This window comes from Haemaphysalis longicornis, unplaced genomic scaffold, assembly GCF_048455015.1.
Source record: "Haemaphysalis longicornis isolate Haplotype H1 unplaced genomic scaffold, Haemaphysalis longicornis Haplotype H1 scaffold_2, whole genome shotgun sequence".
NCBI classification, from domain to species: domain Eukaryota; kingdom Metazoa; phylum Arthropoda; class Arachnida; order Ixodida; family Ixodidae; genus Haemaphysalis; species Haemaphysalis longicornis.
The window spans coordinates 74,267,419-74,319,215 of record NW_027526295.1 but is presented as its reverse complement, the minus strand read 5'-3'; the positions used below and the strand labels follow the sequence as shown (position 1 = coordinate 74,319,215).

Genomic DNA, 51,797 nt, shown 5'->3' with positions numbered 1-51,797 from the left:
TGTTGGCATTTACAAAAACTGTGTACAAGTCATTAAGAAAATCAGGTAGCTTGCTGTTGTCATCAAGTTGAAATCAAGTGGAATCTCTTTGGTCGCTCACATTTCACAAAAAGCAAGTGGAACTCTATTTGTTTCAAGCCATAAATTTAACTGCCACTGACATTTTTTCTAAGTGGTGTTAAATATCTCCTAAAAAAAAACAACAAAAAAACAACATTGCAAGCATCTTTTTCAACTTACCTGCAATGGTTCCCATGGGAAAGATCTCTACAGTCAATTCGGCAAGTTTTGTCTGGGCAGGAGTTCCACGGTTTGGTTGAATTAAGGGGAGAAAGTGGAATTGACCAAAGTTCAAACAAGTACTACGTAGCTTTGTATTCCGCAAAATCGAGTGATTTAATCAAGTATTCAAGGTTTATTTAATGAGAGTTGGTTGTGTAAACTCTGCAATTAGGGGTTTTTCCCGCATGAAGTTCCAGTCGCTTTAAATGTTACCTGTAAAAAAAAAAAACCGAGTAAAGTGAATGTGAGTATAAAAAAAGGTTGAACAAAAATGCGTGCAGGCATCACGCTTGTTGAGGACCATGATGAAGGACTCGTCAGCAACCTTTTTGAACAGTACCGGCTCTGGGCGTGTTGCTCACACTCAGTAGCATGCCTGCAGCAATAACGGGCTAAACTTGTTGTTTCAGCCACTATACTTATGTAACATGCTTTAAAGCACCCATCAAATGATTGCTCTTGTAGGTGAACATTGTGAGCACTTAGCACTTTATTTCCGCAAAATGTTACGCCACGTGCAACAACTAAGCCTCGCCGATTTATTGGCATTTGGGTGGCCTGCAGTAAGCCAGAGATGAAACATCCAGCAGCATACCTTTATGCAGCGAATTCATGGTTCTAAACATCACTGGTCCCTCTTCATGCTTACATTATGGCAAGGAAAACCGCAGGTGGTATTTCATGGGCCTCCAGTTGTGCAACACAGCAAAGGTGAACTCTAGTCGTGCATGTTACAAATAGTAGAAAGCTGTGTCGGTCTGTCAACAGAGCGAGTGATAGAACAGCACAGGGATGGCAGAGTGAAGAGGAGGTGTGGAGAGAGGTTACTTCGAGAAAGTATAATTTCTGGAAGTAACCTAGCTCTTTCCACACCTCCTCTAGAAGCCTCGGGTAGCTGTCTACTGAGAGCTACCTGAGGCTTTTTCTTTCTTTTTTTTTTTTTTTTTAGAGCGCAGGTCTCCTGTGGTTTTGCATCGTACTTCGCCGTCGGCCTTGTAACCGAGAACAGGACACCGAAGAGCAGGAAAGCGGAGGAAGAAAGTTACGGTGTGCCGAGCTCGTGCGAGACATATGCTACGCGGGGGTGACGCGCTACGAGATGACGCCAGAGCAAGGCGCGCCGTCGTGCGTTCGCTGATGACGCGATCACTTCCTGAGACGAAGGAAGTGCTGCCCGAACAGAAATTCGGCGCCGCCGATGCCAGAATCCAGAGGTGCGCTACGCCGACGCATCAGCTGTGCTCCGTGGCTCTGTCGCCGGGAAGGCTGCACTTTGCGCTGCACTCAAATTTCGCACAGTAATCGCCAGCCAGTTTTTTTTTTTTTTTTTCTAGCTTGATGGATACTTCGGCATTCCAATTACTTACGCCGTCGACTGCTTCTGTGCCTTTTCGACATCATGCTGTTTGCCCCATGAAGCCAACTCAGTCCTCAATTAAAACTTCCTTACAAAAATTGTTTTTTGTTTTTCCCTGCTCTGATTTTTGGTTTCCGCCCATTCCGAACGGTACAAGTTGATCATTGTCATTATCATCATCCTTACCGAAAGTTAGGAGCGCGCGAGCATCGCGCGAGTTGCGGCACTTACCCGAACTAAAAGCAACAGCAACTGATTGGTCAGGCATTGTAAACAAAAAAGAGCTGTTGCGGAGTTTTGGCTGTGGTTGCGGTTGGTGAAAGCGTCCGCGCGGCTTTTGTGCGTGGGTTTTATGGGTGATCGCCACAACTTGTAAACTTTGGAAACTACCCGGTAGCGAGGTAAGTCGACGATGCTTCGTACAATTCAACAGCAGCTCCAAGTAAGCATTATACAGCTGCTGTATTACCCGGCTAGGCCTAGATGAGGTGACGCTCATCACCCGGCGTCCGAAGTTTCAAGAAGAATAAAATCGCTTTGTTGTGTTCGCTGTGACAGTATTCTTATCGCTGGGGTCAGTCGCACGCAGAAGAGACAATTGCTTTGACTCAGTGAGTCAACTTTGCGAGTTGTTTGACATAGCATGGATCGGAAAGTACAGCTAGTTTCGATAGTTGCGCACGGCAGATCGTTCACCGAAGCAGGTTGATGTTCCGCCTTTAGTACATGCCATTATTTGGCGGCCTTCCCTGTCTAGTTCGTGAAATCCACAACCAATTTCTTCTACCTTACTTTCTAGTCAAACATCGCGCGTCCTTTCGTGCGCCTGCTTGCCCCCAACGTTTAACTCGTCTGCCGTGTAAACAGAATACAGGGAACTTTTGGGCTTCGGCACCGTGCCTTACGAACCCTGGGATTATGATAGGCTACTCGGCAATAGGCCACGCTCAAGTATTGTGCAAAAGAAATGGGAAATCTGTATGAATTCGGCCTTTGTAACATCCGTTGGGAACTGTAGCAGTCATTGAATGGAACTGTAGAAGAGAGCTACACGGACCGGTGTTGGTGCATAATGTTTAAACGGAAAACAGACAAACAGAACTAAAAAAGAACACCATGAAACTAAAAAAACTAGAAAACTAAACTAAACGCCCGATTGAAGCACTCTCCCATTTCTTGGGAGTCATGTCATCGTGACAAAATTGCCTCCCTGGCTCAAGGTATGAGAGGTCAGGGATCTGTCTTATGATTAACAGTTAGTGATGGTTCATGTGCTGATTGCATACCGTCGCGTTATTCCTTCTAATGGCAATGAAAGAGCACCTACAGGCTCATTCCACACAACTCACTAGGCAGCTGTGCCAAAAAGTTTCATCACCTCAGTAACACATTAACCAAACCGCTACATTGCAGCTGTCATAACCGTTGCAAGGTAGGTCAATCTGTGTTTGTGAATGCTTTGGTCAAGTTTGGTGTATGATTGATTATTGTTTTGGCGCTCTTTGCCCCAGTTGGCCTTGCGCCATAAACATCCAACCATCATCAGCTTTGGTGTATGATCGAGTAACATTAGTGTTTTCAAGGGATCTCTTTTAAGCGCATGTCATTTAACTTTTGGTCAAACATGCATGAACCTAAAATAATTGAGGCCATCTAGGCCTAGGTACAGTTTGCTTGAGGCATCGAATTCGCCCTTGTTTTGCTGTAGTTCTTGTTTTTTACCCCGTTCACATCGCTTGGGAGCACAACAGAGAGCAACACAGTGAGCATTGGAGATGAATCCACCGTATCTGTCTGCTGAAACCTGTTGTGCAGGTCACCCCCTTGGCATTTGCGGAGTAAGGATTTCACTTGTGTTTTTGATACGAAATAGCAGAGTTGCTGTTGCTTCTGCTTTCACCGTGCACCCGAAACTTCTCGTTTCATGTCCCTTTTCGAATCGCGTAAGCCATCCTCCTGAAGTCTGTCATGCCTGGAAACAGTTCCTTGCCAGCATGTATGTTGCTCTTACGATAAACTATGCAGCCGCATTCAAATTGAAAGGTCTAACAAATGAGCTCTTGCCAACGTCGCCACATTGGAGGGGAGGATGATGAGAGGGGAGCAGTACTTTCAAATGCACTTTTCTCATTAAAGAATGTGCTTAAATTGGCAGGGAAAAATGCAGAACATGGGCCTACACACTATAGACTTTAATCTGTTAAGGTAATCAGACAATGTTTACTACTGACTTCGATTTCAGGAAAAGGCAGAACAGAAAGGGCAAAGTACAGTGCTAATACTCCATCTAAGCATAAACGGAACAAAATGTATAACGAAAAGCAGTGCAGGGGCTTTAAGGGGCCGTGAAGACAAAACACAAGTTCTGTTTGTCAAAAAGACTGCTTTGTCCTATAAAAATGATGCCAATTTTATTGTTCTTAATGCAGGCCAATATTATGACACTCCTGCCTATATTAGTACCACGAAATTTGAAAGTTTTTCAATAATTCTTTTTTTTTTTTTGGTTAAAGGAGCGGCTTTCATGACTGGAATGCAGCTAAGTGAGTTACCGAAGGATAGTTGTTTCATATTGAACAATGTTGTTTTTTTGTGTTCATGGCCCCTTTAATTTAATAAGGTAGTCAGACAATTTTTACTAGTCGCTAAGAATCAGAGAGACAAGGCAAAGTACAGCCCTAATACTTCAACTAATCAACTAAGCACGAATGAGGCGGCATGTACAGTGAGAAAGCAGTGCAGCTACTTAAAGCTATGAACTATGCTCTGCAGGTTCAAGAGGCGTCGAAAAGTGAGAAAAATGTGAAAATCACCTAACTAGAATTTCTAGGGCTGCTCCCAGTTAGCATTACCACTTTTGATGCTCATGTAGGTAGTAGGGTGGAATACTTCCTACGTGCAAGACACGAGTTGAGTTCTGGGCAGGAAATACTTTTAAACAGTTTTTTTGTTGCTTGATATTGTCAATCACTGTTCACGTGGAAAAACAGAACAAACTAGGTATTTCCATTTGATATGGAATCCTCTGGTTAGACAGTGCTTACTAAAAGTAACAAAATGATTCTCAAACTAAGTGTTTCTGGCCTCTTATGCCAGTTCAACTCACCTTATTTGTTTGAAATTTTTTACTATACTCGGTTACAACTCAAGAACGGCACCACCTATCACTCCGCCAAAGCGCCGGACCCATGATGTCAGTGCACGCATGTTTTGAAAGGGGTTTGCTATGAATGCGTGATATCGTCTGCCTTGTCTCACGCAGTTTGTTTGTCGTCACTGGAGTCGTTTATAAGCATATTAAGTCCAAAAAACCACGGGAACGGCTCACGCCATGTTCAAAATATTCCCAGTAACGCCCTACTTGCGCCGCGTGGAAAAACATCTGGCTACGGTGATAAGGCACAGCGGCAACTTCCGGTGCCATTCTTAAGTTGTCACCGAGTATAGTGTGAGCATAAAATTTTCCTACTGACTTTTTCCAAACGAAAACCAGAAACATCGCCGTATGTTTCCGATATATTGTGACTTGCATTGAAATCAGAAGATGGAACGAATTAATCTCATCAAGTTCATCTTCTAGTGGATGAAACGAGCCAGCCACTAATCCCCGCATCATATTGCGGGCAGTAATACATTGGTGTGCAAAGCCCCATTTTGTTTTCCAGGCAGAATCATAAAAATGAAGGTTGTGTTGGCAGAATGTAATCTAAAAGTCATCAGTAAAAATAGATTTAGTGGTGTGAAATCATTTTATATTGGAGAGATTGCCTATGAGAACAGTTGCATATTTGGCAATTTTGCTTTTAAATAATTTTGTTGACCTCTATGGTTGTTTCTGTTGCCAGCTGCGTTAAAAGCCCCCTATGGAGGACCGTGATTGGCAGCCAGCGTTGGGAAAGCCATCGCCTAACAGTCAATGGTAAATAATGCCCACTTTTTAACTTTGGCTGTGATTGAAGAAAAGAAAAGAAAAACAACTTTGACAGGCTGTCTGTCTTAAACGCTGCAATGTATGGCTGCTTCCATTTCGTGACCTGGTGGGATTGGGTGCAGCGGTTACAGAAGGCACGAAAGCTGCTCTTAATAGCTTAAAATGTGTAGTTAAAGTTACCTGTGAGAGAATGCCTACTAAGCGTTTTTCACTCGTAAGCAATTGTCCAGTCTAAAAAAGCCGTTGGGCTCACCATTCATTAAACCTGGTGGTAAGCGGTGTACAGGTTGTAGGAGCAGTTGTAAGGACATGTTTAAATCCTGGTATAATCAATTTAATCTCTATGTAAGTGATTAATATTTTGCTATTCATCAAAAGGAGAACTCTGTAACTAGGAATAGAGGATTTAATGTGGAAATGGTTATTGTCTGGGCAAGACGTGATTGGGGCTGACTTAACATGGGCAAATTTGTGATCAATGTGCATGCCAGCAATATTTTTCTGTGAAAAAAAGAAATTGAAGGCTGATAACAGGAACTTTTTACTGAAGCTAGTTTTTCTCTGGAGTATTACGGTAGTATTCTTTTGATTCAGATCAAATTTAGGATTTTTTTGGGTGTGAGCAAGGTTTATGGGCTCACAAATTCTTCCTTTGATGCCAGACGGTTAACCGAAAAATACTTCATCTGAATGAAGAATTATGTTTCTAGCCTTCATGCCTGAACTGGGCAAGCCACTACCTAAAAAGAAAAAAAAATGTTCCGAAATTTTTGTGTGGGGGTTTAGCTTATATCTTACTAGAAAACATTTCCTGGCAGAAAGTTTTGCCATGTCGCAAATTTGCCACAGACTACACTTTTACAGAAATAAATAGGTTGTTTGAATAAATATGAAAATGAAAGCAAAAAAAAAAAAATCACTTCTGTTCTTTTTGTTTGAAAACTGTCAGATTGAACAAACTGTGTTTCTGCATATGCATTTTTGGTGGGTACAAGTATAATGAATGATTCGTTTGGAAAACTTCTCATTTATTCTGTCCAGGATCAATTCATCTTGTCTTAATGAGTGATTTGACGTACTCTTTTATATGAATTTCCAAAGTTGCTACTGCAAATTGCCTGCTTTATAAATCTCCCCCATTTGGTATCGATTTTACAATTTACATTTGCTAACTATTGGTCTTTTTCTGAGTAGCATAGCCACCTTTTGCGCCAGTTGCTGGAACTGTGATTGAGAGCAAAATTTGGGATACACAGTTTGAAGTTAAGTCGAGGAGAATGCTTGCAAAGAAATGGCGTGTGGTTTGAAAATAACTTGGAGCACCCCTTTTTTGGGTTTAGGTACTAAGAGTGCTTTCAAAAAGCAATTTACAGGGCGCTTGTCTCAATTATCGGAATATATTCCCTGAACACCGTTGCAAATGCCCAGCATTCGGGAGGTCAGAAGGGCTAGTAGGTGCTTGGCTAAGATGTTTGGGCTTCTTTCTTTGCGCTGTTGCATTTCTTGCTTTACTTTTTTGCACCCTTACCCCGACTTCTGTGGGAGAATGGCGCGTTCTCCAGTAGCTGACTGTTTGAACCTTTTGAGGCAGACAGGCTCAACTTTGTGTCAAAATCCAGAAGATGGTCCCACTTTTGCCAGAAAAATGTCCCTACTATAAGAAACACTGAACTTCAGGAGCTGTTGGGAGGATGAAGGTTAGGTGTTCTATGTGAAAGGAGGAGTATTTTACTAGTATTTAATTATTTTACATGCAAGAGAGAGATAACGTGCAGATCTTAATCTTTGATGCGCACACTTGCTCCTAGAGCCACTAGTGGCTCTACCCGCTCCCATTGTTTGGCTTGTTCCAAGTGCATAAGCCTTATAGGGTGTTTGAACTGGTCTAAACATCTACTGCACTTCTACATGCCACAACAGGGACAGACTTAAAAGATAGCTGGGCAGCCAGAAAGAACTTACTTTTGGTTGGGCTCAGTGGTAGTGGAAAACAAGATGTGTGCTGCTTTGTTGTGTGTTTTGTAGCTTGGGGGTGTCGCATGTGTAAGGAAACCCAGGTTGTAGTGCCACCACTGTGTACTTTTTCCCCTTCAGTCTGTCTCATCACCTTAGAGTGACCTTTTGAGAAGTTTGTATTAACCAATTCACTCATTCTTATGTGGTTTACACATTATACGTATATGTGATACCTATAACATTTAGCACCTAGAAATTGACGGATAGCATTTTCTCACTAAGTGACTCCGGAGTTGGTTCTGTGAAAAGTTCGTGACCTGCATAAGGAAAGTTGCGAGGCGTGATTGAAGTAATGCCAGATAGCCCAGCAGTGAGGGAGTACATCAGCATAGGTAATGAAGCACTCGACTAGTTTTGGCGGAAATAGGCACCTGTAGAAAGAAATCAAATGGAGGATTAGTACTTGAGTGACTGCATTTAGCAGGCGCGTTAAGTAGTAAACAGTAGGGTGCTGCTGTTGCTAAAGGGAAAAAATATGTACAAGCGAGGGGTAATTTTGGCACTTGCTTGTTGGAAAAGCAAACTGTGTTTGATTGCGGTACATGGGTGGAAAGCTGGCAGTGTTGTGGCATTTTGGGAACATCTGATGTATAGCGGCTGGTTAAGCATAATTTATTGCACCTAGGCAATTTCAACCTACAATAGTATGCACTTTGCAGTTGAGGGGAGTGTTGTTTGGGGCAAATGCTTTGCACACAGCCGTAATCGTCACTAGTGCCTTGGTCAGGGAGCTCCTTGAGTGTGGTGCGAAGTGCTTCGAATGGCCGGTCCGTCTTGCAGGATGAATCGTGCAGGCTACCCGGCGCACGTGGCCACACCCCCGCCTCCAATGGGCGGCATGCCCCCGGCTGTTCCTCCCGGTAAGAACTGCCTCTCTGCGGTGCCAGTCCTGCTCCTTCTCTTGCCCTTTTAGAGTGAAAGCTCATCTACGCTACGTCTTTCAAGGTCATTTGTTGTGTCGCAAGTGACCTTCAGCTGCTGGCGTGTGCACAAGCTGCAACTTTCTTTCTTATCACTTCACTCACTCATAGTTTCGCTGTTGTGGTACGACGGGGCTAGGCAAGAGTGAAACAACTGCTTCGTCTGTTCTTAACAGCTCAATGTCAGCAGGGCTGTCTGCACATACTCTTCAGCGTGTGCGAATTACGTGACTAGGCCAAAGTTGAATGGCTACTTCGCCGCCTGGTACCCCAGTCTTCGCCGTCCATGGCGCACAAGCTGCTTTCAGTGCAGGCGAAAGGCTACATCTCATCGTCCAGTAGATATAGCTAGATGGCAGACTGCAAAATCTCACGGAGAGGCACACTTTCCCGCAACGCTGTGAGCATAGACCTGCTTTTGCTTGTGATGACTAGGTTTAGAAGTCTTTAAACTGAGCCACTCCTTTTTTATTTTTTTTCCCCTTATTTCTGTTAGGCTCTCTTCTGTGTTCCCAAAATGCCTCTCTGCTGGCATCAAATGCGCACTAGTTTATCTTCTTTTTTAAGTGCTTGCGAGCATTGGGGTCTTGTGTACAAGACTTTTATCAGGCTGACCTCACGGGCGAGTAGGGCCGTAGAGGAAATTGTGGACAGCGTGGTAAGGATGGTAATGGCAGTGAGCCACTGCCCGTAAACTTACTGGAGGAATTAGTTTCCACGTTCAGTGTCATTTACTCTTATCGACAAGCTTTGCATGTGTCTCATAAACGGTGTGCTGACGCTCTTGACAGGGTTCACACAACCTAAAAGCCTTGACTAAAAAAGAATGGGACAAGCGCCGACTACCAACTATTTTATTTGACACGGAACATATGTACAGCCTTCGTCAAAAATTTTCTAAGCCACGCCAAAAGTGCACAGGTTGCAAAAAAGCTTACGTCTCGAGCGAGGCCGATAGGTTTTTATCTCGGAAAGCCAAAGAAAACACCTTTCTTTCTTACTGTCATAAAATAATTTTGTCACAGGCAAAGGTTAAGCTTATTTTTTGAATTCTTTGTGGTCCAGAAGGCTTAGGTTTGGCCTAAAAAAAATTCCCTCGCACTTCCCCGAGGGGGAGAGTGTGTAAGTGCGAATGCACGGTTGTTGATTGCGCGATTACGGTGGATATCGTGCGATTACGGTGGATATCGTGATCTTGGAGTGGAGAGGAGGCGCCCAACACCCGCAGTCACTGAGCGGAGAGAGGACGAGGAGAGTAGCGCCCGCCGTTACGGCGAGGGCTACACGAGCGCCCTCACGCGTCGGAATGCGGAGCGCCCGCTACGCGAGCGAGAGCTCTCCCGCCCGAAGTGGAGAGGAGGCGCCCAACACCCGCAGTCACTGAGCGGAGAGAGGAGGAGGAGAGTAGCGCGCTGCCATCTCCCCCCGTTGCTAGGGAAGACGAGGAGGAAGACGAGCGCGCGCACCCGCAGCTGTTGCTATGCGGACGACGGCGGCGGACGATTCAGGCTCGCTTAAAGGGACACTGAAGTGATATGTAAACATTGCGGGATTACTAGCGCAAATTGTAGTCCGGAGTCCCCAGGCCATGTTTCGACCACTCTAGGCGCGTTTACGCGATTTTATTTAGTAGAAAAACTAATTCAAAAATGCTGTCCTCCTCTCTTTACGCTCGCCCATTTTCTGTGGTGTTTTCGTGTGACGTCAAGAGGGGATGAGCTGGCAATTGGCTGCGCCACGGCTGCGCTACTGCACGGCTCCCCGGCCGACATAGTCAGTCGGCCCAGCGTTTCGTCCGCCGGCCGCCGGCGGGTCGTCGCAATCAAGGAGGTTAAATAAAAATTGCTTGGTCGCAATTCGTTCGCTTAGTTGAAACGAAGCCACGACACGTTTGTGAATGGAAGAATGTGCCTTTCTTTACTTGGTTTGTTTGTACACTGTATCTAGCTCCAAGTCAAGGTCGCTTCACACAAGCGCTGCACAAGCGCACATGCGACGCTTCGCTGACTGGTACGCCAGTAGGAAAATATAAGGCCTCTTGAAGGCGGGAGAAGAGTCAGCGAAGTCAATATAGGTACTAAGGAAATAAAATCAACTGATATTTTTACCGTACAGCGTAAAACTAGGGCGCGGGAAGCACTTTTTTGCGCTGGGCGAACAAGCACAGCGGTCAGCAGCACGACTACGCATCTGCGAACGCTTTTCCGTCTACGAAATGCAATTGCTAGACGTGAGCTACTGCGGAAACTCGGGCGACGCTTACTGCACGATCGCAGTACAACAAATAGTCACCTAAGCTGCTTGAAATGCCAAAACTAAATAAAAGTGTAAACCGGTTATACAATATATACCCTATATTAGCACGGCCTCCGCGTCCCGCTCCGTGGCTCAGTGTTCTGAGGCGCTGGGTATGTCACCGCAAATGTTTTGCAAGTCACGAGTTCGAATCCCCGCGGGTACGTGCTTTTTTTTTTTGTAAGTTAACTTTTTTGTTTTCCGCCGATGTTTTCTATATTGCGTTCACCTTTTTTTGGGCCGCAACGTTCATGGCTACACGAACTAGTCACAAAACGCGCGCAGGCTGGCACTGGCGCGCTAGCGAGTTCTCGTTGGCGTGCTGTTGCCATAAGCACCGACTGCTTGCAGGCAGTGGGCACAGGCCAGAATGAACAGACCCTTGGCCTGGTGCGAACACGCTTTTTACGATACAGGCATGAGGGAGGCAAGCTCCAAATATGGGGGAAAAGCGCATGACATTTGGGCGTCTGCGGGTACGCGGAGGACGTTCATGCACTGCGTAGGTCTCGGCTAGTGAATGCTACGACTACAAGCCGTTCTGGGAGGCTTATCTTGTGCATTTTACAGCCGACAACATGGCAGAAGCGCGGTACGATGATTACTGAGATATTGAGAATGCCCATCCAACAATGCCATTGGTTATGTTTTACAGAACCGAAACCGAAACTTGTGTGATTGCTAACCTTGGGCATCGTCCAATCACGGCGCCCCTCCTCCCAACGTCACAGCCTTGGTGCGGCCGCCGCAAACCGCGCATGGTAGTTTTTCTTCTTTCGTGCTTTGTAAAATAATTACCGATTTGTCAACCGGATAAACGATGAAAAGTGTGCTAATTTGAGCCAGTCTACGCAGTGCAAGCAAAAACGGGAGCTTGACAAATTCACTTCAGTGTCCCTTTAAGGGGGCTCACTGGTCTTAAACCAAAAAAGTTTATTTTTGCAGTTATGATGATGAAAATTGGGGGACATATGTAGTTTTTCATTCTTATTGTAGATATAAAATTTGTTTTTGAGTAAAAAGATTATATTCAGATTTATTTGTATTTTTATATTCGATTTTTTGACAGCCTTTGTAAAAAAACTGCTGGAGGGATGCAGCTAAACAGGGTACCAGTGAACTGTGCACAAATCAAGGAGTGCAATAAGACTAACACTATCGTTCGATCTGGTCTGTAGCAGAAGTTACAACCATTTGAAGTTTGGGCTTCAAAGGTGGCAACCAGAAAAACCGGTTTTCCCTTCCAACCCCAAACTTCAAATGGTTGTAACTTCGGCTACAGACCAGATCGAACGATAGTGTTAGTCTTATTGCACTCCTTGATTTGTGCACAGTTCACTGGTACCCTGTTTAGCTGCATCCCTCCAGCAGTTTTTTTACAAAGGCTGTCAAAAAATCGAATATAAAAATACAAATAAATCTGAATATAATCTTTTTACTCAAAAACAAATTTTATATCTACAATAAGAATGAAAAACTACATATGTCCCCCAATTTTCATCATCATAACTGCAAAAATAAACTTTTTGATCAAAGACCAGTGAGCCCCCTTAAGAAGTGCATTCGCACTTAAAAATTTTGACAAAGACTACATATATGCTGCAAATCAGCACAGGCGCATAAGAGAACAGAGCCACCGTTGTCAGCCATCTCATTTAGTCTACTACCTTTTCACCCGCTCATAAGTATCAGTGCCTGAAAAGCATGAAAAATACTAACAAACGCAGATTCGCAGGTGAAACATTCAAAGCAGTGTACGAAACAAGGCCCGCCCTGTGTCATGCAATTTAATATATGTACTTGTTACCTGTCGAATAAACATTTGATAGCACTCGTCCCATTTTCTCTCATAGTCTTCATCAACCTTCTTTGCGGTGTAATGTGCTTCGCAGCTGAGGATTAACTTGCCAGACAACATATTCTTCTGCTAGACATGTTCATTTGTTTGTGCTATGATTTGGCTAAGCTTTCTAAAAGAAGGTAACCGATTTCTTCAAGCTAAGTGCTGAGTGCTTGGGCTGTTTCTGTCTTTAGCCTGGCGAAGGTGGGTCGCTTGAGCTGTCGACCTTATTGACGAGCGTTGATTTACAATGTCTTCACTGTCATGGCATTTAAAAATTATTGAACAGTTTTTCATCTCACAAGGCTCGTTTTGCCAAGGTTTCTGTAAATGAGGACTCCCACTAGCAATACAAGAAGGGGGTGCATCCTATGCATGTGTGGCTGAAATCCTATTCGTGCAGGTTGTGGTAGCCCCGGTGCTATAGGTGGTATTCACTGAGAAGTTTAGCGGTTAATTTTTTCACTTGGCAACACTGGAAACGGCCAACGACATGGCGCGGCTTGTCCCACTGCGCCCGCACGCCAAAAAAAACAACGCCGGCGTGCATCGTCTGCTCCGTTTTAACCCGATGCTTGACGGTGGTGTCAACAGAGATGTTATTAATTGGGCTCACCTTGGGGTCGAGGCATTACTTTGCGTTCAGTGGGGTAGAGTTTGGAACGTGCAACACACATCATGTGCATAGCGCGGACAAGTACCGCCATCCCACGGAGGGCGCCGTAACTAGTGATGGCACACTCACATGGTTGCCTGCATGCGTGCCTCGCCAGTGAATGCAACCTATAGTTTGCCATGGCTGCTGCTCTTCCCGGCAGGTGCTGGGATGGTGCCGTCCGCGGGGCCTCCCGGTGGTGGAATGCGGCCCCCGCCTGACCGCTCAGCTCCCCGGCCATACCCTGCCTACCAGGTAGGTCTACGTGTGCACCGCTTGCCTTAGGTGTACGTGCAGAGCTGTGTGTGTACCAATCTCCACCCTCAGCTTCAATTTTCGGATGTCTTGTTCTTTTAGTCACCCATAAGACATCAGATTGGTCACAAAGAATCTGCTGTAACAAGTAGCTTGTAACGATCAAGCAAGTTGTAGTATGTAGTTCTTAATTAAGGGGTTCATGAAGACAAAATACAGGCGAAATAGAGGTTTGGTTCAGTAAATTATTGGCTGACAACTATGATACTTCCAAATGCAAAATTCGAGCGCAGTGAGAACTGCAGTCGTCTCGGTGACGGCGCATAGCCACTGCGTCTCAGGAAGTGATCGCGTCATCAGCAAATGCACGACGGCGTGTGTGAAGCCAATCTCGCTCGGCATTCTGCGCATACTGCCCTCCCTCTTAACACTTTCACCACACTTTACTCCACTTTTCTGCTCAGTCTATCTTTTATGTCCTGTTCGTTCGCACAGTTAAGGCCGATCCACACGGCGGACCAAAACGATTATTTGGACCGCGGTCCGCGCATCACGTGACAGAACGTCACCAGTACGCGCGGACCGCCGTTGGACCGCGCAGGACCGCGGTCTTTGCGGTCCAACTATTCGCCGAGGCTTTTCGGTCCGCGGTCTCGACGACGGACCGCGACATCAATCAGCGTGGTCTGACAGCTCCCGCGCCGCGTGGGCGGAGCCGGGTCCAGTTGCGCCAATAGAGAATGGCGCAGGCAGCGCGGCTGTTTCGAAGCGCTCGAAGGAGCCTGTCAATCACCCCCGCTGGGATAGGCGGCGGGCTATCGCGACGCATACTTCATCCGCGCTTTTACTAGCGAGTCCTATGACTCTTACTAGTGCAATGCTAGCCATCATTATCACTTTGTTTCACGCATGTGGACCTCAATTTACGGGAAGCGTTCGGTTCCAGCGAGCGGTGACGAGCCGTATGCAGCCCGCATCACCCCGCCGTCGTCGCTCGTAGTGTTGCCTTCGTGTGAACGACGCCAGCGGCTGCGTGAGCGCGCCCACCCGGCTGGCACGCGGGTGGCTGTTACTGTGGGGATGAAACGTTTCGTGCAGGCTTGTGCGTTACAACATGTTGTCGCGGCCAAACGGCGCCTGTGTTCAACCTTCCAGCTTGCGTGTTCAGACGGTCGGCCATTCCCGGTCCGCTCAGCCGGCCCGCCGTGTGTTTGCGCTCTGCTCTGGGTTCCGCACGCCACAACTTGGTTCCGCAGTCCCAGCTCTTTTCGACACATCCACTTTTTAACCCAGCACGACCTTTTCGGCGCAGGGTAGTCTTCTTCATCAACGTACAAAGCTAACGCCATAGCGGCCAAACGACGCTTGCGCTCTGTTTCCATTTCGACTGCTCCAAAATGCGCGCGGAACCGCGAAACCAAGCGCAAACACATAAAACATGTGCGGCGCGGGCGCGAGCCGTTCGTATGGGTTCGCGAGTTCGTCTGGTTGGAAGCACTGTGGTGGAGAGTGTTGCTGGTTGGACCGCTCTGTCGTCTGCTACGGCGGTCCGCCGTGTGGATGCTCTTGGCGCTGCATCGGACCGCGGCGGGCCGTGACGCGGCATCACGTGACAGGTCGGACCGCGGACTCGGTCCGTCGTGTGGATCGGCCTTTACCCGCCGCGGTGGCTCAGTGGCCAAGGCGGTGTGCTGCTGAGCCCAAGGACACGGGTTCTATTTTTAGCCATGGTGGCCGCTTTTCTGATGGAGGCGAAAAGCAAAATGCCTGTGTGTACGAGATTTCAGTGCACGTTAAAGACACCCAGGTGGTCAAAAGTAATCCGGAGCCCTCCACTATGGCGTGCCTCATCGCCTGCATTGCGTCAGCGTGTTAGACCCTACCATCAATCAATTAATCCGTTCGCACAGTTATAACGAGGCCGGCAGTGATGCGAAAGCACAATAGCGGGTGCTTAAGAGCTGCACTCAAACACTGCTTTGTCCCCATAGCAATGATACAAATATTATCGAGTACTTCAAACAAATTAGTAGATATGAAGCAAAACTGTCAAAGCAGTGGCAGCTCTCCAGCCACTTTCCCGCTGAATTTTGTGCCATCATCACAGGAACGTCCATGTGCAGTCGGTGGCCAGCAACGAGAGCCACCGGCAAGACACATGGCTGTGCAATGATAGTGGTCCATCTGGTTCTGTTTCATCCTGTCACTACAGTTAAACCTCGATATAACGAAGTCGTACTTGGGGACGGAAATTTTGTTAATCGAGAATTTCGTAAAATCGAGGTTTCGATTTTACAGTTCATTTAACCAGTTATTGAGGTTTCAAAACCTTGCCCATCGTCCAGAAATAACTGCTATGTAGTTACCTCTCCACTTAAAGTGAAATTGGTACTAAAACCGGCCGCAAAAAATGTGTTAATTAAAAGTTTCAACACTTAGGCAATGGAATTCAGATAGCCGACGGTAGTTTATGTGTCGTCGTAAAACCGGTGCTTTTTCCGCAACGCCGCATTAAATATGATAGCAGACTAGGTTTCCACTTTTTCTTTTTTTCATTTCAGTTACTACTGAATGCCGCTGTTAGTCAATTGAACCCACGTCCATGCCCCGTGAACTTCACCCCGGTGAGGTGCTGGTTCGAAGTTACGCCTCTTTTTGTCAGTTCAGTGGTAGGCTTAGGCGTGGCATTGAGGGGCGCGGCAGGCAAACAGCGAACAGCGGAAGGGGGCTATGATACTTTCGAAAGACTTTTTTGATGTACAAAGGCTCTGCAGTATGGGCGCGTGATGCAACCACGACACTCGAGATAAAGCCATGATTGTGAATTGAGAGGAGTACATGCGGACCGCTTCACTGTGTGGAGCAGTGCTTATGCTCCCGCTAAAGCGGAAAGCTTACATTAAATATCTTCCGGCCAAATTCGATTAAGTAATTACTTTTATGCCCACTGAGCCCCAAAGAAACCGATTTCTCCGCATCGCAGCTGTCTAATGAACACGGGTGAAACGAAGATGACCACGTTCAGAGAGCAATTTATTGCCATCAGCACTCGATGTTCAAGCCGCAGTGAAGAAGTCCGTAAGCAGTGCTTGGCATTTCTTGACCAGGGTGGGCTTTACGTGACGCTCGTATGCTGGCAGCACAAGCAAGGCTTGCTCTTAAACATTCGCGTGCGCCTGCGTGCCTCCACAGAACGTCGATGGCATCCATCACTTCGGGGGCCGTCGGTATTACCGACACTTCCTCAGGCTCTTGTTTGGAGCACTTTTCTTTCCCTTGGAGTGCTCATGCTGCTTACGAGACTCACCTAATGAAGCACGAACAAAATATTAATGTGGTTATCAGCGAGCACAACCTACAGCAGCAGCACCGTGGGCAAGTACACGTAGGCTTCGGCAGCCTAAGCATAGAGGGCGCTGGCGTAGGCAACGATGGAGACGTCAAAATACTGGCCGCACTATTAAACCGTCCATGACCACTAGTGGTTTGAGCAGCTTCCTTCATCGCTTTTAATTGCTGTCAATCGCAGATTTCGCCGCTTTTCTTTCATTTTAGCCTTTTCAGAGTCAATGCGAGTACTGAATGTTTTTAATGTAGGCTCTGAGAGGCAAAATGAAACGTGCCTCGACCGGAATTTCGTTCTTCCTTTCTTGCCGTGACCTCGTTAAATCGGGAGCGCCACACGAAATTACTTCGCAAAATCGAGATAAAAATACGTGCATTTAGCAAAATTTTGATACAAAACTTGAAAAAATTCGTTATATCAAGGTTCGTTATATCGAGGTTCAACTGTATAATGCTAACGTGCATCAACACTCCAATGATTGTGTGTTTCGTTTGTGTTCCCGTTATTATAGCGCTACAGAACAAGTGTCCCCTTTTTACAACACAAAATTTGAAGGTTTGTCAATATACTTTTTCTGGGTTAAAAAAAAGTCTCTTGGGGGCTTAAATGCAGTAGAGTGGGTTGCCAAAAGCTAGTTCCTTAAAATTAAACGGGGCTGTATTTTGTCTGTGTGTCCTCTTTAAGTGCATTTTCTTAGGGTGCAAATGTTTAAGGTGTCGTTTGTAAACAGTTTCCTGTAGTCTTCCCGCAAAGCATCACAACTAGACAAGACGATCAACATTGAAATGTGCTGTAGCTGGGTATGTCAAGCTGCTGACACCATTGAGTTTCATCCTAATATATACCAGAGGGAATTTGGGCGCTAGTGTGGAGGCAAGCAGTGCTTCAGTGGGTGTGCAGTCATGTACTGGGTTAGAACGTTTCACTTGTCCTTGGCAAAGGCTGCCTGTGGTTGCACAGGAACAACAATAGTATGTATTGTAAAAGATTGTTTAGGGTTGTTTGCCCTATAGAATAGAGGAGCTTCAAAAAATTTACGTTTCAGAAATTATGTATAAGCTTCATACGAGACAAACAAGAAAAAAGTTCTGACACTTTTTTGTTAATGTTGGCTGCGAGAGCGAAAAGAAGCCATGTGGCTAACTGAGAAAAGGAGAGGGACGTTGCTAGCCGCTGTGGCAGCTCCCGTGATGGCGTGCAAGTGCAGTGACAGGTTTCCCTCTAGTTTATGTTCGTATGAAACTCTCTGGATGACAGTGTTAATGTTGTGAAAAAAATGGAAGAGACAACACTGCGTCCTGTTCTCGCCTCGTCCTTTGTCTTTCGTAGCCGTGCTGATGCCCACCACGTTGGCAATGGTTGTTGTCCCCACCCCATGGTTCTTTCCCCCTCATTGTCCCCCCATGGTTGTTTTTTTCAACTTATGGCTGTTGTCCCTACCCCATGGTTGTTGTTTTCCCCATTGATTGTTGTTGTTGTTGTTGTTCTCACCCCATGGTTTCCATCACTGATGGTTGTTGTTGTCCCCGCCCCACCAGGGTGCGCGGCCCCCTCCCCCACCGCAGGGCGGCTACGGCTCCCCTGGTCCCGTGGTGCCCCCGGCGATGCGGGGCATGCCCCCGCCCCCAGGCTCCCCGTATGCGCCGCCACCCCGTATGCCCACGGGAAGCCCCGCCCCCTTGGAGGGCCCGCCTCGCAAACGCCCGCCCCCGAGTGATGCACCTGCCCGGTCGGCTGCCTCCAAAGGGTGAGGGGGAATGGGGAAACAGCCATGCCTGGGGTTTTGCACACCACTGGAACCACGACAACCGACACGCTATTGTGACCGAAGTTACTCAATATGCACCAGTCGCGAAAGTCCCTTAGGCTCTATGTGTCAAAAACTGATCCGCGATTGGACCTCCTGCACTGGGGGCAAACGGGCAAGCTCGGGGCAGCGTTACTACCCTGCCATCTGTTTGCAGAAAGAGGATGCACAGCCAAACCCGGTTATATTGAACTCGCGGAAAAACGCGTATCAGTTTGATATAGGGGATGATTCGATATAAGGAAGTGAACTCTTTCGTGACCACATTCAGGGGTGAACGATGATTTTCAAACCTGCCGCAAAAACTAAAAATGGCACTATTTGGACAACTGCCGCCATCTGGCGTGTTCATTGAAAACCCGTTTCTCGGTTTCATTGTCGTTTGTTTACATTTCGCGTGGGTAGACGGCGTGGTGAGTGAAATTTGAACTCAAGGCAGCAGCGAGTTGAACGAAAATGGGGACCTGTTTCACTGTGCGCTCTGCGAAGGTGGACAGTGATTTCAGGGACTTCGGCCACTGCTGCTGCTGATTTTTTTTACCCCAGCAGCGGTGACGACTCCAGCAACGATGTGGATTATTCAGATTTTAGTTCTGATGAAAACTCTCCCATTCAACAGCCTCAGGCTTCTGACAGGTGCTGCCATGCAAGGTTCGTTCTTACTTTGCGCTGTATTTATAATCAAAACGTGCCTAATATCTGATGACTGCGGTATTACTTTCATGTGTAGGGTCTGGACAATGGGCGGCAAGAATATTTTGTCAACTGCACCGCTCCATATCGCGTTATCACCTTCAAGATAGCCTGGTGCTCATGTAAAATTAGCGTTGCAAAGCTACGTGCGCTACTTCTCAGGAGCGCTAAATATTTTTTCTTGGTTTTTACCACTGCAATGATAAAGATGTTGTGTGGATACACACAGAAGCATGTTTGGATGCATATTTTAGAGAGACCGACTGACTCTCGAGTGGCTTCATGGAGTCGAACAGCCGTCAGGGCTGCTACGTTGGCGGGCCGCAAAAATCCAGAACTTCGTGTACAGCGTTGATGTATATATTGAATCATAGCTTAGGAACGTAGGAACATTTTGTATATCTTAGATTTCCTAAAATAATTTTTAGTCTCAGTTAAATCGCCTATTTGTGTTTTGTGTGTACTCATCTTGTGCTTTTTTTTTGTTTCGTTGACTAATAAACTCAATAACCACACCTTTCACAAAACTGCTGTTATGTGTTTGAAAGAGAAACCTATAAGCTACAATTTCGTGCATAGCAATGCTAAATGTGTCCAGTAGCTCAAGAGAAAAGAAAAGTTTTATAGAAGTACTCAAAATCAGCCATTTTTCCGTGGTCACGAAAGAGTTAAAGGAGTACTGACACGAAATTTCTCGCTTTCAGTTTTTATGCTGTAAAGAATACCTATGGTCCCAGTAATTACGAAAATCGAACCGAAAGGCGTCAGCCACCAACATATAATTAATTATAGCACGTTTATTGCAACCACTTTCAAATTCGGTCGCCGCGCGGGAAAATGGCCGTTCGAAGGAGAGCCTGCAAGCGGACTGCCTGACGTCACGGTCTCCGTGACGTCGGACCGTGACGTCATGGTCTCCGTGACGTCAGGGACGTTCGCTGCATCGTCTGCTACGGATTGCACGCGGTTCACACTAAAGCGCTGGACACATGTACGATTTGTACACTCGATTCGCATGCGACTGATCGTTACGACTGTCACCACGACTAGTCGTACGCGTGAATTTGAGACACATGACCCGATGCGTGCATGCGATGCGTCGTCGGCGTCGCTCCGCCCACCGTTTTTGCTCCATGGTCAACTACGACTATCGCTGAGCTGAATTTGTAGATCCCGCGCGTTTAATCGCAAAAAATGGATAAAGCAGGCAATCGTGAAGCGTTTCCTGCCTTCGGAAACAGTTCGCGCACACGCCGGCCGCGCCTGCCAGCTCGGACACTCAGCGGCTCGATCCGGCGCAGACCACGGTAGCAAGACGGTAGCAACCGCTTGTCGCTGCTCTTCTGAATCAATCTGATCGTTAAAATGAAGTTCCACATGCGAGAAAGTAGGTGTTAGTGTGGTGAAAAATTGTGCTTGGGATTGTTATCGGGGCTTATTTTAAAAGCGGCGATCAGATATCTGCCGCGATGCAAGCGTATACGCTGACCGGCCCCCCGCGGCGTGCGGCGGGCGGTGCGCCGACCGGTCGAGAGATGGCAATACCTGCGCGGAAACGTGAAGTGCGCACTTCGCAAGCCTTGCTCACAGCGGTACCGCAGCCAAGCCAAACCTCCTATCGAAGCGAGACCGCCCACAACAACAGCGCAGGCTATCGCTTCCGGTTCCGGAAACAACTGTATGACGTCATGCTGAATCGGCCGCAAAATCGCGGATAGCCTGACGTCACACCCTAAGCGATTTCGCTAGTGCTGCCGATTTGTAATAGTTCGCGGCCAGGGCAATTAAAATCGATTTTTGATGCGTTTCCAGCCTCGGATCGCTCCAAAAATTTCTGTGGGTAATCTGTACAAACTACTGAAGCCAATTATATCGTTATTTAGGCCTCTAAATTTGGTGTCAGTACTCCTTTAAGGAATTAAACGTCATAAAAGCATATGCCATTTATAAAAACTTTTTGTTGATGAAACTGCCTTACTTTCGCACGAAATACAGTTGAACCTCGATATAACGAACCTCGATTTAACGAAATTCGCGATATAACGAATTTTTTCAAGTTTTCTAACAAAATTTTGCTAAATGCATGTATTTTTGTCTCGATTTTACGAAGTAATTTTGTGCGGCGCTTTCGATTTAACGAAGTCACGGCAAGAAAGGAAGAACGAAATTCAGGTCGAGGCACGTTTTATTTTGCCTCTCAGGCCCTACATTGAAAAAATTCAGTACTCAAATTGACTCTTGAAGGCTAAAATGAAAGAATAGCGGTGAAATCTACGGTTAACAACAATTAAAAGCGAAGAACGAAGCTGCACAAACCGCTAGCGGTCATAGACGGTTTAATAGTGCACCCACTATTTTAACGTCTCCATCGTTGCCTACGCCAGCGCCCTCTATGCTTAGGCTACCGAAGCCTACTTCAAGCTTTTTTTATTCTACGCGTCATTGCTCACGGTTCTGCTGCGCTAGGTTGTGCTCGCTGATAACCAAATTAATATTTTGTTCGTGCATCGTTAGGTGAGTCTTGTAAGCAGCATGAGCACTCCAAGAGAAAGAAAAGTGTTCCTAACAAGAGCCTGAGGAAGCTCGGTGAAACTGACAGCCACCGAAGTGTGATGGATGCCATCGATGTTCTGCGGAGGCACGCAGGTGCACACGAATGTTTAAGACCTTGTTAGCGCTGTCAGCATACGAGCGTCACGTAAAGCCCGCCCTGGTCAAGAAACGCCAAGCACTGCTTACGGACTTCTTCACTACGGCTTGAACATCGAGTGCTGGTGGCAATAAATTGCTCTCTTTGAACGTGGTCATCTTCGTTTCACCAGCGTTCATTAGACAGCTGCGGTGCGGAGAAATCAGTTTCGTAAGGGCTCAGTGGGCATAAAAGTAATTGCTTAATGGAATTTGGCCGGAAGATTTTTAATGTAAGCTTTCCGCTTTCCGGATCACGTAAGCGCTGCTCCACACAGTGAAGCGGTCCGCGTGTACTCCGCTCAACTCGCAATCATGGTTTTATCTCGAGTGTTGTGGTTGAATCACGCGCCCATACTGCGGAGCCCTTGTACATGAAAAAAGTCTTTCGAAAGTTTCATAGCAGCCTTCCGCTATTGGCCCGCCGCGCCTAAGCCTACCACTGAATGGACGAAAAGAGGCGTAACTTCGAACGAGCACCTCGGCGGGGTGAAGTTCACGGGACATGGACGCGGGTTCAATTGACTAACAGCGGCATTTAGTAGTGACCGAAATGAAAAAAGAAAAAGTGGAAACCTAGTCTGCTATCATATTTAATGAGGCGTTGCGGAAAAAGCACCGGTTTTACGATGACACATGAACTACCGTCGGCTATCCGAATTCCATTGACCAAGTGTTGAAACTCTTAATTCACACAATTTTCGCGGCCAGTTTTAGTACAAATTTCGCTTTAATTGGAGAGGTAACTACATAGCAGTTGTTGCCTGGCGAGGGCCAAAGTGTTAAAACCCCAATAACTGGTTAAATGAACTGTAAAATCGAAACCTCGATTTTACGAAATTCTCGATTTAACGAAATTTGCGGCCCCAAGTACGACTTCGTTATATCGAGGTTTAACTGTAGTCCTGTATCTTCTTCTTGAACAACCTTCACTGCCTGAGACATTATGCATTTTTTCACACTGTTTAAAGAGTCGGGCAACTGGGGCTGCAACCTTTCACATTCGCAAAAAAGCGCCGGACTAGTGCAAGTGCACCAATCACCGCAGAGGTTGTTTTCGGAAATCTGAGAGCTGATGAGTTTTTTTTTCTGGTGAAGTTTTTATTGTAATTATTGTTTATTTCTGAAAACTAAAAGCTGATTTTCTATGTGTATAATTGCGTACATTCTTCTGGTATTTTGTAAAAAATATAGTCACATAGGACGTGCCATTTCCCTCAGAGTCGTGCCAAAACGGGGGAGGTGGGGGGGGGATGTCATCTCGTCGGGCTTTTGTAGCCTTTTTGACCGTTCCCCTCGACAACTGTATTGTCATTCTTGTACATGTTGTCGTAATAAACTTTCAACTTTAAACTTTAAACCTTGGGCGTTGGATTGTGGAGAGCTGCTGTTCCCATCATCGACCTCTCCCTCACTTGTGTGTGTGTGTGGTGTCGCTGCCTTATGCAGGAGCGGCCTGGGCGGGGCCCCCGCGGGTGGTCCTCCGCCTCCCGTGGTGGGCGGGGGCGGGGCGGCCCCTCCCCCCTCGGTGGGGGCGGCCCCTCCCCCTCCGCCCCCGAAGAAGAAGAAGAAGCTGGCGGACAAGATCCTGCCCCCCCGCGTGCGGGACCTGGTGCCCGAGTCGCAGGCCTACATGGACCTGCTGGCCTTTGAGCGCAAGCTGGACTTCACCATCATGCGCAAGCGGCTCGACATCCAGGAGGCCCTCAAGCGGCCCATGAAGGTATGGGGGGAGTGGGGGGAGCTAGCGTCTGCTTGCCAGCCAGGCCCTGTCTCCGTGCTGACGCTTGCTTCTCTTTCCGCATACTGCTGATTGGCCCCCTTTTACTTAACTGTTACCATGGGTAAGAAGAAGAAGTGTTCTTCTCGTGCACTTATTAAGGGGGCAGACTGGTCTTAGAGCTATTTTTTTTATTTGCCAACCAATTTTAATGAAAATGCACTGCGTTATAGAGTTTTTTGTGCTGATTTCAAATCTGCCATTAGATTTTTTGTGTGTTGATTATATTTTGAGTTAATTAATGATTAATTGCCATTATTTTGGGTCACAGTTACAAAATAACCACTCCATACAGAATGGCAATTACCACGTGGCTAGGCAGACAAATGACTAAAGAATACAACATAGGAAGAACTTTTTTGATTCAGCTATTTTTGGTCGTTTTACAACACAGGGAACTTCGCTTCTCCCGCGCTCTGCCAGAAATGGCTCGCAAGTGGTGCCAATTGAACACAATAATAATTTTCCAAAGCCTCCATTTGAAAAATTTGTTTCCAACATTGTATTCCCCACACATTTCGGTATCAGAAGCAAAAAGAATTATGTTGTACCTCCTCTGGGTGCCAAGATATCTGAGGATGAAATGCTAGCTTTGCATTGCAAGAAAAGTGTCGTTTCACTATCGAATTCTGCACTAACTGAGCTGTAGAGTGCACTTTAAAATGCTATTATAATATAATAACAACAAAATATGGTGTCTTTTGATGAGGAAATTTACAGACTGATAGAAAAATGGCCGTGGAGGCCAAAAATGCCATTTCTGAGAAAACGCTTTTTTTTACCATTTTTCGGCCCCAAAGACCCAACTGCCCCCTTAACGCAACATGAATAATTAAGCTCAATTTCTTTCCCCTTAAGTCTTCCACTCAAGTTTTCTTTCTGATCCATAACACTTGTTGCTTATCCCTAACCATTACTCCTTTCCTGTGGTGGGTGATTCGGCTGTGGTCAGCTTTATCTAAGGTGCCTAATAACACCCCAGACCACAAGTTAGTGCTGGTGTTAGTTATGTGCATTCCTTTTAGAGATCAAGGTAAGCTGCTTTTCATGGGCTTTTTAATGCAAACGCGTTGGATGGCCCATTGAGTGAGAAAGCCGGTGCCTGGGGTTGGCATGTGGCAGTGAAATGGCAGATCATCTCAAGCAGCAAAGGGACAAAGCTGTTTGAGCACGTGGGGCAGAAGCAAAGCGTCTCGGGCATTCAATGGGTCATTAATCCTTTTGTATGTGGAACCTTTAACCCTTTCACTGCCAGTGACGTACTGGTACGTTTTCGCATTTCCCCTTGGCAGTGTCACTGACGTACCGGTATGTTCTCTATTGTGCGTCAAAAATTTTACGCCATAGCGCACAGCTAGCGCACCTGGACTGTTTGCGCCATCTGTCGAATTTTGTCTAGTATATTCACTCTCTAACTGCCTCGCGGTATATTGAAGAGTATGGAGCGACCGTGCCCACCCTTTGTTGCAGGCTGGCTGGGTAGCTCCGCGCACTGTACTCTGTCAGGATGAGTGACCATGTGGCACGCGTGTGAATACGGGTGCGAGGGTTGTTGTGCCATCCGCAACAGGTTTCTATGGTTTTTTTTATTCTGTTCCGGCGTCTTCTACGGCGCGCCAGGTTAGCCGAGTGTGCCGTTGCCTTTCCAGTAGACCGAAACATGACCCAATCGCCGCTTTCACTCGCTTGTTGCGCCCTCACTTGTTGCTCTCAGCGGCAAACGAGGTGGTTGTATCAACGTTGTATCCTCTTTCTATCTCTATCTGCCATCATGATTTCGCAGCGCGTCATTTCAGTGCGTTGTGCGGCCTGCTGAAAGGGCTCCCTCCATGCGCACGGTTACTTCCGGATGGCTGACAGAGTGGGGCCTTTGACTGCAGACAGGAGTGATCATTCTCCTGCACGGCAAACTGAAAATATGTGCAAGACAAGCGATTTCTCGCCCACGCACTCTCCTTCGGACGCGTTACGTTCCGGATACTATCACAGTAAAATAAATCACTATGCTGCTTCCCTGATATCCTGCAAACCAAGCCTACACTGGGGGTGCGTCACGGCCAGAGACACCCAACAGTGAAAGGGTCAAGAAGTGCTTAGGCGCCCTCAGACTTTTTGGTGCCAGGGTTCTGCGTGCTCTGTCTTGCAGTTGCTGACTGTGCTGCCTGTAACTGTCGCTCTCCCCCCTTCCCCATCTTCTCCTCCCTTGTGGTGCAGCAAAAGCGGAAGCTGCGCATCTTCATCTCGAACACGTTCTACCCGGGCAAGATGTGCGAGGATGTGGTGGTGGGTGGCCCCGAGGGTGCCGCCCCGGCCGAAGGGGGTGGTGCCCCCCCGGTCGGCGGGGGCGGCACGGTGCCCTCGTGGGAGCTGCGGGTGGAGGGCCGGCTCCTCGAGGAGCAGCCCAAGGGGGAGTCGGGGGGCGGGCGGGGGGCCAAGCGCAAGTTCTCCTCTTTCTTCAAGAGCCTCGTCATCGAGCTGGACAAGGAGCTGTACGGGCCGGACAACCACCTGGTCGAGTGGCACCGCACCCCCACCACCACCGAGACGGACGGCTTCCAGGTGAGGGGGGCCACTGGGGGCGGGCCTTGCGTCCAGACGTTCACGTTGTCCGTAGAAGCATCGACGATTGGGTCAGTTAGTAGTGGAACCTTGGAACATCTTGGGAACAGTGTGAAACCAATAGGGACACATAAAGCTGTGGTGTGTCAAATTTATTCTTGTGTCCATGTTGGATTTGCTTTGTTTCAAAATGTTCAAAGTTCACGTCGTCCATTTGGTCATTCGAAAAGGGACAAGACATTAACTGTGAGAATTCAGTTGTACGAGGAGTAAATAACTAGATATTCTCAGCCGTTTTCACAGTGTAAGTGGTCTGCAGTGATGACAAGGTCTGTGTTGAAGTAATTAAAGAATTAAAACCCTATTGCTGACCCTATTGCCAACCTATGCTCGGCAAGAGGGGTCGGCCGAGGACAAGATGGCGAGAGGAGTTGTGAAAATTCGGGGGGAAAACATGGACTCAACTCGCACTCAATAGGCATGGTTGGCAATCTTTGGAAGAGGCTTGCGTCCTACAGTGGACACAACCAGGCTGATGACGACGACAAATCGCATAAACTGAAGGCAGAGAGGCCAGTAATAATTGCCTGCTCTGCACTTTGTAAAGACAAGTGCCCTCTTGCACCTAGGTGAAGCGCCCGGGGGACAAGAACGTGCGGTGCACCATCCTGCTGCTGCTGGACTACCAGCCGCTGCAGTTCAAGCTGGACCCGCGGCTGGCGCGGCTGCTGGGCATCCACACGCAGACGCGGCCGGTGATCATCGCCGCCCTGTGGCAGTACGTGAAGACGCACTCCCTGCAGGACCCCCACGAGCGGGAGCACATCAACTGCGACAAGTACCTGGAGCAGATTTTCCAGTGCCAGCGCATGAAGTTCGCCGAGATCCCCCAGCGCCTGCACCAGCTGCTGCACCCGCCCGACCCCATCGTCATCAACCACGTCATCAGGTGCTTCTTTGCTCGAGGGTCCGTGCGGAAGAAGGGAGGAGGGAGGGCGTTAGAGGGGCAGGCATCGATGGGCTGCAGGTTCTGTCTCGTGTTTGTTTTTAGCTCGCGACAGAATTGCTTTTATTTTTGTTGGATTAACCTTGATTCAGTTTTGAATGAGGCCAGTAAAATAACCTATCCGGAAAGGGACTACATTTGAGAATTAAATTATTTCAAGAGGACTACAAAAAAGTATGCTACTATTATCAGCATACATTGCAAATGTTGCGTTTAAGTTAATGTGTGTAATGTCATTTATATATAAATAAATAGCAAGGGACCTAGCTCGCTGCCTTGAGGAACACCATTCAAAAACGATGGGAAGATAGACTGTTGGCCAGAGATGTGTACTGACTGCGTTCTGTTTTCTAAATATGATTTCAGTAGTTAAAGGGGGCTTCCCATGAATTTCTTATTGGGGTAATTCTTTTGCGAAAATATTGTGGCTAAAATTTAAAATGGCCAGGTTGAGTTGTTATGAACATGTTTTTATGACACGATGGTTGATACAAATCAATGACAGCTTGTGTGGAAATATGATCCCACAGTTCCAACTCATGTCTTAATTCAGGCCTTAAAAAATAATAGTGTAAATACCATTAATAATTAGCAGTGGTAGTTTTGACATGAATGATGAGATGCTGCCACTTCCATAGTCCTTCCAGCTTCAGGATTCCAGAAAGGCTCCTGTAAAACAAGTGATATATAATTTTTTTAAGACATATTACCTCATAGTTGCCAGCTACAGTAATATGATAACCAAAGCAAGCTTCATTTTTCTAATTAGATGGGAAGCATACTGAACTGAAATTTGAAAATTATCACGACTATGACGGCACGAATATGACGGCATTTTGGCTGTTTCGCCCCCACTTTAACGAGGCATAACTCTTGCTGCATTGTTTTCACACATTGAGGTGTGAAAAGTATGTGAATTTTATTAACCCGGGAATAAAGAACACAGTGACCATCTCTGATCACGGAAAATTCAGCTAAAGGATACATTTTACAGTACTGTATTTTCGCGCGTATAACCCGCACCAAAATGTGAAAATTTTAGTGGACAGGTAGGGGTGTGGATAATATACACGGGGTTTTTCCTTTAGTGCAGCTTCACGGCAATGCGCGTTGTGTTGTGAAGCCCCCCTACGCAGTAACAATGACCAAGCGTACCATGTCAGCGGTAGCGCAAAACATACAAGGACAAGGAAGAAAAAACAAGGACGAGCGCCCTAGTAACAACTGAATTTTATTATTGAATTGTGACTTTCGCTTTGCAAATGTTCGCTTTTTCTGCCTACATATTACGAGGATTTTTTTTTCTTTTCTGGCGGGCTGAAATTGGAGGTGCGGGTTACGGTATATGCAAGGGCGGGTTATATGTGCGAAAATATGGTATGCGCTGCTCTCTTTGCTTGCTGACTTGTTTCTCCCAGCGCTCTCGCTGTCTGGTCGCATGTGAGGCAAATGAATGTGACCTCAAAGCATTGAGGCACAGGCAACGTAACAGCACATATTATAGACATAAGATACATTTGCAGCTTGGCAGTGGCAGTGCTTTTTGCAACGTGAAAAGAGGTTTGCAGTCGGAATGCGTCCCAGTGTGTGAGAGGCAGAGCCAATACCTTGGACGAAAGAACCGCTTCAAAAGAAAGTCTTGTGTAATGAAGTACCTTTATCATCTTACAAATGCAGTATTTGTAAAGAAACAGGGGAGAATTTTGAAGCCTCTCAGAAATGCAGGCTTGGCAAACTTGGGGAAATAAAAACGATAGAGTGCGACAGGCTCAATCAGACACAAGTAGAAACAATAAACTGCCACCCACGCATTTGCTTTGCGTGTTTCTATTTGTTTTATTTGTTTTTAGCAACTCCAATTTTTTATGATAGCAATACCTTTTGCTACCTCAACATATTTCGATTATTCAGAGTCTGCTTAGTGGCTTTTGCTGTGCGTTAGTGGTACGCATTTTTTTGAGGGGTTGTCAGATTTCTCATTTGGCGTCTTGGTGTTGGTTTTGAAGAATAAAAATGGTATGCATTAAAAAAAAAAGCTAGAAATGAAGAAGTGAGTCCCCTGGAAGAAAAAAATGAGTTGGTTAAAATGGCTGCCAAGTACTTGCATTCCTTCTTCAGAGTGCTTGAAATTTTGAACTGAAAAAGCGTGGTAGTGCGGGCTTGTTGGTACATACTTGACGACAATAACAGCGCTTTAACGGGACGCAAGAAAGGTTGACAGCGCCTTGTCTGTCAATCTTTCTTGCGTCCCGTTAAAGCGCTGTTATTGTCGTCATGAAATCTTGAGTCTTGCTCTAGACTTCTTTACATTGTTTTCCTTGGTGCTTACCTCTGCTCCACTCCAAAAGCCAGGGTTAAGATCCCTGAATTCCTTGCAGGTGCAAATTATTTTGTGACAAGGCTTTTGGAAGTGACATTGCTTCGTTGTCTGGGTTTGTCAGTGCCACTTATAGTGTTTGACTAATTTGTGAGCTGTTTGTTAGGTGTAGTCACACACACCTAATTTAGTTGTGTCTGTTGCGAAGAACTGAGACAAGTCTTTGTGCACATCGACGCAGTGTGGAGGGACCCGACACCAAGAAGACTGCCTGCTACGACATCGACGTCGAAGTGGTGAGCAGCTCATCTTTTCCTTTTCCTCTGTGTGATTTGCTTCGTTCTTATTTGGTTATTTTTGGAGGGCCAACAGAGCAAGCAGTTGCTCAGGAAACTCAGGGCTGCAATTACATTGGATAGGGGAGTGGGGACAAATAGCGGCAAAAGGGTTAAGATGTGTGCCATTGCGTCCAATATCCTTACATGGTAAATGGCACACAGCATTGTTGGCATTGCGAGAGCAGGTAAAGAGCACCACTGCAGTGCAAGAGAACAGGGCTTGCTTAAAGGGGATACTTTTAAGGGGGGACGCGGCTTTCAACTTCGGAAAAATGACCAAAACATCGTTTTTTTGAAACCCACGTATTCGGCTTCTATGTTTCCTATTCTGTGCGTCTGCAAAGTTTTTACGCTGAAAAGCGTCGCAAAGTGGCATAAAAAAATACTTTTGTCAGGCGCGGTGACAAACTATCAGCGCAAAAGGGCGAAAAAACGGCAATTTTCGGAGCGCTCTATCTCCGCAACGGTGCCACCGGGCGCGGCCATTTTGATATGGTTAGATCGGCCGAGCGATCGTCTTTCCCGTTCCGCTCATCTCTTTTATCTTCGTTCATTCACAAACGCACAAACGGCAGAAAAGAAACGACGCACAAACGAAGGTAGAAATAGATGCTGAAGCGGTATTGGTCCTCCGGTCGGGGCGCTGAACTACGACCCTCCCGATTGGATGTCGCGGGCGCAACGCAAGATGGCGGCCGCCTGAGCTGCGTAGCGAGCGGATTGAGTTCATTTTCGCCGCTTCGCTCGGCCAAGTTTCTGTTCAATCTGTGGTATTCAACACGGATGTTATCGCGATGGGAATGCCAGAGATAACGAGCCAGATTACGGGAAGTTGTGTGGCTCGAAAGGCGGAGGTCATCGAACGCTTCGTGGTGCGCGTGACTCTACCGTCGCCAGACCCCGGAGGGTGACGCGGTGTGCGCGCTTGCGATAGCGGTTCGTGAAGTGAACTTTTAGTCGGATTTGCGATGTTTACACGCTTAGTTATTGCTGTGTTTTGACTGTGGGCTCGCTAGCCTTGAGAAAGAAACGGTCGACGCGTCAAACGCTGCGGCGCGCACGGCATAGCCGACGCGCATTGGAGCATCACATGACTGGGCAACCAGTTACGATTGAACGCCAGTAGTTGTAATTAATGCCTGCGACGTTAGTTTTAATCTTAAAAGCGACCTGACCAGCCATATCAGGTATAATCAAAGCTCGATATGTCGCGGTAAGCGTGCGCTGCGATGCGCGCGAGCCATATCGCCTTTCTTGCGCAACGTTTCCCGTGCACTTGTAATTTTCATGCAAACAGGTTTGAGTTAGTAATATAGGAATAAAAATATGCTCTCTGCGTTAAAAATGTACGTTACTGTGGCAGCATTTAACAGTGATTTTTTTTGGGAAATTATTGATACCATTGCTCAGGGCATACTAGCTGTGCTGCGAGAAATATTGGATGCCTTGAATGTCAAAAGTAGTAAAAAAAAATATGCTCTTGCATTGAAGTTGGGAGTTATGCAGAATACTCTACCAAGCTTCAAAGTAGCTCATTTTCAACCTTGTGGTATGCAAACTTTTGGCAATGAACACCTGCACTATGAGTACTAAGTTGCTGTGCCAGGCAAGATAAAACATGAAAAAAAAGCCAAAAATGTTCAAATTTAAGTTAAAAAAATGCTTAACTTGTTGCCATGGTGACAACACTACAAAAGGAGGTTGTCCAGTGCGATACAGCCAACCAACTAACCTACTTTGCATTGAAAGCCCATTGAAACCCATCTCCCCTCCGTTTGGTTTGCAAAGGGGGGTATGTACTCTTCACGGAGGAGCTGAAAATGATGTTTTCTGGAAAGAGAAAGGCTGAAAAGGCACTCCAATTTCAAGGCAAGGCCTTCCAGAAGCCCCATGTTCAAAAGGACATGAAAAGCTACAACCGTGACGACTTTTGATATGTGAAACCTATGTTGCAACTTCGGAAGCCGTTTTCTCAAAACAGTTTTTTTTGCCACCTGTGTCGCTTGTCCCAGGGATTTCTTCGTGACCGCTGGGTCTATTTTGATTCCGTTTCTTGCATTACATTCCTTGATGAACTGTTCAGGTCGTGACACTTTTAGTTTTCCAGATTTGTTTTTTGTGATTTTTTTATTCAAATAATCGTTCACAGTTGACATGCCTGTTGCACATTAACCTCTAAAAAAATGAAAACTAAAAAACATTGTGTTGTAAAAAAAAAATTCTAAAACTTTCACGACCTCGTCCATTCATTTGGGAATGCAAAGCACTTCGAACAAGTTTTCTATCGTGTTTTATAAGCTGCTCAAGCTCGGTACAAGCGGAACAGAAAGAAAATTTCATACATAAAAAAGTTATCAAAATATTAACTTCAAATTTTTATGGTGTTATCACAGAAGCATTTCCAGTTGCTGTGCCAATTTTCATCAAAATCCACAAAGAAATAAAAAAGTTGATTTTGAAAGCCACGTCCCCCCTTAAAGCCTTGATACCGTAGAAATGCTTTTATAAGGGCTTTTAGCTGAGCTGGCTTTTTTTAAACAAGATCACTATTTGGGCGTGCCTACCAGTCAGCGAATGACATGTTCCGTCTACAATTAGACCGGATTTGTCCCTGAAGCTTCGTTTAGATATTTTGCGTAAGTGCCGGAGGCACGTTTCATCTAGATGTTGATGTAGCTTGCGTCCAGCGGGCCCGCACAATGACATGCGTTGCCATGTTCTGCAGTCGGCCTGTTAAATAGTGAATTGCTGAGGAAGGGAGCGCTTAGATAAATTGCAAGGGGGGCGTCTAGCATTTATAGGAAGTATGGTAGCTTTCGGAAAAAAAGGGTGACCATCTTGTTTGTCTGCACTAGAATCTGCAAAGGTTCCTCCAAGTCTTCTTGGGCGCAAGTTTAGAATGACTGCGGAAGTTGTCCTTGCGCCTAATCGCCGCAGCCGAGCTATTCCTGAACACAGCGCAAATACATTCGAACCCCGCTACAATGAACTCCGCTTAAATGAAATTTTTGCTTAAGCGAAGTATTTCCTATTTCCCATCACCTAGCCTTAGAAGTCAATGCACCAAAGTCCTCGCGACAACAAACCATTTGTCGGGATTGATTTTGCTTCAACGAAATTTTCGCTCATTGGGGCTGGGTTTGAACATTTTTTTTTACAGTAAAATAAGCATAACGCCAGATATCTGTAACTTTTTATACATTCAGGTCGCTTTGTTTTACCGAAAACGTGCGCCGCGCACCCACACCATTCATAGCTGGTGATAACGATGTGGGTGGCCGCCTTTTACATAAAGCGCAGGCCCAGTTCGCCAAGCCAGAGCTACAGCCAATTCGTATTCAGTTGAAATCGCACGAATGTGCTCTGCTGCTGACGCGGCGCCGTCAGGTATGCGTTGTGTGCAGATGTCATTGCAGTTTTTCTTCTACAATTCTTCAAAGTCAAAAGCAGAAATAACGTTTTGTGTTTAGTCTAGAATCCGCGTCATCCTATCTTAGTCACGAGCATGCAGTAGTGATAAATGCAACCGCGCGGCTTGCCTGCTAAGGTCAGTTGCTGCCGTGCCCAGTCAGAGGACAAGATAACGGCACCGCTCCTGCCACAAGCGAGAGGTGGGCTTCCGACGGCCTAGCAGCTATGTTCAAGTAATCAGCTCGGTAGATATGCCTTGTTGTACAGCAGTATGTTTTCCGACCATTTCTTCCACCCCCCCGTAACGTGTTCTTGATGTGCTAGTAAAAAGCAGACAACCATTGGTATGTTGTTATCCGAATAAACACAACGTAATTGATCGTTACTCCCTTTCTAAACATTCTATTATGCTGTCGATGGTGTGGATAATATATGGGGCAATTTTTCTTGACCTTTCGTGGTGTGTTGGGGCAGATTTTGCCTCAACAAATTTCCAGCTCAACGAAATTTTTTGCACGTCCCGTCAACTTCGTTGTAGTGTGATTCAAGTGCAGTCTGCTACTGCGAGTATTTTGAATGTGACACGAGTTGTTTGCGTGATTTTTTGGACTTAATCCGCTTATGACTTACTGTAGCAACTTCGAATAGGCGAGGTGAGGTAAAGCAGGTGATGTTACGCATTAAAAGTAACCTCCTTTCAGACTGCGCGCGCACATTGATACCACGAGTCCGTTACTTCAGCGGAGTGATACAGTGCATGAGCTGTTGCCATTTTTAACTTGCACCTGAGTAGAGTAGATATCAGGCCTCACACTAACTAAAGCTGTAGACTGGGCTAGTTGGTAATTCATAGTGATCAAATGTAGCGCATCAGAAACACACGGATGAGCGCTCGTCCGGGTGTATTCTTTCCGTCCTGTGTGTTTCTTTTGCGCTACATTTGATCACTCATACTAACACCAGTACTATTACAGAGCTGTGCAGAGTTTCTTGCTGTGCCCAGAATGGTCTGTAAGAAGGTCTTTGTTCATGCAGGACGACCCCCTCAAGGCCCAGATGAACAGCTTCATCCTGTCCACAGCCAACCAGCAGGAGATCCAGTCGCTCGACAACAAGGTACTGGCTGCTGCTGGGGGGTACAGAGCCGCTGTGGGCTCATTGTTGCGTCTCTGCCGTTTATTCTTTTCTGCCGTATCCCTGATGCGTGCAACATTGCCACACAGCGATGGCCAGAAGGCTGCCATCTTTATCAGTCTTCCCTTTGCCATCGAAAATACGGTGGAATCTCAGTGATACGAATTTGGTTGATACGAATTTCGTTGTGATACGAATTTTCAAAATTCCCTAACTAATATGCATTGTATAGATAATTAAAAAAATTTGGATGATCCGTACACATTTATCACTCTGGTGCGGGTGATATGAAGACGTGAGTAGCCGTCTGCGGCATGGGTGGGAGGCGGAAGTTTTGGTACGGTCGTGTGGCCTCGGTTGCGTGCGGGCACAAAAGTATTAGTCCTCCCCTGCTGTTTGTATTCTTTTTCATGGTATTCGTGTTTATAATAGCAGCGGGAGAGGTGCTGCTCTGGACGAGCAGAACGTTTCACTTTCTCCATACCTGTTGTTTCTCCCGGCCCTCTTTTATCTCCCACTACAATCTCTTCTCGCTGTCCCTTTCGTTTCCACTGGCTGCAACTCGGGTGCCTCTAGCTTCCTTTTTGTAGTATACCGTATTTACTCGCGTAATGATCGCACTTTTTTTTTTTTTTCAAAAATATGATGCAAATTTAGGGGTGCGATCATTACGCGAGGTAAATTTTTCGCGAAAAAAGTTTGAGCGCAGAAAACGCCACTTGCAGGTCAGAATTTTTACGATAATTCTCATGAACATAATAAACATAACAAATAAAAACATAATAGAAACTCCACCGACCACTGAATGACCACCGAGTGACGCAAAGTGCAGTGTTTTCATTACGCAACGCGCCGGTATTACGGAATTGCGGAACGCGCCGGAACGAGTTTGCTGCGAGGTGAGAACAGGTCGACCAATAAGTGGCTGCTGCTGTCACAGTGTGGGGTATCACGACACGGCTGCCGAGGCAGCAAGCCGAGCACGTGTTTTTTTTTGTTTTTTTTGTCTTGTGAGTACATTATGTGCATTTAGTGAGAATTTCTTCCACACCAATTATGAACTCATGCTTGCCGATATCACTAATATCATCAAGTTCGCGGCACTAACGTAGCCATGTCCGCTTTGAAAGAGGAGGAAAGAGGAGGCACGACCATCGTCATCAAACTTGGCACACATATGACATATGGCTGCGGCATGTTCAGGGTGCGATGATTGCACGGGAAATTAAAAAAAGTTGTATTTTGACGATGAACTTCAGGGGTGCGATCATTATGCGAGTAAATACGGTACTTTTTGAATAAACCACAATTTGGGTGGCAGTCTGACGTTTCCTCTCGTTTCGGACCGTGAGCACTCTCGCCATTTCGCCTTCTCCACATTCCTCGCTTCCCTCTATGCCCCACGCTCTAGCTGTCGATTCGTCACCTTGCCGTGCTACTTGTGCCGCTTTTGCGTCGATTACGTGTGTGAGTTGGTGTTCCTCGCATCGCGTCGGCGATGTGCAAGCGTTCTTTTGGCGCTTGCGTTGATGATTCGGCCCGACACCCCGGCAGCAGCTTCTGCCCCTCAGTTGTCGCATGGTAGTGGCAGGAGCCTCACGACTTGAGTCATTATAGGAAGATGCACGCGTCATGGCGGCAATTTCAAAGCACTCCAAGCATCTGACTGGGCCACGTTGCGGCGGATATTTGGCGCAAGTGACATCTTGCAGCGCAGTTTTCGTTCACATTATCAGTTCCTTTCCAGCACGAGCAGATTAGTTTACGTTTTGAGCTGTGTTCTAACGGAAGTTTGGAAGTGGTCGCTGGAGCCACCGTACCTGTACCTCTTCACGGCGGGAGCCGACACCATGTTGCTGCCACCTGTTGCATGCGCAGCGCGTTTCCACGTGCAGAGAACTTGTTTTTTCTCGTGTTCTTGTGATACAAATTTTTGGGTGGTAAGAATATTTTTGCCGCCCCGTGAGATTCGTATCACCGAGATTCCACAGTATATGCGCACTGTGTCGCAGTCAAGGAAGCCTGGTGCTTAAATGCTTACAGGGGGGCTGAAATTTTTACAGTGCCGATACAGGCTAGGTTGTGCGCAATTGTCACCTGTTTCCTTAAATTAGGGTGCACTGTCAGAAGATATGGGGAGTCGACTCAAGAGAGCCAACAAACCCCACCGAATCCACAGGGCACAGGTGACAAAGGGGGTGGCCGTCTGATGAGCGGCTTTCGCCGACTAGAGCGGCAAGAATGAGCGAGAGCCTTGAACGAAAAACAGCACAAAGACTTATATTTAGACAGGCAAGTCACAAACACAAGCACGAGGTAACGGATCGATAATGACAGACAACTTAGATGGAATTCAAATACAAGAAACAGTCCAAAATTAGACAAAATGATACAAACAGGAGCGTTAACAAAGGAATATTACGAAGCGGAGCAGTTAACTAAAAGAAAACGAACAGTTCGATGCTTATGAGAGACAGAGTCCCAGCATATTCACCGACCGGGCCGGACGATGCACCGCTGTCGGAGGCGATTCGGCTACCTGGGAAGCGTGGCTTCGTTGTAGGCCAGGCCGTCCGAGACGATCACGGTGATTCGAGGCCCGGGAGTACGTTGGAGTCCTCCAGAGCGCGGGTCGCCGATGGTGTGATGTACAAACTGGCAGGTGCCGTTGCCAATCACGACGTCCAAACGTAGCTGGCTTGCTTAGGCGCGGCTCCTCCTTTTATAACCGTGCCGGCGCGGAGAGGGAGAGCACAACACACAACGCGCCCGCTCCAGCCTTGTCTCGGGCGAATAGAACCGAACTGAATGAATCGAACGACTGCAAGAAGAATTAGGCGCTGTACAATAAAAACGAAAAATTTATAAGGTACTTTTAGACATCGTACGCTCGAGTTTGTGACAGCAATATTAGCTTTGTTTTGCACCAATCCTAATAGCAGCCTTGACTACAGCCTACAAACGGAGCAAATGCCAGTCCTGTCTGTTTGTGCCGGTTTCTGCATCTGGCCATTTTTGGGCACCACAGCCACATGGGGGCCATCGAGTAAACACATTTGAGGCAGTGCGGTTATCAAGCAGAAGCACTTCTAGCAGACTTTTGCCAGACAGGAAATGCAACGCTATTTTTGACTGCAGCCTCTGCAATGAGCTTGTCACACACGCTCGCTTCCCGTCGGCTTCCCCTGCGACAGGCTTTGGCTCTTGTTGGCTCATTCGTAGCTTCGAAGCAGCCACCCTGTGACCTGCCCTCTTTTGCAGATCCACGAGACGGTGGAGACCATCAACCAGCTGAAGACGAACCGGGAGTTCTTCCTGAGCTTTGCCAAGGACCCCCAGCAGTTCATCAGCAAGTGGCTCGTGTCGCAGATGCGCGACCTCAAGGTGCGTTAATTCACACAGCCCCGTCCTCTCGTTTCAAACCTGGCCGCTCTTGAAAGCAGCTTGTCACTGGATCCACATACTGTGTGGCTCGTATGGGCCCGTGACATCCCATGGACATTCATGGGATGTCCGACAGGAGACATCCCATGGACATCCTAATATTTTCCATTGAGTTTTCTGGTATCGGTAGCAATCCAATAGCAACTTCTCCGTGCCTTGGAACTTTGTTATGCCTGCCAAGTTTTCAACACTGGTGGGGCTTGGGACACTGAGTAAAATTTTGTTTCCCAGCATTTTGTTTCCCAGTAAGCCCCTGTGAGTGTAAAACATGGAAGTTGGAGCATTAGCTGGTGCCATTTTCAAGCAAGTGCGAATTTGAGAGGATTATGAGTGCCCAAATAAAAACAGTGTTGATTAGTCAGCGAAGTAACCTCTTTGGTGCAAAAGCTGACAGGAAGGTGAGAAAGGATCTGACACCATGTGCATGGCTCTTGCAACAGCACAACTTCATTGAAATTGGAGGAAATTTCAGGAATTCAGGTTTACCATTTCCTAGTAGCCAAGTTGGGAGTCCTGGTGGGCTGAAGTTATCAACTGCTAGCCAAAGGCTAGCAGTTGATTTCTCCAAGCAAGTAAACACCTGTAGTGGCATCATTACAGGGATGAAATATTCTAGTACTAGGCTAAACAGTGATAGCTGTGTGAGCAGCTCCCGGTAGAGTTTGTGCGTCGACATGTAGTCACCGTACTGTCCGCTGGCTTTTGTTCGCTCCTGCAGGCGCAAGCACTAAACGACGTCTCTACTTTCCAATAGTTTGCCAATGCTAAGAACCATTGGCCAATATTTCTTACGTGCCAATCATATCACACGCCTTTTTAGGAAGCATTTGATTTGAAATATACCCAGGGCCCTTGGGCTCATTGACTGTGCTACTGAGCCCAACGACACTGGGTTGATCCTGGCGGCGGAGGCCGTTTTTATGATGGAGCTGGAAAATTGAAACGCCCTTGGGTAAAGATTTTGGCGCACGTTAAAGATCCCCAGGTGGTCAAAATTAATCCGAAGCCTTCCACTATGGTGCTCCTCATAGCCAAGGCATAGCTTCATCACGGAAACTCCCCGAAATTAGAATTTGATTAAAAATGTACCCTTTTCAGTACAATTTGCATGCCTGGTTCCTCTCTGAACAAATTTGCGATATTGTATGTTAAACCACAGCTGTGGTTCAACATGCATTCTCTACTCGCCGAAATTTTTGACTTTGGTATTGCAGGATTCTGTAGCTTGTTGTCAAGGCTGGGTAAAAGAGTGTGTGATAATGTGTAGTTATATGTGGTCTTGATGGTCTCTTAAGTTATGGGGGAGTAGTAATGTGGCATCATGCCACACTCGCAAAGATACCTGCAGTTTTTGCAGTTGAGTGATGTAGTGCACATCACTAAACTGCACCTCACTCAACGGTATGGTGACCTGTGTGTGCTCTGCTGTCTGTGCAGACCATGACGGACGTGGTGGGCAGTCCGGAAGAGGAGCGGCGGGCGGACTTCTACTACCAGCGCTGGGCCCAGGAGGCCGTCTGCCGGTACTTCTATGGCAAGGTGCAGCAGCGGCGCGCCGAGCTCGAGCAGGCCCTGGGCATACGCAACGCCTAATAAAGAGCACACTCCCCCACTGCTGCCGCTGGTGCCACCAGAGGGGAGCCATCGTCCTCCTGTCTCTCTGTTCATTCGTTGCTTCTGAACAAGCTGGCCTCCTCCACTAAGGTGCAGCCAGGAGAAGGGTTCAAGTGCTGTTCTGGAGGCAGTGTGCAAAAGTGGCCATGTTTTGGTTTTGATTATTAGGCCTAATGTGCTTTTAGCAGTACCCAGTCCATCTGCATGGACACATTGAGCCCAAATTTGAAAAATACTACAAGATAGTCAGGTCTGAGGGTTAACCCGCTACGGTGGCTCGGTGGCTAATGTGTTGGGCTGCTGAGTTGAAGGATGCAGGTTCGATTTCAGCCGTGATGGCTGCTTTTCTGATGGAGGCGAAATGCGAAAATTGCCGTTTGTCAAGATTTCGGCGCACGTTAAAGATTAAAGATCCCCAGGTGGTCAACATTAATCCGGAGCCCTCCACTACGGCACTGCTCATAGCCCAGGTGTAGACTTGGTCTGTTAAACGGACCGACAACCGTTTTTTGTCGTGTATATGTTTTCTAGCTCACATGAAAGCCAGCGTTTTGTATAGCCGGGTAACCACAAGCAATTCATAAACAAATTGGCGGAAATAATTTTAATTTGGCAGCAAACTTTCTGAAATCGGAGGGATGGCGGTTCGTAGTGTCGAAACTTGACACTAAAATGCATGTTTGTGTATAAGTTTAAATTGTATATGTATTTTTAAACATTATTTTGAAAATTTTTACGACGCACTGCCCGCCATCGCTGTGTTGCTCTCAGTGTGGCTAACTGAGCCTCCATGTCCAAAATCAATGGCAGCGTTCAGTAAACAGACCCAGTGAAGGAGCTTTGACGATTCTGCCTGAGTCGGGGGCGTTTGTTCTGCCAAAGTATTCGATTTCAGTTTCCAAATCCACCAACGGCAGCTTAAAAAAAAAAAAAAGTTGTGCCCGAGGAGAATCGAACTTCCGACCTCCACAACGTGAAGACAGATTCTACCTATCGTCTGTCCCCACAGATGGCGCATTCGTGCAAAATAGACTGTTGAATTAAAAAAACTCCCCCCACCTCCCCGAAGGGGATCGTGCGGAAATGCGAATGCATTGGGTGCACCGATGAGTGCGCTGCGGCAAGCAGTAACGGAGAGAGGCGTGCGCTCCATGCATTTATATACATTTTCCGAGCGCAGCGAGCGGAGAGGGTACGCGGAGAGGAGAGAGAGACGCGCAACACGCCCGCCCCGCGCGCGAGCTCTCCCGCCGAGCTCCGCGATGCGAGCGCCCTCACACGCCCGAGCGCGCTCCTCCTCTCCACTCACTCTCCGCTACTCCGCCCGAGCTCCGCGATGCGAGCGCCCTCACACGCCCGAGCGCGCTCCTCTCCCCTTGCCCTCCGCTACTCCCGCCCGAGCTACCACCTGCTCCGGTTGCTAGGCGCGCCGCAGCTGTTGCTAGGGGCGAGGAGGAGCGCGGAGAGATAACACCTGCGGGCGCACGCCGACGGAGCACGACAACCCCCGACTAAGAAATGCATTCGAATTTAAAAAAACTCATGAGAAATACGAAAGCCTGCGATTCACACTGTTTAGCTGGGGACAAGTTTTTAAATATCGTTCTTTATTTCGCATACAGACAAAAGTGTGTAGCCTATGGTTGCTGTCATGGAGGAAGAAAATGTTAGGAGGGAGCATGACGTCAGGCGGCACAGCTTTGGCAAGCCAACCTCCTCTGACGCCGCATTCTCCTCTCCTCGGGCTCCTCCCGCGCAATGCATTATGGAAAAAGCACTACTCTCAGGCCCGCGGTAGCATTTAGTGGCTCCGGCTGGCTGCCGGTGGAGATGGAGGCGAGCGCTGTCGCCGAAGGCGCCGTACAAGATTGTTCACCAGCGTTGCGCTCCAAGCTTCGTATCGTGGAAGTACTGCCGCTGTCGCTGTTCAAAGCAAGGCGAAACTTCGATCGCCTTCTTACAAAGCATCCTCACGAGCTGCAAGCCGAATTTCACTTCTGACGTTGGATCGCTCGAACGCGCCGCCGTAAACATTCACAAGCATGGAGTGGCCTACAGCTGCGCGGTGTTTGCCAGGTGTGCTGTGACGATTGCGTTTGGCATTCTGCTGAGTTATCGCGCGTAACGAGTGTCGTGTTGGCGGGGAGGTGGTGAGGCTAGCTTTGGTTTCGCGCGCGCCTTTGCATACGTTTGCCTTTCCGGTGCTCCGGCGTGATGGTACGTTTTTATCTACTTCAGTGCACTGGAAAACAAAGGGTTCAGTACCCTTATGTTGGGTGTGACCACCTCGCGCCGCAAGCAGTACTTCGGCTGTTTGTCCGTTGAGGACCGCTCGATCGGTGCGATACGTATATGAAAAAAAAAAAAAAAAAAAAAAGCGAATGCTAGATTACGCCTGGGAGAGACCTTGCTGAATTGTGGACTGACTGCGCCTTGCCAATAAATGGTTAAAGAAACGGTTGAAATGGTTGATCTTTTCAACTTTGCCTGAGCGGCAAGTGAAAAGATCATTTCCACTTCTGCACGCGGCGGCGGCGGCACAAAACTCTCCGACTGCGGCGTGAACTTCGACGGGTCCGAAAGCTCAGTAAACAAAGATGTTTTCTGCCTCTCCCGTCCGACCACTTTGCCCGCGCGATCAGGCCGCTGCGCGTTTCGGGTTGCAGGCAGAGCTGCGCGCAACGGCTCGTCGCCGAAACTCGAATACGCGGACGGCCCGACAACCAAACGTATAGACGCACGCACGCAGCGTCGGCGAAGGGCCACATGAGGCGCAAAGAACTACCGCTTGCCTGTCACGTGAATAGAACACCTCCCATCAGTCTTTCCTTTTTATTTTTTATGACTAGGCTTCACGATTGTCACGTGACGCTCCCTCCTAAACTTTTCTTTCCTCCATGGTTGCTGTGCTACTGGGTGTCATGGTTGCCAGCATCATTTTTCGAGAGGACACGTACGGCTCGTAGATCTAAAAATTCCGATTTAAAAAGTTCTAGGGCGCTATCAGCAAAACTGTTTCGGATTAAGGTGTTTGAAGTGATACCCTTTCATTTGGGACAGCGAACATATACTCGACAAAAATCGCTTGTCTGTCCCTTTGAACACCGCAACCACTTGATCAGTCATCATTTATGCTATCAAGAGTGGTCTGGCATGAGTTGTGTGAGAAGGGTCCTGCCCCTTCTCCACGAGGGCTTGTGCCCACAACGAGTTGCGTGATATGTGGGGAAAGCGTTTTTTACCGAGCATAAGGGGTAAGAGAAGGGGGTGTGGTCAGCCTCCTCTGTACAGGAGGCCTTGGGCCCACGCATCTGGCTCGTTGCACCAGGGTGAGTTGGCGCTGTGGTTTTGACCTGGTGAGTGCAGGATCCCACTGCTCAAGGGATGGGGGGATGGTGAGTATACTGGGTTGGAGGTTGAAAGAGGGGTGTCACATTGTGAGCAGTTGTAGGGGAAGAGAGATGGGGCGGTGTGGGACAGGATGGGTTGTGCTGTGTCTCTGCAGTCGTTGGTAGACATACACTTGATGGTAGAAAAAAGTGGTGAGGTGGGGGTATATCCTTGTTATTGTGTAGTGAGGGAGGATGGAGCTGGCTGTAAGGGAGGAGTGGAAGCTTGGCTTGTAGGCCAAGGGAGTTGTGTCCGTTTCGACCTGGTTTTGCTATTGGGAGTGCCCCAGTGAAGAGGCCCCAGCATGGGCCGCCTAATTCTCTGCAAGTCCGGTATGCCCTGGTATCCCGATAATAGAGGTATAGATGTCTTCAGAAAGGTTCAGTAGGATCTGAATGGCTTGGGAAGGTGTGATGTTGGCTTGGTATAAGGGACAGATTGTGGCGTCTGCAATGGTTTGGCCTTGTAAGTTCTGATAAGAGGCTGTGGTTTCTACTTTCCCAGTTGAGTCAAGGACTACTACGGTTGTGTGTGACTGGTCTAGATTCGAGGATGATCATGTGCCGAGTACGAGGGTCTGAGCTGTATCGTTTGTCGAGGAGCCTCGCTGTGGCCTTGTGATGCCCTTGGTCGTAAATAGAATTCATGCGTTTAGAGACAGGATAGAGCAACCCGCATGAAATTGCACTCTCCCCCAAAAGTGATCTGCAATGCACCAAATTTCTGCATCTCTTCGGGGATCCTGCAACCCACCCTTCACACCCAACACTCAGAGGACCAACCAACGAAACACTTGACATTCCGTTCACAATAGCCAAACTCAAAGCTACCCTGGCATGGCTAACCTGCAACACCACGCTGGATAAGGACCACATCACCTATCGAACCATCTGCGACGTAAGCAAAGATACCCTCTGTCTGGTCCGTTAACGACAGTCGATGAAAGTGTGCACACCGATCGGTTGCTGCGACAACTCTATTACACAAAGTGAAACCCCCTTCCTGATGGCGCGGCGGGGGTGTGGAACACGATAAGTCGTACCAGAGTCCTTCAATGCCTTTCGTACGCTTCATACATCCGGCGGCTCGGGTAACTGAATCCGCCGAGCACAGCGTGGGAAAAGCAACTTCAGCGAGCGCCGTGAAAGGAGCCATGAAGAGAAAACACAAGTTTGGTTCATTCGAAAGATTGCCTCGTTACAAACATACTGACACCACTTTTAACGCAAAATTCGCTCAAATAAGCTACATAATTAGGAAAAAAAGGGAATGACCATGCGACCCACCAGCTTATTTCCCGCAACAGAACGTATGATGTCATACTTGAATGCTCTGCGATTGGCGGAGGCCGGCAAAAGCAAACGCAAGTTGGGCAGGGCTTACCAGTTGCATAGTGAGCTATATGCCCGTTAAACATAGTGCACATTCCTTTTATGACACTAAGAACGGTGGAGTAAACGGTTGAAGTTCGGGACGAACGCGCAAACGTGTACGCCAATGCGTACGAAACTACCGCCGGCCGAGCTGGACATCTCGCCGTCGCGTAGACGAATTTTCGGGATCGAGGCTCTTCTGGGCCAAGGAACCGTTCCAGCACGCACAGCCGTGACCTTGCTTGGTATCTTAATTCCTTGACAGGAGGTTGGCGTCATACCGCCAACCAGCAAAGGTAAAAATAGAAACGAGGGGAGTAAGGAACAGCAAGCAGCGACGAGATAGTGCCACACGCCGCGAAAGTTTCGGAATGGTGTTGGCTTGCTGCTGTCGTTACGAGCTCGTTTTCAGTTTACAACCACTGAAAACTTCAGTTTTTTGGAGTACTTTACAATGAAATTTCGTTGCTGCGTCCTGAAATGCCCATCCCTGGCGAAAAAAAAAAAAAAACAATTGGAGGCCCATTTGGACCTGCGGAATACACAGTTGGACCAAATGGAACCATTTGCATTTTTAAAGGGTTCCATTTGAACCAATTGTGTTTTCGGCAGGTCCAAATAGTCCTCCATTTGTTTTTTTCGCTTGGGATGTAGTACGGGCAAATCGTCGAGGGAGTGCGACATCCCCGCCAGTGAAGAGATCTCCTTTCATGTGCTGCCCAGCGACGAACCTCGGCGAAGCAAGTGGCTACGTTTTGTGAACTTTGCAAACGGAGGAGAAAGGGAGCTAAAGGAAGCACGAGTGGGCTCGCTTCATTTTCACTTTCACTTCATCAACGCAATCCTGGGAAACCGCACAGACGCGTTGCGACTCGCAACCCCATCCCCCCATTCCCCAACCTTCCACACTCCAGCCAAGGGCACCTCACAAGGATTCATTATTTCATCCCTGTTTATTGAACTCAAACCTCCAAGCCAACTAGACAATTACCCCGACATTCATCATGCACTTTATGCGGACTATTTAACCATATGGACCACACATGGCTCTAGCGGGCAACAGCAAGATGTACTCCAGCAGGCCATCGACACCGCACTCGCATACATCCAGCCCAGAGGCCTCTCGGCAAAACCTAACAAATCTGCCTTACTGATTGTCCGTGCCAGCACAAGAGACCGGCCCCCTAAGGCAACCCCATACTCCTAAATCGTCATTCAGAGAACTCTCATTCACCGAGCAACCACGCTCCGCGTACTGGGCGTACCAAATTTTCACTACGATTGCTTCGGAGCTGCCCTCCTGTCACAACTCCAAGAGACAGCTAGCGCACCTCATCCGAAGACTACACGGCTCTACATGCAGACTTCTAGAACGGCCAACCCGCTTCACAGGCGAGGAGGGCATCATCCAGCTGCAGGAGGTGCTTCCCGAAAGCGGCAAACCCGTGCACAGGCGAGGAGGATCCCATCCTGCTGGCGGAGACGCTTCCCGCGGCCAACCCGTTTCACAGGTGAGAATGACATTATCCTGCTGCCGGAGTTGCTTCCCGAAAGCGGCCAACCCGCTTCACAGGCGAGGAGGACATTATCCTGCTGCCTGAGGTGCTTCCCAAAAGCGGCCCACACGCACAGGCGAGGAGGACATTATCCTGCTGCCTTAGGTGCTTCCCGAAAGCGGCCAAGCCGCCTAACAGGGGAGGAGGATATCATGCTGCTGCCGGAGGTGCTTCCCGCCAACCCCTTCAAGGACGCGCCACCCGCAATCGCTTGGGCCTCGATTACCAAGAAACCCGGGCCGCAGATGGTGATCACCTCGAGGTGCTGCCGAGAGCGCACCCTCCCGGTTCTTGACGAGTACCCGAAGGCAGACTAGGCCAAAGTGTACCGGCATTGCTCTGAGGACGAGTTTGCAACCAACAAGGATCTGCTCGGGCAGGTGCAGCAGCAGTACGGGAACGGTTCTCAAGGATATCGAGGTCTCGCATTTTCGAAGGCTGCGCAAAGAAACGGAGAGCTCCGGCCACAACTACTGCCGAAAGAGGCAAAAAAATTAGCCCCATCTTCCCGAAGGGAACGCTGAGTAGATGCGGGGCATGGCGGGGTTCCGTTGTGTTTCCGTTGGGTTCGTAGTCGAATTTGGGGGAAATGCCAACCCACTAACTGACGGGACTGTTGCTTCCATCACACTTCATCGGAAGAACGGAGTGAAGTGGAGTCAACCGCAGCAAGCGCTGAACTGAACGCGCGCAGCGCGCTACCCGATTTACATTCAAGGTTGAAGGAGAGGAGACGAGAGGAGGAGAGATGCGCAAGCGCCGAGCATGCGCCTCGAAAGCAGAAGCGAGAACGCAGGAGAAGCGAAAACGAAGTGCACGCAGCTGGTACGAGAGAAGAAGTGGCGGGAGTATCGCACCGGTGTGGGAGTGAGGGAACGAGGAGCGTTGCGCATGCGCAGTGTGAGTGCGGACGCCGACGCGGGACATGCCCAGACTATAAGATGCTCCGCATCTAAAACGGAGACGGCGAACAAGGAAACGTCCGACCACGTATCAAGCTGTTCAAGGCCATTCCACTTTGATCACTTTCCAGCTGGTGTGGTAGAGGCAGCGGGCACTACCGGAAAGTTGCGTCGTCTTCTGAAAGTTAAAGCACCGGGCCCCGTCAAACGGCTACGCCTCGCTTCGTGATCGCCTTCGCCCTGGTCTGTCAACAGGAACAGCGGCTTCTTGACCCACAACGACGTGGGCCCTAACGAGGATGGGTTTGCCTCGGGGGATGCAAAATCGGCGGACTTCCTCGGGCAAGCGTTGTCGCTGTTGGTTTCGCGCGTGGACGGCGAAATCCGGATTTGCGAGAAGGCTTCGCACTTGACACGGAGTGGACATGTTCAGGCTTGAAGGAAAGAGGCTGTTCTTCGAAAAGGCGCAGTTTGAGGTCGAGCGCCCAGACCGTGAACGGCAGCTGTACAATGAAAAGGTGAAGCAGCTCTAGTAAAAGCCGTCGACTTGGCTTTGGTCACCAATTATGAGCAATCAGTGCAGTAGTTTGCGACGGTACTTTATTTGATTTACCGGAGTTCAGAACTGCGACCACAATAAAGTCCTTGAAGGTAAATAATTTTTGTATTTGTTTTGTTTAATGCGCTCTACTGTGGGAATGCCGCGTGCTCTGGTTGTAGCATAGTGATCACAGGCCAGCAGTATATAAGCAGTGCTTTATTTGGTGAACATTGCCAGGCACGACCGGGTAGCGAGCACCGGGAAGAACGGAGTAAACCGAAGATGATGATAATGAACTAAGGTGAAACATTACTGCGTGGCGAAGCATGTGGCACTGACGCATCATCATCATCACCATCGTCATCAGTGTGCCTACGCCCACTGCAGGGCAAAGGCCTCCCATAGATGTCCAATTACCCCGGTCCTTGCTCACTGCTACCGTTTTATACTCGCAAACTGTGCCACTGACGCATATCGCTATGCTAGTAGAGGGCACATAGAGGGCCTTAGGTACCCAAACAACGGGAAAATATTCGGGTAGGTATTTCTGTGTTGTCTCCGGCATAAGCAGCACTTACGGTATTTGTCTTTAATATCTTTATCATTCCTCAATAGAGGCAGGACGTGATGCATCGCAGTGGAGGCAGACTTCCCAGCATATCTCTAAGAAGGCTGTATGGGTACTTGTAACTGTACATGTAGTTCAAGTTCTCCGGGTGCGTTTTACTTGCAAGTTCGTATAAACGTACGTAGCAAGCAATAGTGGTTATGTCTATGGGCGTCGGCAGGATTTTGTCTTGAGGGTGGAAAACTGATCGAAGACACATGTCCCGTGGGATGGCTGTATAGCGAAGCGCTTGGAAATACGCAGCCCGTTGCACCGAAGTAGGAGGGGTGGGGAGGGTGGGGTAAATATATTGTATGAAAAATTCCCTGTAATCAAAGGGATCAAACGAAAAGAAGCTCGTTTTTGTTCTTCACTTTTTAACAAGGAAAAGTTAAAAACGAAGTTTCAAAATGTTTATTAATTATACGGAAGACCTCTAGGACGTATGCTGCCTGGCGCCATCTACTGTCCATACACCCGTACGGGGCGAGAGCTCGTCAAGCTGTCCACAGCAGCTTTTTCTCTCGCCCCGTCACGTCTTATAAAGATCATGAAATACACTTGTATTCTATTGCCGCGAACCATGCATTGGGTTTGTTTATGCTTTGTTTTTGCCGACCGGCTGCGCCGGGCTGTGTTATCTGTGTTATCCGTGTGCCAAGTGAAGCCCGTGTTCCATTATTTATTTTTATGCCGCACGTGTTATCTCTTTTGATAGGGAGAGCGTTTCGAACTAAGGTCAACAGTCCGACGCTCGCCTGCACACGTCAATTTGTTGACTGCAGCTTCACCGCCTGTGTATTCTTTGATTTGTTAGTTGTTAGGGGTTTGTTAGTTGTTAGGGGAGTACAAGTTCACTCCAATAAACGTGTTTTACTTCAAGACAACTGCGTCGTCTTTGGCTTCGTGACACTATTCTATTCTATTAATGCTTATAAATGACAACAAGAGATCACTGCATTACATAATATGAACGTTTTGTTAAACAGAACGATCGAAGGCAGAGGTTTAAAAACAATTGTCTCGCAGCGATCAGATGCCCATGTAAAATCGTTGATGCTGTGATGTAATTTGCGATAAATGGGTATTTGAGACGTTTTTTTTCTCTAAATTTTTCTTCTCGTGCTAATAACAGAATCCAAGTAAGGGATGAAGATGTTATGTGTATTGTTCCGGAGTTTCAGAGTATTTGGCTGGTTGTATTTGGAGTGCAATAATTCGCAGCACACTGGGTACTGTGCCACGCTGTCCTGCTGTCTCCTCGGGCTCTGAATGTAGGCCCGTAACTTTTATCCTGTTCTCACTAATTGTTTCCGCCAGAAGACGGCATGTTCTGCTTCACTTCTAAACTGTCCTTTTAAAACGTCTATTTTTTATCAAAGTCCGCATAATGCATTTCTGCACTGGTGCATTCTTGATATATATAACATGTAGCTGTATCTCTGCGTACACCGCCAGACTTATTTGAAATCTTTCTATTTCTCTCTCTCCTTGTGTTAACCCGACGGGCGCCCACTCATTATGAAGAAAAAAAAAACGAAACAAAAATGCAGCTTTCGATAAAGCTGACCTGAATATGTTTTACAAACTCAATCAATAATTTATCTAATAAGCATGCAGTATATCGCTGGCTAGCAGGTCAACTTCATGTTCCAGGGTTACGAAGAACAAGGACACATGTCCTCAAAGGACGATGAGAAAGAAAACAAGAAGTGGCCAAAATTAATCCGGAGCCCTCCACTACGGCGCGCCTCATCGCCTGCTTTGCATCGGTGCGCTGAACTCAAAAATGAATCAATGAAGAAAACAAGAAATCGTTAATGAATCAGGTTTGATAGTTCTTTCGCCCCAAAAATTTGGCGCACCCAAAAGTTTTGCACGCGAAGGACTAGTGCCGGATTACTGGGTCCAATGAAGTTAACCTGCGAGGCATGATTTGAGGGCGAAGTGATGTGGAGACGGCCTTGCAATGATGGCGGCTGCTCCGTTACGGCAATAATGGTAGAAATATCTTGAGATTCCGGATCGTCGACAGCTCGAAAAATTATACCTTCTGCATCAAACCGGGCGTGGTTTTTTTTATTCAAAAGCATCTAGTACCTATTTGGGTTTGCAAAAAGCTCGAATGGACGAGCTTCGTGCTGGTCTAAAACAGTTCCAACAAGCTTAGCGTTTGTTTCCAGGATTCTCGAGAACGCGAGCTCGCTTTGACGCGCAGATATCAAAGATACGAGGTTTCCTAGCCTACATTTCCTCGTTCGGTCGGCCCTACGAGGTACACATTGTGGGGACGACGTACTGGCTTAGGGGAGGAGTGAGCTTGCTACACCACGCCAGCTGAACGGCTGAACGCTGATGCTGCCGATTTTACCAGTGGCGTACGCAGGATGTCGGTTCGGGGGTGCCGTATCCACAGAAATATTTTAAAAGGTAATAACAAACAAACATTTGGAAACCTGAAATTTAAAAAAAAGTATATCGTGATTAAAACACACTTCTCAGGTGTAGTAGCTGCCCTCTTATAACCCGCCGGTTGTTCTCTTTATCTTTGTGGCTTCGAAATTGCCTTATCGTAATGGAAGCAAACGTCGAAATCGCGTAGCCGCAACGCATTGCTTGTGACGGAAGATGGATGACAGGCAATCTTTAATTGATGACACACAGGGTCAATATCGTCATCATTTCCACTCGTTGACATAGCTAGAGTGAAACGATTCGATACGTCGCAAAGGATAGCTTTGAAGGCGAGTCCGTACTGGGTCGCAATACCGAAGTGGCAAGATGTCTAAACAATGCGGTAGTGGAAAATCACAATCGCGGTACTGGACTGCGCCGAAACATCACTAGTGTTGCATTGCACATGAACGACGTCAATACCCGGAGTCAAAAGCAGCAATATTCAGCTCAAACACCGACAGATAACAGCGTCGCCGAAACACTAGTTCACCCACGGCTCGATGTCGACGTGATTATTTCTTTGTTACGGCATCTTTCTCGCCACGTACTGACGTACTCATTGTAAAAGAAAGAAACCATTGCATGCAATTCCATCAGAGGTTGAGTAAGGTTGCTCTAGTGAAAAATGCTCAGAAATATTCCCAGCTCATTTAGGTGTTTGCGAGTCGGACTCCAAGGTAAAACTTTGTTGGAGCGAAGCATACAAAATTTCTTGTAAGCGAGTGGGTCTCGAGAGCAGAGAGTGAAGGAGGAACATAAAGCTCGCAAAGACCCAAACGTGCAAGCGGCGTAGATGGCTCTAACCCGAGACATGGCGTCACTGCTTCGGTGCGGCCGTGGAACTAACGTCAGCGGAGTGTCAGTATGTAGGAACGGGGCTGCAGCATGCGGGTACATAACGCTCATGTAATTTATTTTCCTTCTTACCAATTCCTTCCCGAAATGACGAACATGCTGTATCGAGCGATATGGACGAAATGCTACAAAATCAAGTTTTGAATAGCTCTTCGCAGAGGCATTCAGACGAAGTTCAAAACTGTACGAATTTAAAAACTCCGGTTATGGAAAAGCAAGTATTTCACAGAGAAATACTACCAGCTAGAGTTTGAGGTCGAACGAGATGAAAAAAGCTCTTGAAGAAGCCAATCGAAAGTCTTTTACTTTGCATAATACGCTGTCTTTTTTATAGTTCTCATGTGCTTGGTCACGAAACCAAGCCAGCATTCAACACAACGTTCAGTAAATGAATACTAATGAAAGGAATGACGGCTTCCACCGGCGAA

The 51,797-nt window shown here is 47.5% G+C and overlaps 1 protein-coding gene across 2 annotated transcripts; it reads left to right on the top strand.

The window, feature by feature from the left end:
- The first annotated feature begins 1,866 nt into the window (after nt 1–1,866).
- On the top strand, nt 1,867–39,723 carry Bap60 (Brahma-associated protein 60). 2 transcript variants are annotated; one of them, XM_077697998.1, is made up of 12 exons: nt 1,867–2,040; nt 5,485–5,558; nt 8,367–8,446; nt 13,460–13,551; nt 18,436–18,644; nt 23,535–23,808; nt 26,080–26,424; nt 27,054–27,373; nt 29,989–30,043; nt 34,532–34,612; nt 37,892–38,014; nt 39,512–39,723. In XM_077697998.1, exons 2-12 carry the CDS (start codon nt 5,503–5,505, stop codon nt 39,665–39,667), a joined length of 1,791 nt encoding a protein of 596 aa, XP_077554124.1. In that variant the 5' UTR covers nt 1,867–2,040; nt 5,485–5,502; the 3' UTR covers nt 39,668–39,723. The 2 variants fall into 2 exon arrangements, with proteins under 2 accessions (XP_077554124.1, XP_077554125.1); XM_077697999.1 differs by lacking the exon at nt 5,485–5,558 and having other exon boundaries at nt 1,897–2,040.
- The last annotated feature ends 12,074 nt before the right edge of the window (nt 39,724–51,797 follow it).

Excerpts from the sequence above, each read along its gene's own strand:
- Bap60 (XM_077697998.1), top strand. The coding sequence starts at position 5,503 with ATGGAGGACCGTGATTGGCAGCCAGCGTTGGGAAAGCCATCGCCTAAC. Across the intron at positions 23,809-26,079 it reads CCCTCAAGCGGCCCATGAAG|CAAAAGCGGAAGCTGCGCAT; the intron begins GTATGGGGGGAG and ends CTTGTGGTGCAG. Across the intron at positions 38,015-39,511 it reads CGCAGATGCGCGACCTCAAG|ACCATGACGGACGTGGTGGG; the intron begins GTGCGTTAATTC and ends CTGTCTGTGCAG.